This window comes from Triturus cristatus, chromosome 3_2 (genome assembly GCF_964204655.1).
Source record: "Triturus cristatus chromosome 3_2, aTriCri1.1, whole genome shotgun sequence".
NCBI lineage: Eukaryota > Metazoa > Chordata > Amphibia > Caudata > Salamandridae > Triturus > Triturus cristatus.
This window is the reverse complement of record NC_140584.1, coordinates 663,358,612-663,430,700: the sequence shown is the minus strand read 5'-3', so window position 1 is coordinate 663,430,700 and position 72,089 is coordinate 663,358,612.

Below are 72,089 nucleotides of genomic sequence, written 5' to 3'. Positions count from 1 at the left end.
GGGACAAATTCGACCGATTCACCTTGGAGAGGACTTAAACAATCAAATTGTCTGACTTGGTAGACCTTAATTTTAGTCTGTATTGTTCTTTGTCATTCAGTTCAACCAAAGGAAGCTTTGAGTCAATCGGTGAAGACACGCAAGGTGTGTCATTTACATCGGAAGGTAGTCCATGAAATTTCTTGATATGACTTGAATGTATCCAGCCTTTTCGACCTTCGATCTTCACGGCTGTCCTCGTTGTTAACAGTACGAGTTGAGGCGATCTCCACCTAGGATCCAGCTGGGACTTCCGGTCAAAATTCCTCACTAACACCAAATCCCCTGGAATTACGTCATGGGGTTTCACCTCGGTGTTGTCGGGAAAGGCTGCAGCTACCTGTGAACGACAAGATTGTAGTGCAGACATCAAGGAAGCCAAGTAATCTGTCAGCATGTTACAGTCGACATCAGTTATTTTTCTTGGTATAGGCGTCCCCCACATATTTGGTGGTCTACCAAAGACCACCTCATAAAGGGATAGCCCTGTTCGAGAGTGCGCTACCATTCTCATGTAAAAGAGTGCAACTGGTAAGGCTACTACCCAGTCGACACCTTTCTCTCTACATATTTTGGACAATCTAATTTTCAGAGTTTGATTATGTCGTTCCACGAGACCTGCTGCCTCGGGGTGTCGGACACAGTGAAATCTCCACTGATAGCCTAACAAAAGTGAAACGTGTTTCATTAGTTCGGAGGAGAACGGCTGGCCGTTATCTGAGTAGACAGCACGTGGTAAACCGTATCGTGGGAAGAATTCTCGAACCAACTGTTTGGCAGTAGTCGGGGCAGTGTAATCTGAAACCGGGTATGCCTCTGTCCAACGGGAAAGAGCACAGACAACTACTAGAACATATTTGAATCCTCGACATCGTTCCATCTGGATATAATCCAACTGGAGGACTTCAAAAGAGTGATCAGGAGGCTGAAATCCACCCTGTTCTACGGGAATGCTTTTACCTGGGTTAAACTGACAACAGATCATACAGGTACGGACTTTTTGTTTAGCTGCTGCTCGTAAATGTTTGTTGAACCAAATGTGTTGAATGCTGTCTAGCATAGCTTTTTCTCCTAGGTGCGCTGGACTATGTACAGTGTTAATGATAACTTGGACCATTGAATCAGGAAGGAACCACACAGATTTTTCCTTCGTCATCCATCCTTGATCCGTTTGGGTCCCTCCTAATTCAGTCCATTTCTTTATTTCATCTGGTGTAGCATGTGTCTGTATGTCAATTACGTCAAGAGCGGGATCCTTAACCGTCATGCAATGTGTTGGTGTCGGAACTATTGTCTTTGTCATGTCAGACGTGTGAGTTTGAGCAGTCTGTTTAGCTGTTCTGTCAGCTAAATCATTGCCTTGGGAAATGATATCAGTAACTTTCGTATGAGCTTTACATTTCATAATTGATATTGCAGTGGGTAGATGTATTGCATCTAGTAAGGCATGAATAAGGGGTCCGTGCTGTATGTGGGCACCGTGAGAAGTTAAATAACCTCTCTCTCGCCACAGCACGCCGAAGTCATGTACAACTCCGAATGCATAACGTGAATCAGTATATATGTTGACTTTTTTATTCGTAGCTTGAATACAGGCTTGTGTCAGAGCGACGAGCTCTGCTGCTTGAGCTGACAAGGTATTAATACGATTTGTTTCAATGACTTCAGTGTCTGTTGTGACTGCATACGCGGCCACTAACTCTCCTGTACTTGTTCTCATACATGAACCATCTACATACAACGTCAGGTCTGGATCTGACAATGGGACGTCTGTCAAGTCTTGTCTGGGTTTCGTCGTGATAGTGATAACTTCAATACAATCATGTGCAAGTGGGTCTGTTCCGTTTACTGGTAACAGTGTGGCAGGATTCAATGTACTACAACGTCTGATTTCTATATGTGGCTGAAACAATGTTAATTCGTAACCAGTGAGTCGTGCTATAGTCAAGTGTTGTGTCTGTGTGCGGTTCAAGAGAACCTCTACTGCATGTGGTACTTGTACTGTCAATTGGTGTCCTAACACTATGGCATCGCTTTGTCTAATTGCTAAAGCTGTTGCTGCCACTGATTTCAGGCACGCAGGCAGAGCCTGAGCTACGGGATCTAATGTACTAGAAAAATAAGCACACGGTTTGTGTGATCCTGCTTGTTCCTGAGTGAGTACTGACAAAGCAGTACCTTCGCGTTCTGTAACAAAGAGTGTAAAATGTTTATAGTAACATGGTGTTGCTAAAACGGGTGCTTGACATAAAGCTTTCTTTAGGCTTTCAAAAGCTTGTGCATGTTCCTGTGTCCAAGGGAGGACAGTCGATGTGGCTGCCTCCTGTGTTGTCAACTGAATGAGTGGTTTTGCTAGAAATGCATACTGAGGGATCCACTGCCTACAATATGAAGTGAGGCCTATAAAAGCCCGCACCTCCTTTTGTGTCTTGGGTATTGGCATGTTAGCAATTAACTGGATGCGATCTGGTGTAAGCTGCCTTCCCTCCTTGGACAGCGAGTGACCAAGGTAAACAACTCGCTGGACACAGAATTGCAGCTTAGAAGGGGACACCTTGTGCCCCTTTTCGGCCAAAAAATGTAAAACCGTCAGTGAGGCTTTTTCACATTCAGGTTCGCTTCTAGCGGTGATCAGCAGATCATCGACATATTGAAGCAGGGCAGTGTTGACTGGCATGTGTATACTGTCAAGTTCTCGTTTCAGTGCTTGGCTATAGATGCTGGGGCTTTCTGTGAATCCTTGAGGTGCGCGTGTGAATTTAAAGCTTCGTCCATTTAAACTAAATCCGAACAAGTATTGGCTTTCCGGATCTATTGGGACGCTGAAAAAGGCATTCTTGAGATCAATTACAGTAAAGAATATTGCTTCGGAATCAATAGCTGTCAATAATGAAGAAATGTCTGGAACTACGGGGTATTGTGGTACAATACATTTATTTAATTCGCGCAGATCAATGACCAATCGATATACTAGCGGAGCCTTTGGATCAGTTCGTTTAAGAATCGGAATTATCGGTGAATTACATACATTGGAGTCGGTCTCCACAACCACCCCTTGGCCAATAAGCTCGTCAATGATTTGCAGTAAAGCCATTACAGCATCTGGTGGTAACTTGTATTGTCGCATTCGTGGTAGTACCACTCCTGCTTTTAGTGTGACTCGATATGGTGTAATGTTCATGCAACCAACATCTGTAGGGCCTTGTGCCCATAAATGTGTGGGTAAAGTCTGCAGTCGGTGATCCATGTCTCGGGACACATAGTGCCCTTTGAAATCACGTAAAAACAATCTTACTCCTTCCGGAGAACAACATATTATAGCTCCTAGAGCTTTCAAAGTTTTTATACCTAACAAGTTTTCTGGGCATGATTTAGTAAGCAATAAATCTGTAGTTCGTGTCAAAGGACCAATCGTAAGGGGAAGAGGCTGTGATACTTCGTTAACGATAGGTTTTCCTGAAAAGCCAAGGGAAATATTCTGTGAGCCTGAGAGGGGTGCCCCTGGAACTTCACTACGTTTTATTGTTGTTCGGCTTGCCCCTGTATCAAGTAAAAATTTTCTATCTTGGCCTAATAGTTCACTGTGTACATAAGGTCCTTCTTGATCTACAGGGACCTCAATAAGGGGTAAGCCAACTTCCCTCTCTAGGCTGTTTCATGAGTATCGTTGATAATCAGGATAGTCATACTGTGCGGTCTGGTACATCTGTCGTGTCGTTGTTTGTGTGGCAGCAATAGGCTGCGATGGTGGAGCTGGCAGGGACTGTTGCGGAGCTGGCATGGACTGTGCATGCTGCGGGGCTCCTTGTTGGTTCTGATCCTGTCTAGGTGGCCGTGGTCTTTCTTTTGTATTACCTATGGCGATATTATGTTTTAAAACTGGACAATCGTGTACATAATGACCTGGCTGTTTACAATAGTTGCATGTCCCTTTTACAGGACCTGTTGAAACACTGGACTGTGTCATACCCTTTTTATGACCGTCAGCTGGAACTGTCTGGGAAACTAGCATTTTCATTTTCGTGTCTTTCATGCGTCTTTGTTCATGTTCTTGTTCCTCTCTAATTCTATTGTGATGGTACTGTAGCATTTGTAACATTTGTGACGGAGTGTTACCTTGCCAGGTACTCTCGAATTTCAATACTCTATTCTTAACTTGGGGCAAAGAATTTTCAACTAACTTTGTCACAAACAGATGTGGATACGACTCGCTACTTGCTTTTATTCCACTATTTATACCAAAACATTTTTCGAATCGGGCGTAGAAATCACTAGTGTCCTCGTCTGGTTTTTGTTTACAGGCTGAGATTGCACCCCAGTCTTCCTTTTTCGTAGTTAATAAACGTGGCAGTACCTGTACTAGTAAACCTGGTAGTGTTTTGGTCTTCTCCCCAAGCCCTGCACCTGGACCTCGAGCTTTTTCTTCGTTTTCTAATGCTGTCCAATCTATCTTTTGGTCTCCCACCTCCCAATCCTTTTCTTTGAGTTTTTCATAAATGCCCGCAGGCATTAATACCTTGAATATTGTCATAATGTCGGGGTAGGTATACTCTCCCATGAGCAACATGTCTTTAATTTCACGGTGGAAACCCGCTGGGTCTTTGTCATGACTGGGTACCACCTTCTTCATTTCCAATAGTTCTATTTTAGATATGGGTGTGTATACAAACACACGTTTAAACTGATTGTCATCACCTTTTATCGGGTGCACTTCGCGTAAGGGATTCTGTCTATCCATATAGTACGTCGTTCTTTCCTTGATGGGCAATGAAACATGTTCGGGACATACAAAAAGAATGTACTGCTTTCTGGATTCTAGTATTTCTCTAATTAGCTCAGTACCTGAACCTCTCCATTTATTCGTGAGTAATTTAGTCAATATATCAGGTAAGGGACCAGGGTCGGAGTGTTGGCTTTTATATAATATAAGGAGTTGTTGAATCATATAGATACCAGCTAAACGCTGTTCATCTGGGGCGAGGTTCAAAAACGTGTGTGCTAATGTATCATCACTATATTTTCCGGGACTATCAACCCAATGAACGGCTGACCTGGCTAATTCTTGTTCGTCCATAGAATCGAGTATATGATAACCCCTTCGTTCTCGGAGTAGGTTGTCAGCGGCTTGGAACGAATGTTCGGGGGACCTTATATTTATTATAGGAGTTTGGAAATTTCTGCTATTATCTGGACGTACCGGACGTATCGGATCAGTGAAGCATCTAGTATTATTGCAAGATCTTCCTCTACCTACGTAGGCCATGGTTTCTAACTGTCCTGTGGGCAGTTCTAATTCTTCCTCGTCTTCGGTTTGTTCAGGTTCGTCTACTTCTAATCTTTCTTCGTGTATTCGTTCTATTTCTTTGCGGATCTTTCGGCACATAGCTACTATACATGATCGTTTATCATGTCTCCCCTCTGATATATTCTGACTCCATGTGGTAAGAATTTGCATTTCTTTCGGATTTACCCCTGGTCGGTCTTGATTTCTGATCACACAATTTATGAGGAAACGTAACAGTTCCCCCTGTATTTCCACTTTTTGGTACTCCATGGCTCTGTTAATACTCTCAGAATCTCGCCCTGACTGAACAAAGTGATATATATTTTCTAAGTGTGTAGTCATTCCTGGTAGCTTCCCTAAATATATAGCAGCTCGTCGGATACGTAATGATGCTAGCATCATTTCGTCCCCTTTTCCGGGCACAGGGTCATATCTACAATCTATTAGAAGTTCCTTGAGCGTGTTGGGAGTTACTAGTTTGGGCGTACGTTGGTGGGCTAATTCTTGAAAGGAAAGTTTATTTACTCTGGGTGGCGTGGAAAAAATGTTTGATGTACCTCCGGTAGCCCCACCTGGGGTGCTGGATGTGAAAGGATTCGTCGAACGTGATATAGCAACTATAGGTGTGGATACAGATGTCGAAGCAGATGTGCTTGCCTGAACTTGTGTCGGAGTTTGCTGTTGCGGAGGTACAGACGGAAGAGGGTCTTGGCGTTGAACCCCCTCGGCGGGCGGTCTATGTGGCGCAGCACTAGTATACTCGGGAGCTGCGTCGTCTAAATAAGAGGAAAGAAAAACATCTTCTGCGGTTCTGGGATGCCCTTTGGGATGTACCTTTATCGGAAACAATGGGGGTGGCAAGTCTTTTGGTATCGCCGGAGTAGCCTTAGGTAATCCTTCGGCCAGGAGAGGATACATACCATTCATAAGGGCATTTCGTTGTCTGTCTACTTGTTCTGATTTTACTCGAGTACCTTCTTCAATTAATAGATTTTCTCGAACTTTATTTGAATTCTCCTTACTCTTCTCTTCCTGTCTACGTGCTTTTTCTGTACGTCTATACGATTCTTTACGCCATAATTCAATGGCGTCTTTCTGTGATTGTCTAGCTTTCTTTTTCCATAATTCTTCCTCTACTTTCACGATGCAATCTGCATCCCAGGTCCCAGCTGCGGGCCACCTCTGACTTTCTGGTAATTCCTTGGTGTAGTCTACCCATAAATCAAGAAATAATATGGCGTCTAGGCCATGTTTATGATACATAAAGTACCCTGGAGTGTCCCTAGGAGGAATGGGAACAGCTTCTTCGAGTACCCCTTTTCTAGTTTTGATCTGTCTTAATTTCGAAAAGAGCGGCATTTTGAGAACTGATCTGATCTGATACCGAATTTTGAACACGTTTAATACAACGAAACACAATAATAAACAGTCATTCACACCACAATATGCAGAACGTATTTAAAACATTTAACATTTAACATTTAATGAACAACAATAATGGCCGTTCACTAAGCATAATACTCGATACTAACTAGATAATTCTGACTTCATATACTAGACATACTTGATATACTGCTAAACAGTACAGATACACTGCTGAAACAGTGCAGACCGGATTTGTGTACCCAAACCCGTCTTGACCGGCACAACCTATGTGCACGTCAGAACGCCTCCCCGACAATGGTACTCACCGGGTAGCTCGGAACGGAAGGCCTCGGAACTGAACTGAACTGGACTCGGACCGGACTGGACTCGACTCGATACTTCGGAACTTCGGAACTGGTGGGCCTCTGTATACCTCGGATCTTGCTCTCTCAGCTAGGCTCTGGTCGGGATACTTCGCACTTCTCACCGCCTCGTCTGGGTGTTGATCGCAGCCTCAGTTACCCCCGCTCGGCAGGAGGGAGATACAGGAAATCCTGTGGGTACGCGTTGTTGTCCGTCCAGCTGTGACAGGAGACCGGGCCTGCAACGCACCTCCGGCGCGTGAGATGAGAAAGTGTCCCTATTCGGGCGCCGCATGTGGTAAATAATTTAATTACCGGGACTTAATTTGATACGGAAAATCTATAATAATAGCTCAGTAAAATAAGAGGCAGAATCCGTGGTATTAGAGGTTCGGAACGGGCTTTATTCCAAAATCGATTCGAATCGAGGGACTCCATATTCCATCACCACGAAGGTTCAGGAAGTGAAGGACCTCACTTTATTGACAAGTAATCATTTATATACAATAGGCATTACAGTGAAACAGATGCCGGAGGCGTAACAGTTGATAATAAAGATAAGAACATACATGCGTAACTAAAGTAGGTGTAACTGGGCGTAACTTAAAGAACGTCATTGGATATGAGGTCATAAATGGGTGGTTCCATGAAAGAATTTCGCAATGTCAGCAGAAACACTTGGCAGAGATGCGCACGCAGCAGCATGACGTGTGATTGACGTGTAACTAGGGGATGAAGGGGACTTGACATTTAGCTCTACATGTGGAGACAGAAGTCTGGGGTTATGTCAACCTAATCCCAAATCATATCTAATATCCTATGTTTAAAGAACTGTGTTATCCAGAAAGAAAGGTCTTCTTAGGATAGAATCTTATTCTATACTGACTATACTGTCCGTTAGTGCGTGTACAAGCGTCTAAGTGTCTACACTAGATGCGAGGGCAGAAATCTTCCATAGTAACAGGGCTATGAATTACTTGCATGAAGACAGAGAAGCCGGGCCCTTTGCTCGGTAGCTGGGAGAATGTTTACTTAAACTACTAGACAGGAATGTATTGGATAGGGAGCGGAGCAAAGCAGATAATCTTGAAGGTGAAATACAGTTTTTGGCAGGCAACAGGCTGGAGTCAGGCACCGTTAGCCGCGCAGGGAGTAGGACAAAGTTCATGGGTACAGATGCGAGCTCGGACTGGAGCTTTCAGAGGCAGAAGGCAGAAAAGACTTGATGGCAGAATCAGGGCCTACTCGTCTGAACTGTAAAATGGGATAAGTGAACCATATAAAGCCGGTGGCCTTTCATACTTAGGAATAGAATATCCGGCCCATTCATGGCGGATCTGAAAGAGGACATGTTGACGGTGGACGCACATGTGTTTGCGTCTTCATAACTGGAACTGGAGGAAACATACATGTACTTATGGTTTATACATGAAACCGTTGGGGTCCAAGATAGGGGACATAACTGACCATAAAAATCCATATTTCCACACGCTGTTGACAGAAATATAGACAGACCTTATATTTTAAACCTCACACTGTGGGAATTGCCCAGTGTTGTCTCATTTTATGTGCTAATATAAGGTTGTTTTGTAAATACCAATGTACCATTGACTCTCACTCATTTTGTCACCATTTTCTCCTCTAGTTATGTATTTTCACTTGGGGCACCTCACAAAACTCCTTCACCGTTACCTCACTGCATAATCTTATGTATGCATTGTGTTACTGTTTAAGTCTAAAATTAAATTTCAATCCGGACGGATTGAACCTAACTCTGCCATACTGGTTGCTCTGTATTTGTTTTGAAATTGATTTGTTTGTGACAGGTATCTTGTTGTAATTAGTACATATTGGTTTCTTCCACCCACCCCTACCACTGGAACACTCGTGGAACGTGGCGAACGTTCTACTCGGTATTCTCAGGACGGGTTAGAACCGTTGCCAGGAGCCGTTGCCCTGGACTGCCCGGTTATGGATGTATTGCTGTGGATCTGGAATAAAGTTATTCTTTTAACTTAAAGAAGAGTGGACATTCTGTGTTTCCAGATCTTTTCATTGGCGACGAGAAATCGTGGGGAGGACGACGCTTTACATTCCCTCCATGTGTGGCCGGAGCAGAAGAATAACGGAAAATAACGAGAGAAAGAGAAACAGTGAAGAAGATTTACTGTGCACAGTCTGAAGGAACTGTGGAGAATTCATTCCGGAGTGAGAGGCGAGTGCTTTGCTGACGAAATAAAGAAGACACGGATGTTGAATTGAGGAAGTGTCTGGTAGAATTCATTCTGGAGTGAGAGGCGAGTGCTTCGCTGACGGAATTTAGAGGACACAGATGAAGAATTGAGGAAGTGTCTGGTAATACACATGCGCATTCTGGTGTAGCGGCACTGAGGAGACCTGCGCAGTGAGGGAGGAGTTGCTGACAGGAAAAGGGAGACACGGACGTGAAATTGAAGTTTTAAGCACATGCGCTGTGCGGAGTAAAGCGGAAAACAACGGACTTGAGCAGAGTGAATCTGAGGAGAAGTGCAGACGGATCGTCGCAGAGGACAAAGGAGCCGACAGGAAACTGCGTGTCAAGGTATGGAGAAGAAGTGAAGGAAGGACACATGAGAAGACTTGAGTAAGAAAACTTAGAGAACTGCAAGCGGTGTAAAGGAAGGCTGTCGCAGTGAATTGCTCGTCAGTAAGGAAGGGTGGACATCAGTAATTTAAAGAAAAACCGACAGTATAGTCTGGAGAATACTTATTGGAGGTGTTTTGCGAGACTTTAAGAAGTAAGAGAGAGTATTTTGAGAATACGGAGGGGAAGAGTGTAACCTGGGGACTCAGACTGTATGAAAAATTTTAATTGGTGAAGGAATTGTAGTAAAATATTAAGATATATATTTTTTTTTTTGGAGAGTGTGAGGGATAAATCATAGGAAGTAGGAGTGGAAAATCGTTGGTATTAAAGTGAGTGTGTGTTACAGGTGAGAACATGGCGGCAGCAAGTATGTTACAACCTACACCTTTTTTGTCTGAGGCAGGAGAACCATTAGTAACGTGGAAGGAATGGAAAAAGAGTTTTGAATCCTATCTCATAGCAATAGGAGCAAGTGGGTTTTCAGCAATAAGAAGACAGCATATTTTACTACATAATTTGGGTGGAGAGGGAAGGAAAATATTTGACAGCTTGCCAGAAGTGGAGGAAGAAGAAGAAGATGGAGAGAGGGAAGATGTGTATGAAAGGAGTATGAGGAAACTAGAGCTTCAATTTGCTGACAAAATTAACGTGGTTCTGGAGAGACATAAATTTTATGGAAGAGTACAAGGAAAAAATGAGAAAGTAGGGAACTATGTTGCGAGTTCAAGAGGAATGGCAAATACTTGTGAATTTAATGATTTGACAGAATCTTTGATACGTGACCAACTTGTACGTTGTACAAATAATAAGAAGATTCAGGGAAAATTATTAGTGGGAAATCCAGATTTGAAGACGGCAATCGATATTGCCAAGAGTGTGGAGCACACAGCAGAATGTATGAAGGAGATGAATGTCACAGGAGACAACACTGTGAAGGAAATAGGTGAGGAATTAAAGGAAGTGTGTGCCATAAAGAATATGAAGAAAAAAGAAGGGAAGGAAGTAGCTAACAAAGAGAGAATATACAGTGAGAACAGGTTAAAATGTTACAGATGTGGAAGTAGTAGTCACCTAGCTAATAGTGAGAATTGTTTTGCAAGGACAGCAACGTGCAGGAATTGTAACCGGAAGGGGCATTTTGCTAGAGCGTGTAAAGTTATGTCAAGTAGAGCAGTGAACAGTGTGGAGTATGGAGAAGGACAGAGAAGGAGTTTTGTGTTACAAGTGAGAAGTTTGGATGGAAGTAGTGTGAACCATATTGAGTTACCTAAATGTGAAATAGGGCTGGATGGAGAAAAGGTAGAGATGTTTGCAGATTCATGCTCACCATTCACGTTTATGAACAGTGAAACATTCAGGAAGAGATTCAAGGAAGAAGAAATTAGATTGCACACTCCTGATGTAATACCAGTGGGGTATAATAAGGATCCTATCCCACTAGATGGTGTAGCCATTATGAAAATAACTTTTAAGGACAGGAGTACAGTGGGAAAAGTGTACATCGCAAGGAAAGGGGCAAATTTGTTGGGTTGGGGTCACCAGAAGGATTTGGGAATGAAGTTGGATCCCAGTGCTGTAACACCAGTCATGCTTGTGGAAAGGAGTGTGTGTGGAGTAGAGATTTGTGAGAAGTTCACAGAGATTTTCAAAGAACAGTTAGGGTGTATGAAGGATTACCTACACAAGATAAAATTAAAGGCAGAAGCTAAGCCAGTAGCTCACAAATGTAGGAATATTCCTATCTTAATGAAAGAACCATTGAGAGAGGAACTTGATAAACTCCTAAGTCAAGGGGTTATAGAGCCAGTAGAATGTGCTAAATGGGTTGCACCCATAGTTATCACGGCCAAAGGGAATACCAAAAACATCAGGTTATGCATTGATTTGAGAGAATTGAATAAGAATATATGGGTTGATAGGTATCCATTACCCAACATTAATGACATGCTAAATCAGATAAATGGGGCTGAGATTTTTTCGGTAATTGATCTGTCTTCAGCTTACCATCAAATAAGACTACACCCTGATAGTAAAGCTCTCACCACGTTCATAACGCCGTTTGGAGCATTTCAATTTTGTAGGATGCCGTTTGGCCTAGCCTCAGCGGCGGCGGTTTTCCAGAGGGCAATGCAGAACCTCTTGAAGGGGTTGAAACAAGTCTTATGTTTCCAAGACGACCTGTTGGTGTATGGAAAGAATGGAATTGAACATAATGATATATTGCGGTTGGTACTAAGCAGGCTGAGGGAAGCAGGACTTACCTTGAAGAAGGAAAAATGCCAGATTGGGGTCCGGTCAGTTACCTATTTAGGACACATAATTTCACAGGAAGGAATCAAGCCGAAAACGAACTTGGTAGATGCTATCAAATTAGCACCATGTCCTACTAGCAAGGAAGAAGTTAAGTCCTTCTTGGGACTCTCAGAATATTATTCAAAGTTCATAAAGAATTTTGCAGACACGACCTACCCTTTGAGATGCTTACTTAAGAAAGGTACAAAATTTGAGTGGGATGGTAAATGCAAAGAAGCTTTCAAAATGATTAAAGATGGGATATCAGAGGCACCATTCCTAGGATGTTTTGACACTAGCAATTGCACCATCATTACTACTGACGCGAGTTTGAAAGGGGTGGGAGCCACTCTAAGCCAAATAACTGAAAGTGGAGAGAAAATAGTGGCGTTTGCTTCAAGGGCCTTGACAGAAGCTGAATCACGTTATTCAGTAATTGAAAGGGAGGCATTAGCATGCTATTGGGCTATTTTGCACTTTAGAATGTTTGTATGGTGCATACCATTTAAGGTAAGGACAGATCACAAACCCCTAGTAAGTATTTTTACATCTAAAAGTATAGATAGGACAACTCCCCGTATTTCAAGATGGTTCCTTGGCCTACAAGGGTACAATTTTGAAGTAGTGTACATACCGGGAGAAAAGAATCAAGCCGCGGATTGTTTGTCTAGGTTACCGCTTAAGAGGCAAGAAAGTGAAGAAGAACCTGGAAATGAAATTGTAGTTTCCACTATCTCTGATGGCTTGGAAGAGATAGAATGGGAAGATGCAGTAGCTAAAGATGAACTATTCTTCAGGGTAAAAGAATTAATCCAAGAAGGATGGCCATGCAGTCAAAAGATGTTGAAAAAAGGTGAAGAGGTGTTTTGGGAGGTGAGAAATTAGTTACACAAACTAGGTAATAACATTTCCCGAGGGAACAAACTGGTACCACCAGAGGGAATGAGAGAGAAAGTATTGCACTTAGCACATGAGGGTCACTTAGGTTGCAGTAAAACTAAAAGTAAGATTTGTTTACACTATTGGTGGCCGAAAATGGACAGCATGGTGGAGAGAGAAATAAGAGAGTGCATACCGTGTGCGATGAGCGACAAGAGCAAAGTTGTAAGCAAAGGGAAAATATTTGCGGTGGAGGTTCCGACCGCTCCTTGGGTAAAAATTGCTATGGATATAGTAGGTCCATTAAATGTAAATGGCCTAGGAGGTAGATTTATCATTACGTTAGTGGACTACCATTCCAAATGGATAATTGTAAAGGTAGTTGAAAACATCACTACTGAATGTGTAAAAAGTTTTCTCCAAGAGGTATTTTGCACAGAAGGGGTACCACAGATCTTGGTCACAGATAATGGGGTACAGTTTACCTCTGCAGGTATGAAAGAGTTCCTACACAAGTTTTCAGTCAAACATCAACTCACACCGTTGTACTGCCCTAGAGCGAATGGGTTGGTAGAGCGCATAAATCGCATGATTAAAGATTGCATACAACTTAATGTGAAAAATGGCAGCAATGTAAGGAAGGCACTGGAGGACATGATTTGGTCTTATCTTATCACCCCTCATTCTGTCACGGTAGTGTCACCATTCAAATCTCTGAAAGGTAGAGAGCCGGGTACCAAATTTGGCCCGTTGTGGCTTGTTGGGGGAAGTGAAGAGGAGGTGAGTAGAAGTAAGATCATGGAAAAGATACACATCAATCAAAAAAAATATGTAGAAAGGTACAACGAAAGAATACAGAGACCTGCTAGGGTTTTTGAAGTAGGGGATGTGGTAAGTGTAAAGTTACCTGATTTTGTAAAGGCAGGGTGTTCTAAATTCTCTGGAAAAAAGGTAATAAGCAAAGTTTTCAAGAATGTAGTGAAACTTGATGATGGACAGTATTGGAGCATGGACAGAATAGTCCATGACAGGAGTGATGATGTAACTCAACAGGGAAGCAATATGAGATTTGACAGCAACCATCAGGGTACCAACCTTGATTCTAGGATGTGCATTAAACGGGTGCATTCCAACCCAAGTTGGCAAAAAGACTATGTTATGTATTAATCTTATTGTGTTCAAAATGTGTTGTGGGGGGAAGATGTGCTGTAATTAGTACATATTGGTTTCTTCCACCCACCCCTACCACTGGAACACTCGTGGAACGTGGCGAACGTTCTACTCGGTATTCTCAGGACGGTTAGAACCGTTGCCAGGAGCCGTTGCCCTGGACTGCCCGGCTATGGATGTATTGCTGTGGATCTGGAATAAAGTTATTCTTTTAACTTAAAGAAGAGTGGACATTCTGTGTTTCCAGATTGAAATTGATTTGTTTGTGACAGGTATCTCCTGTCCTATTTACAAAGCTGTTACTTAGATTAATTCTAGAAAGGTTATTTCCACCATACTAACATTTTTCCTAGCATGAGTTCCATGTGAACGACTGTTCCAAGTTTAAGCCAAAATTTGAGGCATAAGACCATTTCAGGGCTGCTGCTACCTTTTTCTCCTCTGGATTTGATAAGGTTGACTCCTCTGATGATGGAGACGAGGAGAAAGCCTTAGAAGATAATATGGTGCTCACTTTAGGGATTTGGGGGAATCATCAAAACATTAAAGAAGATATTGTTTGTTGAGAAACTTAGGAATGTTTGTTTGTCAATGTCTTTCCATTCCTTGCAAAGAATCTCCTTTAGGACATCACGGAGTGGCAGATCCTCTACTGTATTCCCACTTTACTGAGCATAAAATCCCTCCACGTCCTGGGAGTTTTTAAGGGAGACCCAGTACCTCCCTAACATGAACCGACATGTCCTGAAAGTTTTTTCCAGGAAGACATATTTTCCTTTGCGAGAACTATCCAAATCATCATCAATGTCAAAATTGCCCCTTTTTGCTTGTGGGTCAGATAAAGCTGCACCCACAGCTTGAGCAATCATTTGTTGGAGCTGTGCCTTGGATATGTGTAACATCTTATCCTCCCCCAAATCGTCCACATTCTTTGTCTTTTGAGGTAACTTCTTTTGTAACTGAAGAAAAAGTACTGTCATCTTAAGTAGACCAGGTGCCAGAGATGTAGTTAAGCTCAGCCCCACTCAGTCTAACTGCTCACTCCTTCAAAGCATGCACACACACCCAACATTCCATGACATCACACTCGTGAAGGCTGAGCAGCCAGGACTAAGAAACATAGGATATAACAACTTCCCTACGGGAGATGAAGCCATGCTGCAACAACACTAGCCCAAAGAAAACAGGAGGTAAGAAGCTGCCTCACTATATCATGACTGGGACAAGGAGGACCTATGAGGGGGCAATGGCCATTCCATGTTGTTCCTTGAAGTTCCCTTATATAATGTCAGTGCATAAAGGTTGCAGAGATTATGGCTCTCTGTGGTGCTGTAGGCCATCATTATGTTGGTTCAGAGAGCACTGGATACACCTGATCACTTCAAAGACGCTGTTTGGTGGTAGGCATGCAAATTAAGTTGAAAAAGCTTAGGGTTTACATCCATGAAGTACAGGTTTATAAACACACCCAATGTATTTCAGTATTCAAGCACTGCAAGCATATGTCTCTCTAAGACTGCTAAGACTTTGTGAGATAGAGAAATGTGACCTAAATAGAAATGAGTTGATTTGCCAATGGACTGGTGACGCTGGAGGGCCAGCAGGCATGGGGCAAGGTTAGTGACTTGTCAATCGCTGCTCAGGGGCATATTGTGAAAACCTTAATCCTGCTTGCATCATGCTCATATACCCCTATGCATTACAATATTAATGTTTACGCTTATGATCAAGAACATATCAATATTTTACAGTAACAAGTTCTGTCACATGGTTAAGCTCCATTGACTTACACCTAGAAAAAGCTTTTATGTACTGATCTAAAAAAATTGGCATTTTAGGTTTATGCTCCAGCTGACCATTTCTAGCGAGAGCCGTGCCCCATTGAATTTCCAATACGCGCTAGTTAGACTTACAGCTTCCTTACAAGGGCTGATTCATTTTTAGCAGTAGCTCCAGACGAGGTGGAGGGGTATGAGGTGTTTCACCCTCCCTAGTAAATGTATTTCTATTTGGTACTTGGGTCCAGGGACTCTCAGTCATGTATGGTTCTGTCAGCGTCAGATTTCATCTGGGATCTGAAGCACTAGAGATGCAATAGCATGCCTCTTCTTTCAGAATCTCTGAAATATTTTTTTAAACTGACCTCGCTTCTCTCTAAACCCACCTACATGCACATGTATGCATACACTTACATTTAATACCAGACGGTCTATTTCAGCCATTTAGAGATATTATGGCTTTGTAATATCTCAGTAAAACACTCTTACCCATTTCCTCATCACATTCTGTGTTTTTGGGAATTTGATTTCGGTTATTCCCATGCACACAATATAGTTGTATGGGCAGCACCATAAAAACAAGCATTTGCAATGCAATCAGTCTCGCCTTTGGGACCTTATATGTATTTAGCTATGCAGAACATTAGCCTGGGTGCTGAAACATCTACTGCTCTTTAACATGGGGGGAAAGTAAGCACCAAACTGCATGACATGCTAGGTACATAGAGAGACATATGGCCTTTCAGAGGGAAATTGTATAGTCCAAAGCTCTGTTCTTAATATAAAATCAGGGCCTTTGGTGGTCATATCACAGAAAATACAAGATTTCAAAAAAATATTATTGTCTACGGTGCTCGTGGAAGACAATTTCTATGGACTGGGATCTAGAGAATGCTAAAGTGATTCTGGTATTTTACTGACCTCTGCTGGTCGTTTTCTATCAAGAAAGTTAAATGGAGGCAGTTGCCAGTGAAATAAAGTCCCTAAGTGGAAGCAGACAAGTCCTAGGGCTGATCTCCAGAGCCCACAAAGTACATACACATATACGTATATAATAAGTATATACTAAAGAGGTCTCGAATGCTCCACCTAATGAAGGGTTTCTCTTGGTTAAAAATGTTCTCTGCAAAGGCCTCCACTGCTACTTGGACTTGGGGTTTTGCTAAATCAAGGCACTAATGCAAAAAAAACAAATCTAGAAGTGACATATAAACAATTGTGAAACTGGTACATTAACCTACCAAGTAATCTTGCTGTTAATGGAACCAGAGACGCACAGGTTAACAGGTTTTAAGGTAGCAGACACTCACTCTTCTGAGCGTTCTTCATTGGGAATGGAACTGTGACCTGCAGGAGGCAAAAGCTTTAAGGACAGGCACCGATCTGCGAGGGCACTGCCCTGGCCATGCCCAAACCTTCCCACCATACAATAGGCACTGGCCGTACTTGCACTTAATTATATGGGCAGCTGAGCTAAGGTGGGAGAATGTTGGTACAATGGCAGATATCAATGTGGTGGGTCAATATTCATATATCATATTGATGTCCTTGTTCCATCGGGTGGCCCTGCGGGTCTGCCTGGTGGAAACCCTGCCCAGCGGAAACTTCCAAACAATTGGAAATCCCTGGCATGCAGGCCGTGCAGAGGTGAATCCTGAGCAGTCCCCAGATTCAGGGCTCCCAGGATACAGCATTAGCCCCTTGGATTATCTTTTCTGGGGTGAGAAAGCATCCCTGCCCCTCAAAAAGGGAATTCCCTCGTTCGTACTGTACTACCTGGCTCCCTTCTAACCTGTGGTGCTTGTGCCTCACAGGGAAGGTAATCCCTGTAATTACTATGGGGACCAGGGGTGGCAGGAGCCATCTCGCCCACCTACCGGCTGAAGGATCCTTGGGAATTCACCACACCCTACAGCACATGAGTTGAGGGCCAGTGGAGACTGCCAAAGCCTCTGGGCATTACCCCTACCTGTGAACTGGGTGGGGCGAGGGTTCATACCTCCATCTTCACACCCTGCCTGCTGATGTAACACTCAGGAGGCTATTACTGCCACCAAGTGCTTAATTTAAGCCAGTGGTTTCGGGTACTCGGCACCGCGCTTAATTGTCAACACCTGCATTTTAGACAGATTGCCACATGGTGGCACTGTCAATCCAATTCATAAGCACATTAGCTGTTTATTAATTCAATACACAATAAAAATGTCTAATACCTCCCACACATGCCGTTTTTACATCTTTGGGGGCCTAAACCTGTCACAATTTTAAGAGAGAGATGATTAGTAGTGTGTTGGTGCTGTCATTGGCAGCTCTGGCAGGGGCGCAGGGTGGTTCAAGCTGCAGTGGCAGCCTGACGAGACACTGCTGACACTTGATTCTTATATCACGAGGGTTGAGGCAGAGCTAGTCCCATTTAATTGGGACTAGCTCTGCCTACACCTTCTAAAAGGTAGCTGGGTGGTACTTTATTAAGAGGGGCAACTGTCTCTCGATACTAATACTGCAAATGGCAGATTTTCATCTGCAGTTTTTTTTAATTTCTCAAGCTCTTTCTGCACATCACAGAAATACCTCTAACACTGGAGAGTTTTGGATTTTTTCAAGAATGCATTTTTTATCAACATATTGTTTTTCCTGCCTCTGATAACCCCAACAATCCCTCAACCATTTACCCTCCTAATACCCCTCAAACATAGTCACCCACTGTTTGTTATATGATGTTTTATGTTACCTTAGTAACATAGTTAGGAAGGTTAGATAGTTGGGACATTTCAGGCTCACCACCTGACCTTCAATTGTCCTGACCAAGATAAACCCCTGGCTCTAGTGGTAAGTGAGTAGCATTGTCCCAGTCCCACCAAGCATGTAAGGGCAGCAGCTGGTCCAAATAGCATGCCATGATCAAGAGTGACCAAGAGGTAAAAGCAGGAAATATGCTAATATAGCAGGTTCAGATGACTCATGCTGCAATCTATAAGGGCAAGGAATCATGACAATTGATAAAAAGGTATTAAGGGATCAACAGTGGGCAAATCATTTGGAGGTCAGTGAGTAAGATCAAGGTTCAATCATGCAGAGGCTAATAGGTGAGAAGAACTATGTCAGGATTAAACTAACAACAATAGTTATGCATGATCAAGAGATGAGAAGAATCATTTTGGAGCCAACAAGGGAAGAGATGCAAGCTGAGATCGGCAAGATAAGAAGAAACATTAGAGCCTCAGTAGATGAGAGGATCCCTGTGCTGAGATTGATAGGAAAGAACCACAAACATGACAAAGATGCACTATTATGAATAAACATGCCTATGCAACAAGACAGTAAAAGAATAACACCAAGGTCAACAGGTGAGAAGGAACACGTATCCTGACAAGGTGAGCTGTAAGAAGTATTACTCATGCCTAGTGTGATAATACTTTTAAATGTGAGAAGAAGCATTTAGAGATGAATGTGTGAGAAACTCTGCCCTGCTATCTACCAGTAATAGGAATCCTTTTTAGGTCAACATGAGAAAATTCTAATAGTAGATATCAGGTTAAACTAAGAAGTATGGATCCAAAGCTACCTGACCGGTCGGAGCTCCAAGGTCCAGATCGGCAAATTCTCATCAGCCAATCAGCCAGTCGACAAAGGCGTACCTCAGGGTTCGATCCTGAGCCCCACACTCTTTAATTTGTACGTCTCTCCCCTTGCTAGACTAATTAAAGCCCATGGATTTGATACTGTGTCCTATGCCGACGACACTCAAATCCTCATTACCTTGGGCCCCAACTCCACTCACATCAAACCAAGGTTCCAAAAATGTATGCTAGCAATCAAAAACTGGATGTCAGACAACTACCTTCTGCTCAACGCTGCTAAGTCGGAGATTGTGCTCTTTGGAAACGCTCACAAGCACTGGTCAGACGAATGGTGGCCAGCACAGTTGGGTGCCTGTCCTTCCCCTAAGTCAGCTGCTCGCAACTTAGGGATACTACTTGACAACAAACTAACCCTGGCTGATCACATCAATAATATTTCTCACACCAGCTTCGGACTCCTACGCAGCCTAAAGAAGATTTTTAAGTGGATCCCTCTAGCCTCGCGTCTACCTCTAATTCAGGGACTAATTATTAGTCGCCTAGACTACGGCAATGCTCTTTTCGCCTCTATCGGCGAATCTCCCCTGAGCAAACTCCAGGTCCTTCAAAATACTGTAGCTAGACTGGCCCTGGACCTACCTGCCCGCACCCCTTCTGCCCCCTGTCTAAAAGCGCTTCACTGGCTTCCCATAAAAAAGCGTATCAAGTTTAAAATTTGCTGTTTAGTTCATAAATCCCTAAATGGCAAAGGCCCAGTCTATCTAGCAAATAAACTTATTGACTATCATCCAACGAGAACTCTGAGATCCTCTAGCTCGCACCTCTTAAGGGTGCCAAAAGTACGTACTGTCAAAAATGGGGACAGGTCCTTCTCTAAAATTGCACCGGAAAGCTGGAATGCTCTCCCCCTTCACCTAAGACTGGAACCCAGCCATCAGAAATTTCGTAAACTCCTAAAAACATGGCTTTTCTAAATTCTGCTTATCTTACATCTTACATCTGAGAGTCTGCTGGCGCTATGAGACCTTCGGGTGAAATATGCGCCTTACAAATTCCAATACATAGACATAGACATATGTGAAGCCAACAGGCAAAAACAATAAATCATGCTAAGGTTAACAGGTCAAAAAGATGATTTCAGAGTCATTGGGCAATAGCAACAACCATCTCACAGTTAACAGATGAGAAGGACCACACCAAAGTGTACAAATTAGAACAATAATTGTGCTAAGGTCAATCAGTAAGTAGGATCTGGTCAACATAAGCAGGTGAGCATCTCTTTGCATGGTCAACATGCAAAACGGCTTGTGTTGCGATCAAGAGGAGAGAAGAGATGTACAAAGACGTGAACAGGAATCATGCTGAGGTCAACAAATAAGTGAGGTTCCTCCTGGCTTTACAAGGTGGCCTCTCAGACTCATGACTTGACACATTAAATATTTTTCTTTTACTTAGGTGTAGGGTTAGAGACAAAAACTATGACTATCAGAAAGGAATTGGTGGGTGTTAGAAATGGGGGTCTCTAGTTGGCAGAGGTAGGTACCTTTGTCCAAGTAGGGACTCTTTTTCAGAGTCAGGGTAAGGGGATACACTTCTAAAATAACCCCTGCTCACCCCCTTGGTAGTTTGGCACGAACAGACAGGCTTCTCTCAGAGGCAGTGTGTAAATCATTTGTGCATGCATACAGTAACGCAGTAAAACACTACAAATGGACACAACACCAGTATAGAAAAATAAGCAAAACTTTATCTAAACCAACAAGACCGATAACGACAAAAATCCAACATACAATACTCTTAAAAATAGTTACTGTGCAAAATAACCTTTAAATTGCAGGAATAACGTTAAAATACAATTCCTCCGACTCGGTAGCTCCTTCTGAGGCTACCGCAATACTGAACAAGACAGAGTCTAATAATTCCAGCCAACCGCGCCGATATGGGTCAGCTAAAGCGTCGACAGACTCGGAGACAGTACCTTTCTTGTTGCGGCTAACACCGCGATGCAAGTCAGACGGGGCAACCGCTGTGGTTGCAATGTGAGATGGAAGCGTTGCAGCGTGCGGTGTCCTCACCGCTCAGTGCAGGCAGCGGCTCGTTGACAGAGTCGGTGAGACCAAGGCTTGCATTGCAGGGTGAGACGGTGCTCGATGCGGTGCTGGTAGGTCACGGCGCGGCGACGGAGCAGGTTGATGTTCGAGTCGGGCAGCGACGGAGTCGGTGACATCAGTGCAGCGTGTAGCGAAGCGGTGCGGGGTGCGGTGCCCACAGGACACGGTGCAAGCAGCGGCTTGTTGATGGAGTCAGTGAGACGAGGGTTGCGGTGCAAAACGAGGCAGTGCTCTCTGCGGTGCCTTCAAGACACAGAGTCTGCAATGGACTCGGTGACGGAGTCAGCTGCTCTTTTCTTCTGCGGCGACTGGAACCAGAGTGGATGGTGAGGTCTTTGCTGTTCCTGAGACCTCATGAACAGGGGGCAAGCTCCACTTCAAGCCCTTGGAGATACTTTCTCAAGCAGGATGCACTCACAGTTCCTCTCCTTGGCAGAAACAGCCACTGCAGGCCAACCCCAGACAGCACACAGCAAAGGGGCAGTACTCTTCCTCCAGTTTCTCCAGCTCTTCTCCTTGGCAGAGGTTCCTCTTGAAGTCCAAAAGTGATCTAAAGTTCTAGGGTCTTGGACCCAATACTTATACAGCAAAATACTTTGTTCTCTGGTGGCAGAGAAGCCCTGTGCCCAATCAAAACCAGTTCTGTCCTCTCTGGTGCAGCTTCCTAGCAGGAGGTGGAGACAGCATTGTGGAAGGCAGACCAGGCCCATTCGGGTGAAAGGAAATCTCCTCCCCCTACTCTAAATGCAGCCCATGTCTAGTCAGAACAGCCCTGACTCATTCAGACTCTCTGGAGCCACTGCACCTCCCCAGTTCCTGCCACTCCAAAGCCAGACAGTCAATACACATCCTAGCAGAGGCATACTGTATGGCTAAGCAAGAAAAAAACTACTTTCTAAAAGTGGTATTTTCAAACAAAGAATTTAAAAATCACCCTCACCAAAAGATGTATTTTAACATTCTGAGTTCAGGCAGATTAAACTTTTTTTCCCTATCTGGTTCCCATGGGCAGATATGTTTATAAGATGTTATAAACAATCTCCCATTCTATCCTATGGGATCAGATAGCCTTGCAATAGTGAAAAACGAAATTGGCAGTATTTCACTATCAGGACATGCCACACACATCAGGACATGTCCTACCTTTGACATACACTGCACCTTGCCCACAGGAGTACCTTGGGCCTACCTTAGGGGTGACTAACATGTAAGAAAAAGGAAGGTTAGGGCCTGGCAAGTGGGTGGATTTTCCAAGTCGACATGGCAGTACTAGACTGCAGACAGAAGCTGCAGTGACAGATCTGAGTCACATTTACAGGCTGTTTATGTGGGTGGCACAACCAGTGCTGCAGGCCCACGAGCAGCATTTGATTCACAGGCCCTCGGCACACACAGTGCACTGTACTAGGGACTGACTAGTAAATCAAATCAGCCAATAATGGAAATGCTAATCCATAACAACAATATACAAAGGGAGGACTTGCACTTTGTCCCTGAGCAGCAGTGGCAAAGTGCCCAAAGCATCTAGACCAGCAAAATGAAGTCCTACACACAGCAAAAACACAGGAGTCAAAGGCATAATACAGGGGAAACCCACACCAATGATGCCAGGCCTGGGTGCCTTAACTAAAATAAAGGTGTCTTATGGGACTATATCTTACCTCTTTATTCGCTTCTTTCTGCAGGGCATCAAGGACAGCGCCCTTAAGGACTGAATTTGCATAATTGCTGTATGTTTATAGGCCGATCCTTGTCATTTGTCACCATTGGATTCAGGTTACTGTAAACACAAGCTGTGACATGGATAGTGGGGGAACAATATTTGTGTTATTCAAACTCATGGCTTTTTGATAATAAATGTTCTATCCCAGTCACCTCACTACCGCTATCTTTTATTTTCCCCCACTCATGTATTCCTCTATGCCCAGCCTGTGCCCTTGACCCACTTGTCTTCCCAATTCAATTTGAATTTGAATTTGAATTTAAAAACATTTCTATAGCGCACTTTTACCATGCGGTTTCTTGGCGCTGTTAGATTGTGAGAAGCAGGCAGGAGCAGAGGGGAATTTAAGCATTGTAGGCTCGGGGAAAAAGAAAAGTTTTAAGACCCTTCCGGAACTCAATGTAGGAAGATGACATACGGAGTTCCGGGGGGAGGGAGTTCCAAAATGCAGGAGCAAGCACTGCGAATTTCGTACCGCCAGTCTTTTTCTTGCTGAAGCGGGGGATGGTTAACAAAGCCTGATGAGTAGACCTAAGCTCTCGTCCAGGTATGTAGGGGGTGATGGCAGAACAGATAAATTCCGGGGCAGTGCCTGTTTTAGCCTGGAAAGTGGTGCAGCCAAGCTTGAACAGAGCACGCTCTTTCACCGGCAGCCAGTGCAAGGCCTGCAATAGGGGAGTAGCTCTATGGTATTTAGGCAGGCCGTGAATCAGGCGGGCAGCCTGATTCTGCACTAGCTGCAAACGGCGAATGGCGTAGACTGGAGCGCCATTGTAAATGATGTTCCCATAATCGAGGCGCGAAAGCACCATGGCCATCACTATAATTTTTAGGGCGGGTAAAGAAAAAAAACGAGAAATCTTCCTGATGATTCGAAGGGAAAAGAAACAGGAGGAAACAACTGAATTGACCTGAGAGTGAACAGAAAGTGAGGGATCCAGGAGGATGCCAAGGGTCTTGACCTTAGGAACTGGGAGCGGGGGAACACCAAGTGAGGAGGGCCAGTGAGAGGGGGACCAGGGACTGCAACCACCTCTGGTCAGGACTAATTCCGTCTTGTCCGGGTTGAGTTTGAGGTGGTTGCAGTTCATCCAATCCTGGATGAACAGCATGACGGATTGGACATTTGAAGCAGAGGAAGAGGAGTGGGAAAGGTCAAAAATTAGCTGGAGGTCATCGGCGTAATTGAACACCGTGACCTCGAGCTGCTGTAACATAAAAATGAGGGGGTAAATGTATAAATTAAACAAAAGAGGGGAGAGGGAAGAGCCTTGGGGAACTCCACATGCAACCTTACAAGAGGCAGCGGTGAAACCAGCAAGATGGACTGCCTGAGCCCTGTCACTCAGGAAGGACTTAAGCCAGGTGAGGGCCAGGCCCTCTATACCCGCCGCCTTGACACGGGTGAGGAGGATGGAGTGGTCCACCGTGTCAAATGCGGCGGATAGGTCTAAAAGAATGAGGGCCTGGGGGACGTTGGTATCAATGCCCTCGCGTAGGCTGTCCATCACTGAGATCACTACCTTCTCCGTCGAGTGGAGGGGGCGAAAGCCCGCCTGCCGGGGGGAGAGGCAGTGGTTGGCTTCCACATAGGTGCTCAGGGTGCTGGTTACATGGGTCTCCAAAACCTTGGCCAGGTAGGGTAATAGGGAAATGGGACGGTAATTGGAAGGGGATGAAGGGTCGGCACCGGGTTTTTTTAGAATGGGAATGACTGCCGCAAATTTATGGGCAGTGGGGACCACTCCAGATTTGAGTGAGTCATTTAAAAGTGTAAGGGGAGGGGTAGGGCAGTGTAGGAAGACTTCTCGCAAGATACGAGCAGAGGCAAAGTCTAGGGGGGAACCTGACTTTACCTTTTGGAGCAGGGAAGAAAGTGTAGCTGTGGTCAGAGGGGGGAAGGAAGTGAGTTTGGAAGTGATGGCAGGGGGGGAGGGATTAGTGAAGGTGAGGGAAGGGGGGGAGATATTAGCCTTGATCGTTGCGACCTTATCAACGAAGAAGTCGTTGAGGGAGTCGCAAAGCGGTTGAGAAGGGGGGATCGAGGCCGTGGCTCTATTGGATGAGGCAAGCTCATGTACTGTGGCAAAAATCTCTTTAGATTGAGATTCAGCTGCTAGTATCCTGTTTGAGTAAAACAGGGTCTTGGCATCAAGTATGCTTTGTTTGTATACTTTGAGCACAGAGAGGTAGATGGTTTTTTTGGCGGGACTATATTCTCTTCTCCATGCGCGCTCTGCTCTGCGTGCGGCTAATTTCTTCTCCTTGAGATCGGGGGTAAACCAGCGATTGGCAGCATGGGCACGCTTCACCGTGATCCGTCTCAGGGGAGCAAAATCGTCGCCTGCCCGGGTCAGCCAGCCATCGATGGTAGTCAGCTGGTCCGGGGCGGCGAGGCCCGAGAGGTCAGGGCAGGAATTGGCCAGGGATGAGCAAAAAGATGGCATGTCTGCCTTACCCCATTTTCTAGCCCAGGTGTTCTTTGGGAGAAGAGGTTTAGGCACTGGGGCTAACGCGAGGGAGAAGGAGATTGAAAAATGGTCCGACCAAGAACAGGGGGAGATGACAGGAGAGGTGGTGGGGATATTTAGGGTCCAAACCTGGTCGAGCGAGTGGCCATGAACATGGGTGGGGCTGTGAACGAGGGGACAAAAGTTAAGACTGGTCATGAGGCTGGTGAATTCTTTGGAAAGGGGGGTTTCGGCGGGATCGTTGGGCCAAAAATTGAAGTCACCCAACACCAACACTGAGGAGTTGTTAATAACCAGTGTGGCGAGGATGTCTTGAAGGCAGGAAACAAAATTGGAAGTTGTGTGAGGGGGTCGATAGATGAGAACAGCAGTAAGGGGGGTAGAGTAAGAGCTAGCACGAATTATTAGGCAGTCTACCTCAGGGATAGGAGGAGAGGGGAGTATTTGAAAGTGGGAGTCAGTATGTGTTATCAGGGCTACTCCACCGCCTCTCCTGCCCTCCGGGCGATCCGCACGAATGATGGAGTAAGAGGGGGGGAGTGCGGCTAGGACGTTGGGGAGGGAGTCTGCCTTAAGCCAGGTCTCTGTTAAGAACAAGAGGTCCGGGTTGTGGCTGTCAAGAAAATCGTGTAGCTCATGCTGATGGCTAACGACAGATCTGGTATTGAGGAGCGTGGCAGTGGTATTATAAGACGGCGTGTGGGGAACAGGCAAGATGGGATGAGTAGGCGCAGCGGCCCGAGGCCGAGGAAGACAACTTTGAATAACGGCGGGGGGGGCAGCGGGGGGGCTCGTAAGGAGATTTAAATGTTGTAATGAGTTAGACACAGTCGGACTAATGGTGCCAGGGATTCAGTGAGAAAGAAGCTCAGAGGAAGTGTATGACAGCGGGAGGGCATAAGGGAGAGCCCCCTGCCCCGGCCTGCCGCGGACGGGCGCAGACGGGCAGGACTCTGGCTTGACTCCGGCGAGCCTACGGCGCGCCCGCTGCGCTCGTCCGCTGCGCTGACACATGGGGGACGTTTAGATAGAGGAGCAGCGTGGGGGGAGTGGCGTGGGTGGGGTCGGGCGAACCAGCCCGATCCAAGATGGCGGCCACTACCGCTAGGCGCCTGAGGTGGAATCAGCTGCCAGCCAGCCTCGCTGGGCCCCTGAAAAAGCAGGGTGAGGGTTAAAAGGTACCTGTTGAATTTCAGTACAGGTTATTCAACAGAATCAAGCAATTTAAAAACGAGTGCGTGTCGCCGCTTTCAATCGGCGTGACAACGCGCTAAAAGCACTTAGAAGCTCAGTCGCAGCCCTCAGCTCCCACGAGCAAGCCCACTGCCACCGGGCTGCTCGCAATCGCTGGGGAGACTGTGAAGCACTCCTAAATAGAGGAGCAGCGTGGGGGGAGTGGCGTGGGTGGGGTCGGGCGAACCAGCCCGATCCAAGATGGCGGCCACTACCGCTAGGCGCCTGAGGTGGAATCAGCTGCCAGCCAGCCTCGCTGGGCCCCTGAAAAAGCAGGGTGAGGGTTAAAAGGTACCTGTTGAATTTCAGTACAGGTTATTCAACAGAATCAAGCAATTTAAAAACGAGTGCGTGTCGCCGCTTTCAATCGGCGTGACAACGCGCTAAAAGCACTTAGAAGCTCAGTCGCAGCCCTCAGCTCCCACGAGCAAGCCCACTGCCACCGGGCTGCTCGCAATCGCTGGAGAGACTGTGAAGCACTCCTAAATAGAGGAGCAGCGTGGGGGGAGTGGCGTGGGTGGGGTCGGGCGAACCAGCCCGATCCAAGATGGCGGCCACTACCGCTAGGCGCCTGAGGTGGAATCAGCTGCCAGCCAGCCTCGCTGGGCCCCTGAAAAAGCAGGGTGAGGGTTAAAAGGTACCTGTTGAATTTCAGTACAGGTTATTCAACAGAATCAAGCAATTTAAAAACGAGTGCGTGTCGCCGCTTTCAATCGGCGTGACAACGCGCTAAAAGCACTTAGAAGCTCAGTCGCAGCCCTCAGCTCCCACGAGCAAGCCCACTGCCACCGGGCTGCTCGCAATCAATGTTTCTACTAATAGGGTATTTACTGAGTTACGGTGAGATTTAGAGTACGGTGGACAGGTACTGTGTCAGAAATGTGACGCACATCCCATCCATCTAATTACAAGAGCCATAGGATTTAATGGACTTAGGGACGGAGTAACCCTCCCACCAAACTCTAAATCAGGCCCTTGGTTTGGGTGAATATTAGTTTTGAAAATATCAGAGCATTTCTGATAAATGAGTTTGCTCTTCTTTCCTAGCTTGCAATATAATATTGCTTTATGTTGACCTGCTGGTTGTTTTGTTATGATATCACTAAAAACATTCAGACCTAATTTTAGGAGATGAGAACAACCATGCACCAGTAAACCGACAGGAAAGGAGTAATGTTGGACCGTGATACAGAGCAAGAACATGCGGCGGTCATCCGGGTAGGACGCAACCATGCTGAGGACAACAGAGGTGAAACAAATCATCACACAGTCAAAAAGTGAGAATAACCGTCTCCCAGTCAAGGAACAAGCGCCCTGACGAGGAACACGCAAAGCTCATCAGTTGAGAAGACTTGCACAACTATCAAAAGCTGGGAGCAAGAGTGACGTAACTGCCGGTCCGTGAGAGGAGCCATGATATGGTCAACATGTAAGAAGAGGCATGGTGACATCTGCCACTAGGGAGTGTTTAACTCAAGGGCATCACACTGTAGTCAATTTATAGAAACAAGAATTATACAGCGTTACCATGTTTCTCATGATATCATTCCAAGTGCTTCGTTCATATATAAAACTCTATCTACAGTTAATGGTACACAGAATAAATCTTGTATCGAGCTAGAATGGGAACAAGATTTATCCCAAACATTATCTATCTCTCAATGGGAAAAATTATGGCAAAAACTTTTCATGACATCCAAAGCAGCAAATATTACCCAATCCCTGTACTTTATTTATAATAGAGTTGTTATTACTCCACTCCTTCTGCATAAATTCAACGCATCACTCTCACCCACTTGTTGGTCATGCCTTACTGCTGAAGGCTCTCTACTACACTTACTTTACCCATGTCCTAAGGTACACGTGTTTTGGAAAAATGTTTGGTCAAAATGTCTTATGATCTTTTCTTGTAGTATTCCACTCAATATCCGCAATGTATTTTTAGGTACTTTGTCACCCGACTTTGACCAAATTTCCTCCAAATCAATTTTATTCGACTTATGTATTGCGGTTGCTTTTAAGGTTATATTAACTTGCTGGAAAGACAATTCTAAGTTATCTTTTTTACATTGGTGGAATTTACTTTGTGATGAACATAGAATTGCTTCGGTTTCTCATGCTTCAATTCACTTACAGATCAAATCTGATCTATTATGGTTACCGTTCACTACTTATCTGTCATCGAACTCACCTTCTCTATGATTTCATCTTTTCTCTCAATACTTCCGTTTTCTTTCTTTTTTCTTTTCTTTTCTTTGCTTTTCTTTTCTTTTCTTTTCTTTTCTTCTCTTCTTCCTAGTTTCTCCCTCTTTTATTCCTCTCTCTTGCCCACCCCTTCTTTTCTCCTTTCTTTATTTTCCTATAAAACTTCTGTAACATAATATACTATCTTATATTTTTACAGCTATACATTGTTTTTTATCTAGGGTTTAGTTCTATATTGTTTATGTATTATCTATCATTGGTTTTTAACAAAAATATCACTACAGTTCTTTTGCTATTTAATACTCCTTATGTTTTTTAGTTCATTTGCTTAACATTGTTATTATTGTATAAGTATATACTTATAGTTTCATCTGAACGATATATTATAATGTATTTCTGTGTTTCTATTCTTCAATAAAAATTATTTAACAAAAAAAAAGAATTATACAGCGAAAACACAAGAGAACGAGAATTATGCAGAGGCTGTCAGGTTAGCCCATCAACCATGTCAAGGTTATCAGGTAGAGACTAATATCATGCTGTGGTCATGGTGCCCTTGTGCTGTGCCCCATAAAATGGCGTCTTTGTGTAGAGCGGCGCAGGGATAGTGCGCACTGTTCTTTTAGTTCTCTCGCCACAAGAATTCAATTACATTCAACATTCCTTCCATGCACTCTCGACAGATAGTTCTTATCAAGCGGACCCTTGGTAAGTGCTGTCTGATTATAGGGTCGGAATTCCTTCCTGTCGCTGCCGTGCAGCGCTATAATTCCCTGTATCTTCAGTAAGGCCTATTTTTTATCAACTCTGGATTATCCTTTGGTTCTCCTCGGCCTCAATGTATTGAATCGCCTGCTGTACACCAATAACTGTTTCCCGCTGTCTCGTGTGTTTAAATCAGTCTTTTGCAGACTCCACTCCCAAAAGGGCAGCGAAAGCTGATGAGCGCAGGAAGGCATCAGTGCCCTTTGCACGAAGTGCGACCTCCAAGGTCAGCACGGCATGGACGTCATTTAGGGTCACCCTTGCCCGTTGCTACCCCTAGCACTGCCTGTGCGACCCCTGGCCTCAGAGGTGGTCAATTTAGTGCTAGGAACTCTGGGCCAGCTGGGGCTCCACTCTCTTTATTTCCTGTCAATTTTTCATTACAATAAAGTGAATAAATAAAATATATTATTCACTAATAGTGTTATACAAATGGAGAATAATAAGCTGGAATATGCCCTTCCATGGCGGCTAAGGTAAGTAAAAAAAGCCTTTCCAATGTATGCTGTGTGCGTGCTTGCGGGTGAGAGTGGGTTTGTGTATGAGTGTTTATGCATGAATATGTGTGTATGTGTGTGTGAGTGAAAGTGGAGGTCAAAGGGCATGTGATGTCACTTCTCCTACCCATGGCATTTCGATGAATTGACGTCCATGCAGGACAGGTCACATGCTGGGTTACATGTGTAGCCCTGATGCACGAAGGCCATGTTAACCTAATCTTCGCCATGTATTCAAGAAAAAAGTAAGGCTCATGCCTTCTACCCTTCAGTATGACACATAGGAGCATATTATCAAGGAGCTATCGCCGAGTTATAGGCACTTTATCGCATCCAAACTCACGATAAAAATACCGCCCCATTCACAAGCTGTTGCAAACAGCCGGTACCACCAGTTTTCCGGCGATAGCATCCTCAAAAAACATCGCCACGGATGACCCCGGCAACTATCGCTAATGAGATGCTGAGTAGGCATTCACGAGCAAAAAAGGCGCGACAGCACTACTCTGCAAAATTCTCAATGACCAGCCAGATCGGCGATAAGAGACAAAACAGGTGATAAGGCGCGATAGCAGCAGGAAATTAACACCTGCCCTGACCTGGTGCAAAGCCGGACGACAACCTGCAGCATAAAAGGGAGCCCAGCCCAGAGCCACACCTGAAGAACAACAGATGCCATGGAGCTACTCATCATGCAGCTTGTAGCCACAACAAAGCCACAACACCCACTGCCACCATTCCCAAGACCGCCACCCCGCCCCACCCCGCCCGGGACCCCCACCGCCCCCCCCCCCGGACCACCACAGAGGCAGCGCAGACAAAGACAGCGGACCTTCAGGAAACGCACCAGCCTCACAGACTTAACACCAGAGCATGTCATTGACCACTACAGGCTCAAAAGGAGAACCATCCTACGCATCCTGAACATCATAGCCCACAGGCTGACGGCACCAACACAGCGGACAACCAACATCCCTCCTCAGACAAAGCTGCTGCCTGTGCTGCACCTTTTGGCCTCTGGGACTTTCCAACCAACAACCGCCAGAGTCGGAGTAGTCTCACAGCCAGCCCTATCCAAGTTCCTCAAACCTGTCCTGGATGCCATCATCAGCTTGGTACCCCAGTACCTACACTTCCCCCACACTGCGCAGAAACAGCTGGAGACCAAACAAGACTTCTACGCCATAGCTTCATTCCCGCACGTGTTGGGGGCAATTGACTGCACACATGTCCTGCCTGTGCCCCCTGCCGACACTGCACACAATTACCGCAACAGAAAGCACACGCATTCCATCAATGTGCAGGCAATAGTGGACCACCGGGGACCCTTCACCAATGTCGACGCCAACTGACCAGGCAGTGTGCATGACTTATACATCTTCCGACAGTCCATCATCAACTGGCGCTTCCAGGATGGCACCTTCGGAAATGCAGTGCTCGTTGGTAAGTACCAAATCAACACACCACACACCTCAACTCCACAAACATGCAACTCACAACTCTGGCAATACACACGTTACAAACACACATACAACATGCCAAACAACATGCCCACCCACCAGACACGACAGCACAACTTACTGTGGTAACCTGGGCTAGCCATGTACAAGAGCCATCAACGGCATGGCACCTCAGCCACACAATAGCAGGATGTGGGGAGAGGGAGGAACTAGGCATGTGCGAAGGAGGCAAGTGACACACGAATGAGAATGTACACAATGCCAAGTGTGGCGTGGATGTGCTGGACAGACTGCAGTATGCAGACCACAGACATGCCCATGTCGACACATAATGCTGGTGGTGGTAGTGTCGTGGACAGTGGACGCACCCATTTCCCCCCAGCCAGTGGGGAAGTTCACGGAAATGTAGTTTGGTACGTCCCCACTGTAAGCGTGTGCGGAGTGGGCTGGCCCGGCGTACGCCAGGCTAGTGTGAATAAAAAACACATAGCTCTGGGTGTGGTTCCCTTCCAGAATGCCCAACGTCTCTGCCAGGGCGGCGCCTCTCACCCCGCCATGAGGCCGATGACGTGTGCGGCCGTGCCTGCAAACCTGGGCACATGCCGCAGTGTGGGCCGCTGCTCCCAAGCCTGCGACCTTGGCAGCCTCCTCAGACCATCAAGGCCTCCGCGAGCAAGGCACGCAGTACTCCTTTTTCGTGGACGTACTCCACCGGTATACACAGCAGACAAATAGGTCACACATTTGGAACTGAGTCTTGATTACACGATGAGAGAGTACATATTTAACTCCACATTGAGTATACATCCTGTTACTCTGCTCGGCCGATCCAGGAATCTTAGGATCTGCTCCTCGCTGATTCTGCCCGCACGGCGTGGATCGCCGCACCCTGATTCACCCGCAATACTTCTCTATTACTCTGCAAGCCACAGAGGACTTCTACATTGAGTATACATCCTGTTACTCTGCTCAGCCGATCCAGGAACCTTAGGATCTGCTCCTCGCTGATTCTGCCCGCACGGCGCGGATCGCCGCACCCTGATTCACCCGCAAAGTTTCCCCATTACTCTGCAAGCCTCTGAGGACTTCTACATTATCGCGCGTCGGACCCCCGTGTCCATACTCTGACTGAGAGTTTGCGTCCAATCGCCCTTGACCTCGGACCGCCAGCGTTGCATCCCCATGCAATTGCCGCTCCCGTAGTTCTCCAGCTACCACGCTTTATCCCAGGCACCCCTACCATTACCTTGTCCTGAAGAGATCCCACTATACGTATGGGGATCGAAACGTCGTCGACCGTCGTCTCTAAACTCAATTCTTTCCTATATATTTGTTATTTGAGTATGAGATGTTGATCTGACTTTTACGTATTCTCACCTTTTACCAAAAGTCACCTTTTAAGTCACCAGCCTGGGTTAAGGAAATCGGCTGATTTCCCTTTTAACCTCCGCACGGCTAGTTCACTTATTGTTGTGTTTATTATGTTTTGCGACTTTTCATCCTTAATAATTATCTTTCATAAAACTGCATTGATTGCTCCTTTGTATTCCAGTTTCTCATTTTAGAAATTGTGATAACCTTTTTACCCTTCTTGCATGGGACCTTTGTTCCTTTAAAATACAAGAGTACATATTTAAGGCAGAGGTTAAATCCCTATACTCCCTTCGATGTGGTGCCACCCACTCTGTGCATAGCATACCGCCAACAGATGTCTGTGGGCCCCTGTGGACTTCTGCCTTAGGCCTACACACCGGTCCAGCAGGCCTCAGACAAATGCAATCCAGTCCGTCCCAGGCAGGACACGGCATTGTCGCAGGGTGCACACCCGCTCAGCTCTGGTGCCCCCCTCCGTCAACCAGGAATCTCCTCCACCTGCCATTTCAATGCCGTGTGTTAGAGATCCAGGAGGAGCTGGCTGCACAGCGGTTGCCCCACGCTGACCGCTGCCTCCGGCACACACTGCAGTCAAGTAGGACACACAATTGGAACTGACTCTTGATTTGTTGACATCATTGTAACGGTCTCATTGCAGACCGCATCCCCTTCCAGCTCTGGTGCCACTGACTCTGTGCCACGGGAATCATGGGCACTCTCCCGTTGGACTTTGTTGGCATCTGAGTCTATGGCCTGGGGGTTGTCTTCATCATGTAGCTGATACTGACATGGTGGGAAAAAAGGAGACTGTAGCATTCCACTCCTCCATATTGCCTGTTTCAGCTTGCTTCTGCCCTCTGCCTGCATGGACACCTTCCACTGTCCCCGTAACACTCCGCGACATTCTCCTTGGACATCAACGAGGACCCGCCCAGCACTCGTGGCCCTATCTCAGTGCACCACAGGTCACCGTCCCTGGCGGCTGCTCCTGTGCCGGCCACAGGGCATCAGGGTCCACTCACTCTGTGCAGCTCACGTCATGGACCCTTGCTGTTTGTACTTTGAAATTCTGATTGTCTGATCACTGTTGTAGTTGCCAGCACCAACCAACCCCTGAGGGGTTGCTTACACTACCCGGCACCCATTCAGCTAAGGCGTCACTTAACGTGTGACCCTGGCAATAAAAGGGGCCGGGCTCACGTGCCCGTAGCCAGTTCCACAAATTATTTCAGTGTGTCCGTGAGGTCATTATGTATGTATGAGGGCCCCGGGCCATGCCACATCACATTGTGCTGTGTACAGCGTGCGCAACCATGCCACCTCAGGCAGTGGGGTTGACCTGGGACATGTGGCTGTGCCGGACCCCCCTGTGAGCATAAATGAGTGGACCGGCGTACGGCAGTGCGGCGTAGGGGTGTGGTCATTCGACACGTGGCTCTGGCCCTGGTTGAGTTTTGGCCTTGACAAGGGGGTAACTGATGTGTGTGTGTCTGGTGTAGTGTCTGCGCCAGCCGTCACGCAATGTGCAATGTTGCCATGTAGGATGCCCCCGGAGTGCGGGCTGAGCCAAGGAGTACCAGAGGGTGTGCAAGCCTGCTTGGGGTCAGGGATCATACATGCCAACTGTTGTGTGTGTTGCTATTTCCGCAGCATGAGCCAAATGTCTACCCTCAACCACATGGCGAGTTCAGCCAGGCATGAAATCTACATCTTTGTTCGCCCTGTCCATACCATAGTCCTACACACACGTGTCCGCATGTGTTTGGTAAGAGACTTTTTTTGTACAATGTAAATGAGTTTCATGTCTCTGCATGAATGTGTTTTTTGCAAATTGTGTAATAAACGCAGTATGTTTGGCTTCTGTTTTTTGAGTGTCAAAAACATTTTGCATTTATGCTTGATGTGTATTTTGTTGTCTTGTGAGTAATTGGTTTTGTTTTTTTCTTTCTAGTGGGATATCGTTGTTTTTTGCTGTCTCTCTGCAGAGTAGGTGCAGGTTAGTGTAGCTGTCTCTTTCAAGTGAAACATATCGTTTTTGAGTATATAGATCTTTGTGATAAAGGCACACTGTGAGAGGGATGGGTGGAAAAAGAATCGAGGAGGTCTTATGCGTGAATCAATGATGGCGTACTTTATTAAGTTTTAACAAAACTTTTTAATAATGGCAATAATGGTAGTCAGGGTTGGTGGATGGTGTTCTTTCTTCACTCTTCCTGTCTTCCAGTCCTTCAGTTGGGCTCTTTCCCTCCAGGTGAGTGGTGGTAGCGTCCCCCGAGTACCGCGAGAAAAAAAGAAAAAAAGAGGGGGTTTGTGGTGAGTATTCGGGTTCTTCAGATGCCCATATGAAAGAGGGTAGATCGCCACCAAGAGAAAAGGGGTTGCAACACCCTAGTGTACACACTGGTTGGACGTGCGGGGTTAAAACAGGATGGGGAACTCCCCTTCATACTCTAGATACGCAAAACTTTCTCATCGAAGCTCCGGTAGCCGCTTCTGTACTGGCCACGGCGTTGGAACAGGGCTTCTTGGCGTAAGGGACAGAAAAAAGAACAACACTCCCCAGTACGCCCGGACCTGTCTTGTCCCAAATCGGGCAGTAGGTTGTTTTTGACGGTTTTTCTATGCCCTTCAAAATGCGCGCTTGCTCTGGCGCCCCTCACGTTTACACCTTCCCTCTTCCCTTCCCTTCGTATAGTGTTTAAATGAGGACAAACACCAAATACCCAAAAGAAAAAGGAAACATGGGGGGGGAGAACAAACAAACACAATCCCTTCTTTCGGCGCCCTCCCTGCCCCTATCCCCGGTTCACATACCGCGGAAGCTGTAACTCTTCAGAGTTACGGCGGCGTGCAGGCGTCCTCAGGGGGCATACACCAGTCCTCCGTCCAGGCGTCTGGTTCTGTTTCTTCTTCCTCCGCGTTGTTGGGGGTTCGTCTGTCGGTCCTCCGCTCCTCTCCGTGCCGCTCCTCTTCTCCTCCCACGGTTCTGTCCTCTACTTCCTGCTTCCGGACGTCTCTCTCTGCATCATGTTCTGGCGTCTGCTTTTTAGGGACTTGTCCCGCCTCTCGGGCCTCTCCTGATTGGCCCGCCTCCTTTCCGGGCCGTTCCTCTTCCTGTGTGTAAGAGGAATCGGGGTTAATTAACCCTTGGATGTCTAAGAATGTCGGATCGGCTTGTCTACGGTATTCTGGGACAGCGAGGTCAGTGACTCCGCTAGGGACGACTGCGGGCTCCTCCTCACATCCCCCTACCCTAACTTTCTTACTAGTAAGAAAAGGGTCTAGTGGGTATCTGGACAGGTAGTCTGCATTGGCTTGGTCTTTCCCTTTCCTGTGTTGAATCTGGAATCGATATGGTTGCAGAGTACGAAACCATCGTAGTATCCTGTCATTATGCCCTTTATTTCTAGCCAGCCATTCTCCATTCTAGCGGGGCATGGTCGGTATACAATGTGAACTCCCGCCCTTCTAGATAATACCTAAAGGATTCTATTGCCCACTTTATAGCGAGGGCCTCTTTCTCAATGACTGCGTATCGTTTTTCCCTTGCAAATAGTTTCCTGCTTATGAAAAGAACAGGTCTTTCATTACCTTGATGGTCGGTCTGGGATAGTACAGCACCCAGGCCAGTATCTGAGGCATCTGTCTGTAATATAAAGGGCTGAGAATAGTCAGGACTCATAAGAACCGGCCTTGATGTAAGGGCTTGTTTTAATTTGAGGAATGCCTGTTGCAAGAACTGGGTGGGGTGGCTTAATTCTCTTTCGGTTTTCCTATTCTTTTGCAGGAGATCTGTTAAGGGGGCTGCTAGTTGGGAAAAGTTAGGAATAAACCGTCTATAATACCCTAGTATCCCAAGGAATGCTCTTAGCGCTTTCTTTGTCTGAGGGAATGGGATCGTTGTGATGGCCTCTATCTTTTCTTCCTGTGGTTTGATATATCCTTCCCCTAGGAGGTATCCTAAGTACTTTACGGATCGAGCTGCCAGCCTACTCTTAGCGGGGTTTATGGTAAGTCCACTATCTCGCAGGGCTTGTACAACCTTGGTCAAATGGGTTAGGTGTTCTTCCCAGGATGAACTATGAATGACAATATCATCAATATAGGCTGCAGCGAACGTATTACAGGGCTTCAATACTTGATTCATTAATCGCTGAAAAGTGGCAGGAGCCCCATGAAGACTGAAGGGAAGACCGGTAAAGTGGTAAAGGCCGCTGGGAGTAGAAAAGGCTGTTTTCTGGCGGTCCTGTAGCCTAAGGGGCACCTGCCAGTAACCCTTGCAAAGGTCTAGAGTACTAATGTAACGAGCAGTGCCTAATCGTTCTACCATCTCATCGACTCTCGGAAGGGGGTAAGAGCCGAACTGGGAGATTTTGTTGACCTCCCGAAAGTCGATGCGAAACCTGATGGAGCCATCGGGTTTGGGCATCAAGACTATGGGGGAGTTCCATTCGCTTGTGGATGGCTCAATGATACCCATTTCCAACATTTGTTGCACTTCTTGTTCTATAGCTTGCCTTCTAGACTCAGGAATGCGATAGGGACGCAGTTTTACCCGTTTCCCTGGTAGGGTAGAGATAACATGTTCTATTAAATTGGTTTTTCCCAGTTCGGTGGAAAAGACTCTCTGCAAAGAGTGTAACCTAGCTTCCAATTCTTGTCTCTGGTTTATAGGAAGGTCGGGGTCTATACTCTGTTGAAATAAAGGGGTTGTTCTTTGAGGGATTCCTAAGCAAGTAGGTATGGGCCCCTCCCATTTCTTTAATATATTGATGTGATATATTTGGGTGTTTGACTTTTTCTTGGGGTCTAATTCAAGGCGGTATGTCACAGGTGTAACTTTTTCTAGGACCCGAAATGGACCCTGCCATTGACCCAACAGTTTGTGATCGGAGGAGGGCATCATGAGAAGAGCAAAATCGTTTATTTCCAGACTGCGTTCTTTGACCTTCCTATCGTATTGTGCTTTTTGTGTTGCTTGGGCCTGCTCCAAATGAGAGGTGACTATACTACGGAGTTGTCCCAAATGGGTTTTTAAGTTAAGCACGTATTCGGATAAGGGTTGTGTCCCTTCTGGCTCTTCTTCCCATTCTTCTTTTAACATATTGAGTAATGTGCGGGGCTGCCTGCCATACAATAACTCAAAAGGTGAATACCCTGTGCTCTTTTGTACTTTACAGCGAATAGCGAAAAGGGCCAATGGCAACATATCTTCCCATTTACGTGTCTCGAGGTCCAACAGTTTCTTTAGTGTTGTTTTTAGGGTAGCGTTGTATCTTTCCACTAACCCATCGGTCTGGGGGTGGTACGCTGCTGTGCGGATTTGCTTGATGCTCAATAACATACATACTTGTTTCATTAAGCGAGAAACGAAGGGAGTCCCTTGATCAGTAATAATTTTTCGTGGGAACCCCACCCGGGAGAAAATATTAATCATTGCTTTAGCAATCTGTGTAGCATTCAGCTGGCGTAATGCCACAGCCTCTGGGAAGCGCGTGGCATAATCCACTATGACCAGAACAAAACGACATCCACTACGGGAAGGAAGTAGGGGACCAATAATATCCATCCCTACTCTGGAAAAAGGTTCCTGAATGAGTGGTAAGGGTTGTAAAGGGACTTTCTGAGGTAAACTTCTGCTGTTCTTTTGGCATATTGCGCACTCTTTGCAATATTGGCGAACCTGTTGATATATGCCTGGCCAATAGAACTTTCCTAGAATGGCCTTTTCGGTCTTTTCTTCCCCGAAATGGCCACCTAACAGATGACTATGGACCAGGAACAGCACTTTTTCTCGATATTGTTGGGGAACCAGAAGTTGCAATGGCATATCCCTCTCTCCCTTCCGGTATAACAAACCCTTTTTGATGAGGAACTGAGGACCTACTTGTTTAGTGTCTTCCTCTCCAGTGGCTCTGGCCCAGGCTTCTCGTAACGTGGGATCTTCTTTTTGGGCCGATAAAAAACCCCGGTCGTGTTGCCATATGGGCGCATTCGAGGGATTAGCTAAGGCCACCCTATTCCAGATTCGTTTCTCCCTTTTCTTTTGTTTTCCTGTTTTCCTAGGCTTGCTCTTCGGATATTCTGACTCAGATATCTGTGAAAAAGGTCCAATCCAGTCATCATCTTCAGTACAGGTTTCCTTCACCAGTGTAGGCATATGGGGGTAGTCGTTTCCTAGCACCAAGGACTCTGGTAGTTGGGGAATAAGGCCGACTGGTAATGGCAGGGCGTTAACAGACGGATCATGTTGCACCTGAACTTCCGTAGTGGGATATTGTCGTTCATCCCCATGCACACACTGTATATTGACAAACCCAGTGGACTGTGTCACCCCTCCGGGGATTTCCTGGGGCCTCATTACACTGTGGAAACAGCCCGTGTCTACTAGTGCATGTCGCTTTTCCCCATTAACCAACACGTCTGTGGGATATGGAGGATTGGGACCAGAAGGGGCACAGTAGAAATTACGAAGGAGACCGACCTCCATGGGTTCCTCCTTTTGGGGACACACCCGAGCGATGTGTCCGAACCCCCCACAGTTGTAACATTGCGGTCCCTGTTGGGAAGGGGTTCTAATAGGTACCGGTAAAGGGCTGGGCATGAGGTTAATAGGCTCAGTTTTAGAAGGGGCCGGCTGTCTTGTTGGTCGGACGGGGGTACTACCCTGACGTTTCCAGTGATGTTCTTCTTTCCCTTTTTGGAGTTCCTGTGCCCTGTAAAAGGCACTAGCTATATCAATAGCCCTCTCTAGATTTAGCCCTGTATGCTGACGAACCCACTTCTGTATATGGGGGTATAAGGATGTTAGATATTGTTCTAAATAAATCTTCTCCATTATCTCGTCCTTTGACGCTGTTTGGGGTTTCTTTTAACCATCTATCTGCCATGTCCTGTATGCGATACGCAAGGGCTCTGGGGGTTTCTTGAGGCCCCTCCTTGATTTGTCTTAACCTGAATCGGTAGGTATCTTCATCAATCCCCAATCTTTCTAGGATGTTCCTTTTTACCTCATCGTAAGGAGTAAGGCCTTGGGGGTTGACAGCCTGATACGCAGCTTGCAGATCCCCTGAAAGGAGTGGTCCTAGGTACTGTCCCCACTTGTCTATGTTCCACCCTGCAGCTCGAGCCATCCTTTCAAAATTAGCACAAAAAAAATCAGGATCTTCCCCTTCTACTTATTTTTGAAGGACCACCGAGGGGAGCCCGGTGTGTTCTCTAGACTGACTAAGGGATTCAGCCAATTTCCCAATGGCTGCTTCCTGTGCTTGGCTTTGAGTGGAAAGGGTTTGGTGCAGTCTCTCCCTATCCTCCTCTGCAGCTGCCAAAAACTTCTCCATTATGCGTCCCAACTGTTCTTGTCCTTCCGCCATCTTTTGGCAAGTAGCCTCCGTTTTCCCCGATCCCACTTCTGACACCATGTGTGAGAGGGATGGGTGGAAAAAGAATCGAGGAGGTCTTATGCGTGAATCAATGATGGCGTACTTTATTAAGTTTTAACAAACAATTTTAATAATGGCAATAATGGTAGTCAGGGTTGGTGGATGGTGTTCTTTCTTCACTCTTCCTGTCTTCCAGTCCTTCAGTTGGGCTCTTTCCCTCCAGGTGAGTGGTGGTAGCGTCCCCCAAGTACCGAGAGAAAAAAAGAAAAAAAGAGAGGTTTTGCGGTGAGTATTCGGGTTCTTCAGATGCCCATATGAAAGAGGGTAGACCGGCACCAAGAGAAAAGGGGTTGCAACACCCTAGTGTACACACTGGTTGGACATGCAGGGTTAAAACAGGATGGGGAACTCCCCTTCATACTGTAGATACGCAAAACTTTCTCATCGAAGCTCTGGTAGCCGCTTCTGTACTGGCCAAGGCGTTGCAACAGGGCTTCTTGGCGTAAGGGACAGAAAAAAGAACAACACTCCCCAGTACGCCCGGATCTGTCTTGTCCCAAATCGGGCAGTAGGTTGTTTTTGTCGGTTTTTCTATGCCCTTCAAAATGCGCGCTTGCTCTGGCGCCCCTCACGTTTACACCTTCCCTCTTCCCTTCCCTTCGTATAGTGTTTAAATGAGGACAAGCACCAAATACCCAAAAGAAAAAGGAAACAAGGGGGGGGGAGAACAAACAAACACAATCCCTTCTTTCGCCGCCCTCCCTGCCCCTATCCCCGGTTCACATACCGCGGAAGCCGTAACTCTCCAGAGTTACGGCGGCGTGCAGGCGTCCTCAGGGGGCATACACCAGTCCTCCGTCCAGGCGTCTGGTTCCGTTTCTTCTTCCTCTGCGTTGTTGGGGGTTTGTCTGTCGGTCCTCCGCTCCTCTCCGTGCCGCTCCTCTTCTCCTCCCACGGTTCTGTCCTCTACTTCCTGCTTCCGGACGTCTCTCTCCGCGTCATGTTCTGGTGTCTGATTTTTAGGGACTTGTCCCACCTCTCGGGCCTCTCCTGATTGGCCCTCCTCCTTTCAGGGCCGTTCCTCTTCCTGTGTGTAAGAGGAATCGGGGTAAATTAACCCTTGGATGTTTAAGAATGTCGGATCGGCTTGTCTACGGTATTCTGGGACAGCGAGGTCAGTGACTCCGCTAGGGACGATTGCGGGCTCCTCCTCACACACACATTTTTTTACTTACTTATTTTGCACAGTGTTGGCTGTTGTTGACTTGTTTGTGCAGTCTCCTTTCTTAGTAAGGATAATGGCTAGCCGCAGGATTACTGCTCAGCAGGTTGTTGGTATGCGTTTTGAGTCTTCCTCTGACCATGGTTCAGAGACTGACTCTGCATCTGAGGCAGAGGAGGGAGGGGAAGATTCAGGCAGTGAGTTTTCTCTCCACATGGAATAATCGGATGACAAAGCTACTCTCAGTGCAGATGAAGCTACTCTTAGTGCGGATGAAGTGCCTGTTTTAGAGGAGGACATTGATGTGCCGATAGTGCAGCAAGAGGCATCTGGGCTGCAGCCTGGGGCTGCATGGCTTCCAGTTGGAACTGATGACATCTGGGTTGCCCCAGGCATGGTGCAGCCGGCATTGCCAGACTTTATTGGTGTTCCAGGGTGTAGAGTGAATACAGAAAATTTGTTGCAGATAATTTTTTTCCAGTTGTTTATGGACAATGTATTTTTGGCAGAGATTGTTGAGCAGACTAATTTGTATGCCAAACAGTTTTTGAGGGACAACAGTGCCAGCTTTAGGCCCCACTCTAGAGCTACCCAGTGGACTCCCGCAAATCTAGAAGAGATGAAGAAGTTCTTGGGTTTAACTTTTTTGATGGGCTTGCTAAGGAAGCCATCAATGTCTTCATATTGGTCTACTAATCCCTTGATGGCAACGGCTATATTTCCGGCAGTCATGAGTCGTGATAGGTATTTGATTCTGCTTCGGATGCTGCATTTTTGTTGATAATGGTTTAGCGTTGCCACAAGATCACCCTGAGTGTGACCGTCTTTTTAAGATTTGGCCTGTCATTGATCACTTTGTAGATCGAATTTCTGAGATCTATGCTCCAGGGAAAGAAATAGCAGTGGATGAGTCTTTGGTCTTGTTCAAGGGCCGCTTGGTTTTTAGGCAATACGTTCCTAGTAAGAGGGCACGCTATGGAATTAAGCTGTATAACCTGTGTGACAGTAGGACTGGATATGTCTCTAATTTCAGGGTGTACACCGGTAAGGAATCCAGGATGAACCCCCATGGTTGTCCGTCCACTTTTGGAGTGACTGAGAAAATTGTGTGGAAACTTAGTAGAGGACTTTTTAACAAAGGTCACCATTTATATGTAGATAACTTCTACACTGGTGTGCGGTTGTTCAGGGAATTGGCCAAAAGTGGACACTGTTGCGTGTGGCACAATCCGCTCGAACATTAAAGGTTTCCCAAAAGAACTTGTTTGTCAAAAGCTTGTGCGGGGACAGTGCAGTGTGTTGCGTTGCGAGGAACTTCTAGCTGTGAAGTTTTCAGACAGGAGAGATGTCTACCTGCTGACTACCCTCCATGATGAAAGCACTTCACCTGTGACTGTTTGGGGTCAGGTTGCTAAAGCACGTAAACCTATGTGCATTTTAGACTATAACAGGCACATAGGTGGTGTTGATAGAGTAGATCAGAGGTTGCAACTTTACACTGCTCTTCGTAAGGCTTAGATTTGGTATAAGAAGTTGGCTATCCATCTTTTCCACTTTGCAACCTTTTATGCTTTTGTTGTATTCAAGGATTCTTGTCCTGAGTCAAAGATGACTTTTGCTAGGGTTCAGGAGTCTGTAATATGCAGCCTTCTTGTAGTGGAACAGGCAAGTGTTCCTAGAGTTGGAATGGTGGAGGGAGTGGCTAGATTGAAAGATCACCACTTTCATGAACACATGCCTCCCACACCCTCAAAAGACTTTCCCAGTAGGAGATGTAGAGTCTGTTGGCGAAGAGGTACGCGGAATGAGACGTATGTACTGCCCCGAGTGTCCTTCTAACCCTGCGCTGTGTCTGCCTGCTTGTTTTAGAATGTCCCACACACAAAATAATTTTTGGGAGCATCCATGAGTGGTAAAGTGAACTGCCTGGTCTCTATTGTTTAAAATATTTTTTGTTCAGTTTCAAGGTTGGCATTTGTGCAATGTATTTAGTTTCAGATTTTGTGTTAGTAGATTTGTATCTATTTGCAATTTGTTTGTGTTTTCCTTTTTGTATAAAAAAATCCTAAATGTGATGGCGGTGTGTGTAGGCTGGCACTTGGCTGGTGGTGTGCGAGGACTGACGCTTGGCTGGCGGTGTGCATGGACTGGTGCTTGGCTGGTGTTGTGCGTGGACTGGCGCTTGGCTGGCAGTGTGCCTGGACTGGCACTTGGCTGGCGGTGTGCCGGACTGGCGCTTGCCTGGCGGTGTGCCTGGACTGGCGCTTGGCGGGCTATGTGCCTGGACTGGCGCTTGGCTGGCGGTGTGTGTGGACTGGCGCTTGGCTGGTGGTGTGCCTGGACTGGCGCTTGGCTGGCGGTGTGCCTGGACTGGCGCTTGGCTGGCAGTGTGCCTAGACTGGTGCATGGCGTGCGGTGTGCATGTACTGGTGCTTGGCTGGCGGTGTGCCTGGACTGGCGCTTGGCTGGCGGTGTGCGTGGACTGGTGTTTGGATGGTGGTGTGCGTGGACTGGCGCTTGGCTGGCGGTGCGTGAGTAGTGATTTGCTTCTGGTCACTACACACACTGCGAGTCAAACACCACTCCACGCAATCCGTGAGCTGGTGTGGTTGCTGTGTCAGGAATGTGGGCGTGTGAAATTGATGGGCCATTGAATGGCGCTGTCTGCTGGTGTGAGTGTTTTAATATGCTGGGCCTGCGGCTGGCGGTGTGAATGGTTTTGTATGTGTCACACGTATGAAAGGTGTATGAATGGCCTGTAAAGAGGTTGGTGCCTTGATATGGCTTTACAGCTCAGAGCTGCGAGTCACTGGTTCAGTTTTTCTGTCCTTTCAATTATTAACAGTGTATTTCATTTTTGTGAAATCTCTTGTTAATAACATTTTATATACTGAACCATCACTCGCCCTCGTGCCAAATCCAACCAGTATGCGTGTGTGCTTGAGAAATAGATGGCTGTGCAGTGATCTTTGTCTTTTTTGTTAAGGTGTACATTTCATCTAAGAAAAACCTACCTACTGTAGAATATGTCGTAAACTAAACACTCATGGGAGTACATGGTGATGTCTCTCTTGTGGATCTCAACAAGTTATCTTACCCACAATGTCCTGCAAACCACAAAATGTGACTGTCAGATTTTCCTTGCATTATTGTGCCCAACTTTTCATCCTGCAGAAAGTAACAACAAATTTCCAACTCCCCAGCATTTCTCCAAGTATCTAGTAAATAGAAATGGTACCTCACGTGTGTGGGTGGGCCAAGTACCCGCGGCAGGGAAGGGCCCAAAACCTATTGAGGCGACATCAAAAGTACCTATCACAAACCAACCTGGTTTTGCAAAGGGGGTCCCATGAGTTTTTGGCCCCGGGCTCGGTGGCCATCTAGGGAAACTTACCAAACCTATACATTTCTGAAAACAAGATACCGGGGGTAGTCCAGTGAGGTATGGCTTGCTTGGGTCCCCCAACATTCTCCTACCCAGCATCCCCTGCAAACCTCACATTTAGCTGAAAAAAACATTTTTTCCTCACATTTCTGTGTGGGAAAGTTCTGGAATCTGCGTGGATCCACAAATTTCCTCCCACCCAGTGTTCCCCCAGGTCTCCCGATAAAAATGGTACCTCACTCGCGTGTGGGTGGGCCAAGTACCCGCGGCAGGGAAGGGCCCAAAACCTATTGAGGCGACATCAATATTACCTATCACAAACCAACCTGGTTTTGCAAGGGGGGTCCCATGAGTTTTTGGCCCGGGGCTCGGCGGCCATCTAGGTAAACCTACCAAACCCACACATTTATGGAAACTAGACACCCGGGGGAGTCCAGCGAGGTATGGCTTGTGTGGGTCCCCCAATATTCTCCTACCCAGAATCCCCTGCAAACCTCAACTTTAGCCGAAAAAAATCACTTTTTTCTCAAATTTCTATTTGGGAAATTCTGGAAGCTGTGTGGATCCACTAATTTCCTCCCACCCAGCATTTCCCCAGGTCTCCCTATAAAAATGGTACCTCGCTTGTGTGGGTAGGCATTGTGGCTGCAACAGGAAATGGCCCAAATCGAATTGTGGAGACTTCAAAATTACCTAAAACAAAACTACCTGGTTTTGTGGGAGGAGCACCTTGGGTTTTGGCCCCAGGCTCGGCGGCCATCTTGGAAAAGTACCAAACATTTCTGAAAACTATACACCAGGGGGAGTCCAATGAGGTATGGCTTCCGTGGATTTCCCTAGGTGCCGGCAGAGCTAGGGTTAAAAAACTACAGCTAGGCACTTTGCACGTTGCGTTTTGGGCTGTTTCCTGTCACAGGCACTAGGCCTACCCACACAAGTGAAGTACCATTTTTCTTGGAAGACTTTGTGGAATGCGAGGTTACTGGAATTTTGTGGATCCATGCAGATTCCAGAACTTTCCACCACAGAAATGTGAGGAAAATGTGGTTTTTATGGACACATTGTTAGGTGTGCAAGGGATTCTGGGTAACAGAACCTGGTGAGAGCCACCCCATCCTGGATTCCCTAGGGTTTCTAGTTTTTGAAAAATGTATAGGTTTGCTAGGTTTTCCTCGGTGCCGGCAGAGCTAGGGTTAAAAAACTACAGCTAGGCACTTTGCAAAAAAACTGTCCACGTTGCGTTTTGGGCCGTTTCCTTTTGTGGGCACTAGGCCTACCCACACAAGTGAGGTACTATTTTTCTCGGAAGACTTTGGGAAACGCGGTGTGTGTGGAATTTTGTGGATTCATGCAGATTCCAGAACTTACCACCACAGAAATGTGAGGAAAATGTATTTTTTGGGGTAATTTTTTTGGTGTGCAAGGGATTCTGGGTAACAGAACCTGGTGAGAGCCAGTCAAGTCACCCCATCCTGGATTTCACTGCCTTGATGCCATTTCTCCCCCGTGGGACGGATGGTTTCTCCCTAGCGCTTCTCTAAACTACACTTCACCACCTGGAGTTTAAAATCACCAGTCTCAACGCGCGGGGTCTTAATAACCCCGTTAAACGTAGGGCGATATTATCCCTCTTAGAAAATTCTGGGGGTGATATCTGCCTCATCCAAGAAACCCACCTGCTCTCAGTGGACACTCACCGTATGCGCCATGGCCATTTCCCTCACCAGTACTGGTCCTTGACCAATAGCAAGCAGGGTGGGGTTGCCATACTTCTAGCTAGGCACTCTAAGGGCTCAGTATTGGGGACCGTTGCAGAGATCAAAGGGCGCCTCCTGGCTCTTCGGCTCCAAGTCAGCACCTCCACATGCATGATTGCATCCATCTACTCCCCCAACGACCGGCTGGAGAAGTTCCTGATAGCTGCCTGTGCCGAGGTTTTGCACTCTCCCGATGCTGCAGTGGTCATAGGCGGTGACTTCAACCTAGTGATGAATGGGGAAATCGATCATTCTGGCTCTCGCTCAGGGGGCGCGGGCGCCCTTTCGGTGATGGGCTAAGAGTGGCTGCGCGATACGGGGATTAGGGATGCCTGGTGCTGTCTACACCCGGCTGAAAGGGACTTCTCTTACTATTCAGCCGCACACAAGACATATGCCCGGCTAGACCATTTTCTAGTTACCCCAGCTGCTTGGCCCTTAGTCATGGGTTCCACTATCGAGGCGAGGGCCCTATATGATCACACGCATATTACCCTATCCCTACGCTTCCCCGCTGCACGCCCGGCTGCTGCACCACGTTGGTGCCTGCGAGACTCACTGCTTCATTCTCCCGACGTAGTTACCGCCATTAGGCAATGCATAGTGGACTATGTAGCAATTAATGACCGTGAAGATACGCCGCTCTCCACGCCAGTAAACTGGTGGCGCAGGGGACCCTCATTGCAAAGGCAGCCTTTGAGAATAAATCTAGACAGGCGAAACGCGCTGACCTAGAGGCGTCCGTAAAGGAACTTGAGGCCATACTCAAGCGCACTGGCGCCCCCCGGGTCTGGCGGCAACTGGAGAGAGAGAGACTCCAGCTCCTACGCCTTGACCTAGACCGAGCAGAGCATGCGGTGGTTCGTCTAAAGTACAAATACTTTGTGGGTTCTAATAAAGGTGGCCGCGTGCTCGTGCATTGTCTTCGTAGCCAGCAGGAGGCCCACTCGGTTACGACGTTTTGCGGCGATGGCGGCCGCTCTCTCTCGGATACCGTGGACATAGTCTCGTCTTTCCACTCCATTTACAGCTCCCTCTACGCAGCTAATTCTTCTGTACGCCCCGATCCCTCTCTCTACCTCGGCGGTGCTGCGATGACCCCTTTGCCGGCGGGTGTGTCCGATGCACTGGACTCACCCATCACATAGAAGAAGTGATCTCTGCAATTGCGCGGCTAAAGCGGCAGAAGGTCCCAGGGCCTGATGGCTTTAGTGCCCTTTTTTACAAAACCTATTGCGTCGAACTCGCCCCTTTGCTCACCTGTCTGTTCAACTCATTCGCGGACACCGGATCCCTCACCCCATCCATGCTTCAAGCTTCTATTTCGGTCATTATCAAGCCCGGCAAGGATCCGGAACTTTGCAGTTCCTATCGGCCAATCTCCCTATTGAATATAGATGCCAAACTCTTCTCTAGCATTCTAGCACATAGACTTAACCCCCATATGCCGGGTCTTGTGGACCCCGACCAATCAGGTTTCATCGTGGGGTGGCAATGTGGGGACAATACTAAACGTATCTGCCACCTCATCGATAAGGTGCACTGGCCGAAAGAGGAAGCCCTTCTGCTAGCAATTGACGTGGAGAAGGCTTTTGACCGTGTGCATTGGCCGCATCTCTTGGCTACACTCGAGCATTTTGGTCTGGGCAGCGGTTCCGGAAGTGGATTGCAAGTATCTACAGTGCTTCCCAAGCGGTGGTGCGGGTCAATGGCGTTCTTTCTGACCATTTCCACGTAGGGCGCTGTACTAGACAGGAGTGCCCTCTCTTTCCCCTACTTTTCGCCCTTTATATGGAGCCGCTGGCCCACCGACTACAAGATAACCCCCTTGCCCGTGGCATTCCCATTGGCCTAGACCAACACCTTATTAGCTTATATACTGACGACCTCAGTTTTTCATTGACCTCCCTATCGGCAATTGTAGAAGACCTTCAGATGTTTAGTCAGTTTTCCGGCTTCAAAATTAACATGATGAAATCACGAATACTCAATCTCATGGTCGCTCCGCTGATGGAGGGAAGACTCCGTAATAGCTTTCCCTTTGAGTGGGTGACAGAGGGTATTACATATCTGGGGCTGACCCTCCATACCAGCCTAGTGCAGACCACAAAGCGAAATTACTCGACCCTCCTGAAATGGATCCGCTCGGATATGAATCGTTGGCGTCGCCTTCCTCTGACCTGGTTTGGGAGACTGTTTTCGGTTAAAATGAACATACTGCCGCGGGCTCTGTATGTATACCAATCACTGTCCATTGGAACCCCACGCACACTCTCCGGCAGATGCAATCGGCGATCGAGGGATTTGTTTGGGGCCCGAATGCACTGCGTCTCACGAAAACTCAGCTTCAACGGCCTAAGAAACTTGGTGGGCTTCCCTTTCCTAATCTTACTCAATATTACCACGCTTCGCAGTTACGTTTCTTGGTGGAGTGGACCCGCCCCATGATGGGAGAAATATTGGGTCTTCATGGACCAGATGGTAGCGGGCCATCACATCTGGCAGAACGTATGGATGCCGCGTGCGGATCGTGCCTGGGGCCTCTACTCCTCTCCTGTTACTCGCCCCACCCTACGAGCCTGGGACAAAGTCTCACGTAAGGCAAACTTGACTACATTTCCGTCTCCCATGACACCGCTTTTCATGAACGCGGTCTTTCCTCCGGGGTTGCATAACAGCTCTGCTCCTGCTGGATTGAAGGGGGCTGTAAACGGTTGGGGCACCTTTCGGGAACTCCAGTCAGACTATAACTTGACCTCGTCCGATCTGTATCTGCACTCACAGTTGACTCACTGGATCTCTGGCCCCGGGACACGTCCATTCGCCGCTCTCCTGTTCTTGCCATTCGAGAAATGGCTCCTGTCTAGGAAAGACGATAAACACCTCATCTCTGAAATTTACTCCTTCCTCTCCCCTGCTCTCCCCCGCCATCGCACTGCGGGTCTGAAGTGATGGGAAGTAGAACTTGAATGCAAACTATCAGACAAAGAGTGGGAGGATGTTTATTATCGTGCGCACCACACTATGTTTTTCTCACACTGAAACCGCCTTTAAGATCGCGACTTATTGGTATTATAGCCCAGCTAGACTCGCTAAATGCAACCCCAATGCGATGGCCTCTGCTGGCGGGGATGCGGTAGCCCAGGGACACTGATTCACTTGCTCTGGCACTGCCTCAAACTGACCCGCTACTGGGAACAGATCCTGGATGACATTGATGCTGCCTTTAATACCTTCATCGCCCACCTCCCAGCGTATATCCTCTTAGGCCTCCCAAACGCGCTCACCTTTTCTCTGCGTTCGCTTAGGGGGAGACAAATGGCGCTTGCGTTGAACGCTGCTTTAAGGGTTATACTGGCGAGGTGGAAATCGGACCGGGTCCCGGAACATGTACACTGGGTGCACCAACTTTGGAATCTTCTGGCTATGGAGAAGCTTTCTATGACTGCAGCGGGGAAGAGTGCGGCCTATGCCAAGACTTGGGCTCCCTTTATATCTATTCTCACCACGGAATTTCGAGAATTGTCCTTCCCACAATACCTACGTATACTCAAACTGATCCCTGAGGGCATATCTGCCCTCCCCTGAGCACGCAAGACACACGCCCCCTTACCAGTTCCTGCGGTGACCGACCCGGATCGACAATCAAGACCAAGCGCCGACAATTTTCCTTTTCTTTTTTGGTTAGCTCACTGAGGAGACGGGGGAGGAGGAGGGCTTGAATGGGGTTTTTTCTATAGTTTATTTGTGTTTGGGTTTTGCTTACTGTTTACACGCGGCCTACTCCACTGTGCCTGCAACCCATATGGGATCAACCCGCAGCCCCGGAATTGCCTTGTTTTACAACTGTTTGATCGATAGCCTTTAATTCTGGTTTTCGCTTGCTACATTCCTTCAGACGCAGCTGGCCCTGTTGAGTTGTAGGCGGCTTGCTGTGCATAACTTCTTGAATTTCATGTTGGCTTCGTACCTTGCCTTGCTTACACTGACTTTGCTTGACCGGCCCTCTGGGTTGTAGGCACCCTAACTTTGTGTTCTGCATTCTGTGCCATCAATAAAAACGATTTAATACTAAAACAGCTGTCATAATTAGAAGAAGTTACCAGTGAAAACGTTGACACAAATGGCTGTTTTTTTCAGCTAATTTTCAATTTTTCCTATATTTAACTGTTAGTTTCTATAAAGAAACCTTGAAGGATCTACACAAATGACCCCTGGCTGAATTCAGAATTGTGTGTACTTTTCTAAAATGTATACCTTTTGAGGATCCATTATTGCTTTCATACCCATTTCTACCATTAACTGGAAGGAGGTTGAAAGTTAAAAAAATAGCAAAAATAGGCTATGTCCCAGAAAAATGCCAAAACTGTGTAAAAATCTTTGGTTTTCTGACAAAAGTCTGCTTGTCCCTGAAAGCTGGGAAGATGGTGTTTTCAGAACCACAACCCCTTTGTTGATACCATTTGAAGGGAAAAACGCTTTCAATGGTAGCCCTTTTTTCCCAAAAAACAAAAATGTAGCTGTATTTTGGCTAATTTCTGGGTCCCCTCCAGGGAAATCCACAAACCCTGGGTACCTTTAGAATCCCCATAATGTCGGAAGAAAAGGATGCAAGTTTGGCATGGATACCTTATGTGGTTAAAAAGTTACAGGGGCCTAAGCGCAAACTACCCCAAATAGCCAAAAAAAAGGCTCAGCACAAGGGGGGAAAGGCCTAGCAGCGAAGGGGTTAAGATGGGGGATACCTGACCAGCTTTCAGTATGTCTGGGATGGTTCCTTGCAGCAGAGAGGTGTTTATAATCCTAGTCCATAGAGGCACTAACATCGGAGTGAAGTCTTTTAGGTGGGATGCTGGGAGTGGGTCCGAGAAGTGATTGGAGGGATTCAAGGCCGTGAGCGTTTTTAGAATAATTTCTTCTCTGTAGAAGTTGAAGGAGGCCAAGTCAGCGTTGTTTTTGAGGTCGAGCTTTGAGGAACAACTAAGCGGGTTCCTGAGGGGGGTTCTTGAGGCGATCATGAGAGGGTCGGTGAGGGCTAATAGGTCGGTAAGTAGGTCTGTCTTTATGTTTTCAGTTTTCGTTGTGAAATAGGATGCGAATGCCTCGCAGTTGGGGAGTGTTTCTAGATTAACTTGAGGTGAGTGGGAGACACCCTTAGAGTGAGCTTTGATTATTTTGAAAAGTATTTTGGGACGATTCTTGGATTGGTCTAATTGTTTACTAATGAAGTTAGTTTTTGATCATCTAATTTTTCTGTAATAGGCGTTTCTCGTGCTTCTGAGTAATTTGAGGTGAATAGCGGATGGTGCTGCTCTCCATTGACGTTCAATTGTTCTTAGTGCTCTTCTGTCTTCATTTAGACTACCGTCATACCATGGGTTTGAGTCTTTTTTGGAGACTCTTTTCAATTGTAGTGGAGCTATATTGCCTAATAACATGTTCATACCGTGGAAGTAGTGATTAGTCAGATCGTGTACGTCAAGTAGACTGTTAGGTGGGGGCGTTAGGATAGGACTATCGGTTGCGAGTGAGATTGGATTGACGTTTTTTAGGTTCCTCTTCCAGATTTTCGTTCTCTTGGGTTGGACAGAGAGTAGTTTAACTGATTCATTGATATGGAAAGTGATGATGTGATGGTCAGACCAGTCACATGGGAGGATCGATTCCAGCTGGGTGGAGTCCGCTTTGGAGATTACTAGATCTAGGGTTGAGCCTTTATCATGGGTGGGGCTGTCACAAATTTGGGACAGGTTAAGGTCAATCAAAAAAGCTTTGAGGCTATTGACCTCAGGGTCGTCAGGGTCATTCCAGTGGATGTTGAAGTCCCCTACGAATATCTGAATGTTCTGGTGTCCGGCATTTGTGGCTAGGATATCCATTATGTGTTTGATAAAGGTAAGGTTGTTTCCTGGTGGATGGTAAAATGAGTGTAGTGAGCATATTGGATTGTTATTGTTAGAGATGTCTAGACATAAGTATTCACAGGAGGAGAGAACCGGGGCATTGGGACGTTTCACTGAGAGGTAGTTCCGATGTATGCAGGCAATACCACTTCCAAGCCTATCAATTCTATCTAGTCTTGTGATGTGATAGTTTGGGGGGGCTAGTATGTCTAGGAAGGGCGAGCATGATTCATTAAGCCAAGCTTCCGTTAAAATTATGAGGTCAGGTTTGTTAGTTAGTATGAGGTCAGCTATATCAGCAGCATGTCATGCGGCTGACCTACAGTTTAGTAGGATACATTTTAGTTGAGCCTTGGTAGGCATAGTGTTGGGGTCTTGTAAGGTGGGTACTCTCTTGAGGTTTTTTTCAACAGTACCTCTGGTAATGTGTCTCGTGGCTCTATCGCGGTTGGGAGTTGGGAGGGATGGATTGGATAGAGGACAGTATCAGTGTGTTGTCCGTGTGCGCAGAATGGGAGGGTGGAGTCGGGAGCTCATAGGAATGGAGTAGAGAAGTTAGCTCTTGCTGTGATAGCGGGTTTTTTATTCTGATCGGGCGGGATAAGTCATTGGGGTCGGGTACTCTTTTCCATCTAGGGTGCCTCTGTATCGTGGAGCTAGCGTGTGGTTGGTGGCAGAATTTTGCGTGTGGTTTTGGTTGTATCAGGATCAGGTCATGAAGAGTTTGGATGTCTTCTTTGAGTTGTTGTAGAGATAGTAATATCTCCTCGAGTCTAGGGTCAGGAATCGGAGTTATCGTATTCATCGCCTGGTCTGTAGATATGTGAGGAAGGGTTACTTATCTGGGATACTTGCGCGAGAGGTGTACTGGTCCGTTGAATGGCTGTTTTTCAGTGTAGAAGTCCTTGGAAAGGGGGGGGGGTAGAGAAGGGATGTGAAGGGGTAATGTTGTGTGCTATAGGAGGAGGAATGGTGAGGTGTGTCGTGAGGGGGGAGGGGGAAGGGGGAGTGTAGGAACGCTGGCTGATCGGATGTACAAGTGTAGGGGGAGATTGGGGCAAGTTTGTAGTGGCGTTGCTGGGCATGGAGAGGGAGGTTGGGTGGGATGAGTTGTGTAATGGGTAGGAGGGGGCGTGGATGTGGCGTGGGAAGGCTGGAGGAGAGGGGAAGCTCGTGTGTGGAGTGATAGGCATAGTGAAAGTTGTGGTTGTGCTGGGAGAGGAGTAGGACTTGGGGAGATGTATGTCCTACAGTGGGGTGTCAATTGGGTCGGGGGCGGGTGTATGTACACAGTGGGAGCTGGAAGGAGGAGGACTAGTGGGGGGGTCAGATTGGTGGTTGGGCCGAGTGCTGGTAGAGTGGTATGTTGGGGAGGTGGGAAGGGGTCTGACGACCTTCTCTTTGATGTGCGGAAAGATGTTATCCAGTAAATTCAGGTTATGGTCTGAGGCTTGCATGAGGATGATCCCATTATGATATATGGTGACTGTCACAGCCGCTTTATAGAAAGGGGAGGGAATGATGGATAATGTAAGCCCAGATGGTGTTTTCTTAGTGGATGAAATCAAGAATAAGGCAAGAAAGGTTTTTCGCCATTGGGCCCTTCTTTTGGTATAGATGTCATTTGTTATATGCCCTTTGTTGTTTGAGAAATGGGGGTCAGAAATTGGAATTTCTGGATGAGATTTTAATAGATTATGTTTGAAGCCTTTGGCCGCATTTTTTGTAAGGTTAGGGGGGTATTTAATGGAGTATGTGTGCAGGCCCGTGAGCTCCATGGTGTAGGTGTAGCCTTTTTTGAGAGGGGGTGAAAGGGTCAGAGAGTAAGAAAGGTTTTATATGTTATGACGGTGAATTATCATTATTTTTTTTTCAAGAAAGGTTGGGGGTCAGAGAGTATGAGAGGTAGAGAGAATTGATGCGTTGAAGAGGAACTCAGATAGGGGTGGGAGGGTCAGAGTGTATGAGAGGTAGAGAGAATTGATGCGTTGAAGAGGAATTTAGATATAGGGGACTAGTTATGAGTTTGTGGGAATGTAGAAGTAGGGGATCACACCCGTTTGATTCTGGGTAAATTCTACTGACTTAGAACATAGTGGCTGTCATAATATGTTGCCTTGTCATCATCCATGGTTTTGTGGTTTAGGTAGACCTAGGATGAAGTTGGGGTGAGCTATAGTTTAAATAACTAATAGAAAAGCCGTTCCAAGATGGCTGCTTGTTTGACCAGTGATGGTTTGGATCTGGGGTGTAGTCCTATCGCACTTTTCATGTAACAGCCTCTCTGGGTGTAGTCCTCTGTCTCTTTCCATAGAGACCGGTTGCAGTTGTTGGACGTTTGTATCTGTTTAGTAGTGTGTAGTGCAAGGTAGTCCTATGTCTTTTTTCATGGCTTGGTGTGGAGGAGGAAGTTCTTTCTCTATATTGGCCCACATGCATCAAAGCAAAAGCCAGTCGCAAACGGGCAGATTCTCAGAATCTGCCCCTTAGCGACTGTGATTTTTGCATTTGGGATGCATCATCCCAAATGCAAAAATCGCAATTTAAGGAATCTCTAAATTGCGATTCCTTAAATTGCTATCGCATTTAAGGAATCCCAAATTGAGATTCCTTAAATGCAATGCATGAAAGTTTAAAAATTAGCAATTTCGCTAATAGAGGGAGCAAATTACCATGAAGTTGAACTTCATGGTAATTTGCAAAAACTTTGAAAAATGCACTAAAGTGCATTTTTCAAAGTTCCATTTTACACACACACATGCCCTTGGGGCATGTGTGTGTGCAAGATGTATTCATATGCAGATTTCAGGGGTGCAACAGGGTGTCTTTTTGACGCCCTGGAACCCTTGAAATAGCATGAGCAATTTGCGATTCTCTAATTGAGATTAGCAAATTGAGAAAGTCCTCCCATTCATTCCTATGGGCCTCTAGGCCCATAGGAATCAATCGGGAGGTATTCCTTAATTGCGACTCGCAATTTGCGAGTAGCAATTAAGGAATGTTTAGAAATCGCTATTTTGTAAGCGATTTCTACATGCATAGCCTTTTGCTATTCCTTATTAGCGAATCCTTATTTTTCGCTATTAAGGAATCGCAAATGGCATTGTTGATGCATGTGCCAGATAGTTAGTTATGCCTGCCATTTTGAGGGGAGGAATTGCTGTTATTTACAGCATGAGAACAAAATGTTGTCATTGCCTTGCTCAACGGGCCATCGATGGTGTTAACTAATCCAGTGCTGGAATGAGCAGGGGAAAAGACCAAAATCAAAATGGGGGAAATGTCCCAATCAACGTTGAAATCAACGTTTAAATGGCAGCAGTGCGGTCCAGTGCTCAGCGTCCTGTGAGCTATGTACGCGCGACTGATCCCAATTTATTATTTGCTACTGCTTGCTAGTGTTAGGGAAGAAGAGAGCTGCACGGCCAAAGGGAGCCCAGGGTTGATCCAGATCAACGGCTGTGTGACCAGCCGTGTAGCTCGTCTTGTGGGGAGTTTGCGGCAAGGGGAGAGAGGGAGGGAAAGTACCTGCAGCCAGCAGCAATCCTGCCAGAGGAAACCTCCAAGGGGTCTACGAGCTGCCTTGGCTAGAGAGCGGGTCGTTGCTCCCCGCACTTCAAGCCCAGCGATCGATGACTCTCCATGTACGCTTCGCTCCTCTCTGATGATGTAAAGTAAAATGTAAAATGTAAAGCCCTATCCATGCAAATTCAAAGCCATGGTTTCAATTAGGTGTAGCCAGGCATAGTAACTGATGCTCAGGGCCAGCCTCTTGGTGTTTCTGGCAGGGCCCTTACTAACCCCAATCTCAATTGTCCTTAAGGCAGAAATGCGGCGGAAGTAAACAGAGAACTACGGAAAAGATTTAGGGCCACATGCATCAAGCAAAAATACGGTTGCAAATGGGCAGATTCGCAGAATCTGCCCCTTTGCGACCAGTATTTATGCATTTGGAATGCATCATCCCAGATGCAAAAGTCGCAATTTAAGTAATCTCAAAATTTGCGATTACTTAAATTGCGATTGCATTTAAGGAATCGCAAATTGCGATTCCTCAAATGCAATGTATGAACCAGTAAAAATGTGTGATTTCACAAATATGAATCGCAAATTACCATCAATCTCAAATTGATGGTAATTTGCAATTTCGTTGAACAATAAGTGCATTTCTCAAATTCCCATGTTACACACACACATGCCCTTGGGGAATGTGTGTGCGCAACATGTGGATAAATTGGAATTTCAGGGGTGCAACAGGGTGTCCTTTTGGCACCCTTGAAATTGCATACGCAATTTGTGAGTACCTATTGGGTACTCGCAAATTGCGCATGCAATTCTCATTTATTCATATGGGCCTCTAGGCCCATAGGAATGAATGGGAAGCAATTCCTTAATTGCAATTAAAGAATGTGTAGGAATTGCATTTTTTTTTTGCGATTCCTACATGCATAGGCAATTGAGATTCTTTAATTGCGATTCCTTAAAAATCGCAATTAAAGAATCGCATTGCCTTTTTTGATGCATGTGCACCTTAGAGTTTGGTGGGTGGATTACTCGGACACAAATGTGATGAATATCCCATCAGCCACACTACACATGCATTATATCCCGTCGACCAAACTACAAATCAGGTGATATGAGTCATGTTTACTATCACAAGTGTTCATGCTTGCCCTTCCCTCAGCAGCAAAAAGAAGTCTGCGGAGGACCATATGGGACAAATATTCATCGGCAGTCAAAGGGTGTGTGATGTTACTTCTGCTATGTTGGCACTTTGAGAATTAACGCCATGCCCAATGTGCACAAGTCCTGCTTCAGTACGGATGAGACTTCTCTTCAGCTGATGTACACTTTTAGGCAGCACTATGCTTTTGAGACCACGAGTGTTCTCTCCTGGGTGGAAGCCGCCATTACCCCAGATAAGTGGGAATTCGCAGGTGTCGCCTTCCAGCCCAGGGCTATGATTTGGATTAAGCACGTCTGGTACAGCAGAGATCTGGTGCCTCACTACTGACAGAGAGACTAATCCCCCTCTCTGACTGATCCTCAACCACTTTTGTTCAAATTGCAGTAGAATACTTTCCGTATTTGATATCTTTCTGTCCATCAAGTTCAAGGTGAGCCCTGTAAGCCAGCATTGCCACCCACTGAGGTCATTTCAAGCCAAATGGCAGAGCGAAATCTTTCGTGCAATTTTTCTCGACTGACAAAAAATAGCAAGTTTTGTTGTTTGTTTGCCCTATTACATAAATGCAATTTACAAGAACATTGGGAGGAAACATAACAGAATTTAGAAACAAAAATGAAGCAGAAATATTAAGGTAAAAATTGAATTCTTAATAAAAAATGTAAAGCGTATTTTGATGGCGAAACATTAAACTAACAAACAGAGTCAAAAGTGGAACTAAACAAAAATTTTAGAATAAAATAACTGGGAATGTTATGTTGTGCTATGTTATGTTATGTTGGAGAAGCTTATATATTGCACATTTGCATGATCGTAAGGCACTGTTAAAGTTCTGGTACCCTGACATCAAGACCCTGAGGACGCTGTTTCAAACTAAGTTGAATCATCAGGAGAGTTGTGGAGGTTCCGTGAGCTTGACTCAGTACTATTAGCGTGACAGGGGGTAGTTCGTGATGGATGCGAGTCACCGGAGTTGTTTTTCCAATTTTGGTATATACCGTCTGGGTGCACTAGAATGCATATAGTCATGCTAGCAATCTGTGCATGCGGTAATTGCAATTATGGTTGTCTAGTGAAAAGTCCACAGTAACTCTTTAACAGACAAACTGATGTAGTGTTTGCATTTTCTATACTATGAATTGTTGTGGCTTAGTAGATGATTTTTAGGGGGTTTGGGAGATGTCAACCTTTGTTGTATTTGTGTGCAGTGTTGTGTTGGGAGTATTTTGTATTGTTTCTATATGGTTGAAGTCCTTGTGGGTATGGTGCTATCAAACTATTTGGCTGTGTTGGATATATGCATAATGTTCTATCTAATGTGGTCTCTTGGAGGTTGCATGTGTTGTTTATTATGGTTAACACTGCTGTGAGCTCCTGAATGCACAGCTGTGTGGTTTATCTGGGCTGTGTTGGATATAAGGTCAGAGTTCTGTCTAAGGTATTCTATTGGATGTTGCGTGAGATGTTTCTCAGTGGTTGTTGTTATGGGAACAACAACGATATTCTACTGTATAGTATATTAGTGTGCTATTGGCGAGATACACTGCTTTTTTGTCTTTACACTCCCAACAAATGATGTGTGTGTTGTGTTTTTATCGTGTGTTACCCACAACTCTGGTCAAACCCTCAGTCTAGCCAAGTCTAGAGAGGAAAGAGAGAGAAGAAGGACAGACGGGCAAAGAGAGGGCGAAAGAGGAAGAGGAAGAAAAGGAGGAAGAGGGAGAGTAAAAGTGATACAGGACAGCGAGGAACATAAAAAAGCAACACAGGCTAGAGAGAACTAGAAAATATGTGAGATGGGGACTGAGAGAGATAAAAATGTGTGTGTGTGTGTGTGCACACGTGTGTGTGTGTGTGGAGAGGGAAAGAAAAAGTTAGGAACTGGAGAGAAATAGAGACAGAACAACATAAGAGAATGAAAAATAGAACGACACTTTGCCTGAGAGAGAGAGACTGAGAAAGGGATAAAGAAAGAAATAAAGAAGGAGAGTGTTAGAAGGTGGTTCTGACACTATAGGCCGCCTGTATGTTTCGCTTTTTGAGCACCTAATTGTTGAGCTTTTACTGTGGGGGAGCCTCATAAGTTGGGGACTCACCCACAGTGAACTCAGGATGTAAGAGACTGCATGGGGATTTTACTGGTGTCCCCCTGGCTTGACCAGGCAACTGCACAGCAGCTGGAGTAAGGGGCACTGGGCTGGTTACATGCAGACACATGTGTACATGCGTGTGCACATGTGTACGGGTTGCGCAGGGGAGATTCCTAGCGTGCGCAGTCCAGGAGCAGTTACAAAGTGAATGGTGTGGCAGGACTTATGCAGTATTGGGTGGTGACATGGAATAGAATTTATACACTGGAAAGAAACATGCCAGGGAAAGTCAGTGTGTCTTACTGTTTTTTTACTTCATTATTCCCCTATGGGAATGTGGAGCCCATGGGCTAGATTAACTTCCATTATGCCTACAAATTCCAGACACGCACTTAAGTCCACTGTAGCGGATGTGAAAAGAAGTATTCTGCAGAGTCCAAAGTCATATTTGTACTGCTTTTGGGTCATCCAGAACTGTCATATTTCTCTGAGCCAGCCATGACCAGACCCAGGCTGAGGGCTGACCTCAGCTGGATGGATTGATAACCTTTCTTCCACAAGCTAGGGCCTCCTCTCCACGAAGAGAAGATGGGTGAGGCTACAAGCTCATCCATTTGCAGCTGTCACTGGGTGCCAGGTACCAGGCTGCACCAAGGAGGGAAGGCAGCATGGGGGGAAGGGGCTTCAGAGACATGTGGCCAGAGACCCTGGACGCCGCCATTTTGAACAAGCCCAGAGGCTAGACAAGAAGGAGGGAGCAGGGGCAGGGAAGTGATGTGTCGCTGTTTGATCGGACCAACAGAGACTTCCTGCCAGCCCCCTACTCAACTTTTAAAAAGTGCTTGCACAGGAAGAGAAGCTCTCTCTGGGGTGTGGTCTGCTGAGGCTGAAGGTGCTGGAGCCTGGCGCAATGGGCAGTTGGAAGGAGAGACCCCCTGACTGGCCCCAGGACCCTATCAGCACCAAAAGAAGAGCCCAGGACCGGTGCGCAAAAGCAGTGGCCTCTGCGCAGGGAGAAGAGAGGCCAAGGAGGAGAGCCAGGTGAAAGGCTGGCGCAGGGAGCCAGTGAAGACAGCTCCCTGCTGAATCCACCCTCTTGGAGACCCAGAGGGCGAAGGAGAGTGCTCCCCGTGGCTTAGGGACGCCACCAGGAGCAAGAAGATGCGAAAATGGAGAAGATCGGACCCCTGGGGGCTGAGATATGCCCCCCAGAAGGTACACAACCTTTGACATCCAAGAAGACCGACGACGAAGCGCGTGGGGCTCCGCCGCCGGTCTCAGAGATGCCCCCGGGGTGGGTCAAGTCCCGGGGGCTACCCCCACCGAAGATGTAGGTGGGGAGCGCCATCGCGCTCGCCCCCCCCCCGCGAAGAGGCCCTGAAGCCGGAGAGCGCCGTCACGCTCAACATGAAGATGCAGGAGGCGGGGGTGCCAGGAGCCCACCCTGGCCCCCTGCGATACAGAGAAGACGGGGAACGTTGGCGCGCTCCCCGTAAAGAAGGGGGAAGGGGCCCGGGACCCCATCTCCGGGCCCCGTGTGGAGAGGAAGGAGGGGGGAGTGCCGTCGCACTCCCCCGTGGCCCCGCCCGAACAGCGGAATCCAGCTGCGGGCAGACCAGAACCTGAGGCCGGCTCCCGCGGCAGCCCAAGAGGGGGCTGGCCGCGTGGGGAGTTGGTGGGGGCAGCCGGGGGTGGGCTCACCAGGTTCCCCTCCATCCAAGAAGGCATGTGGGGGTCCCGGGTTGGACCGGGGCCCCCAACACCCAGGAGCTAGCGCCAGGAACCCAGGTGGGACCGGGCCCCCACCAATGTCACGAGCGGCTGGGGGTGGGCTCCCCGAGCCGCACTCTCTCACCTGGGGGTCCGGGCGGAACCTGGCCCCCCACCGAGGCCCAGGAAGCGGCGCAAAGCACCAGATGGAAGATCGCGGCTCTCCCCGGCACAGCGGGAGAGCCGCTGCTATCATATTCATAAGCAGGAGCACGAAGCGCCCCATAATGCCTTGCCAGGCATTTGGAAGTCTGCTGTTTTGGTTCCTGATGGCCCCCCCATAGGAGGGGGGTCACCCTTAAGTGTGAAAAGGTGCTGGGGGACCTGCTGCAGAAGCGCAGCCCCCCCCCCCCCCCAGCACGAAGAGGAGTCCCACCCTAGGTGTCCTGGGAACTTAAAAGAAACAACCCCTCAAGGGCTCAGCTAAGATTGCATTACCTTCTAGGCTGGAACTTTTGTTCTACAGCTGGGGGTGCATTAAGAAGTGCATCATGGAGTGAAGGGCTGAGTTGGGGATGTCTGGAGAAGGGCATCCCCTGGAGGTGAAGAGGTGTAATTGCACTGAAATGCATTTACTAATGGTTATTTCTTTAAGAGGGACTGAACTTTAGGTGTTTAATGTGAAATACCTGTAAGGTGATGGTTTAAGCAAAGTGGGGTTATGTTGCCAGACATTCCTGCTAGAGTGTCTGGCTGTGTAGGCGTAATCCTGTGATTTCATCTGTGATGCCTTTAGGGGCTGTAATTGCAATGCATTCTAATGATCCACAAATGTACTGAGTACTGTCATTCCAAAATGTGCTTAAACATGTATTCTTGCTGCTGCACTTAGGTGAAGACCACAGACTGCTAGTCCTTAAGATATAGAGGTGAATACTTTATGGTCAGTAGGAGATGCTCAGTCAGGGTCATGTGTCACCAAGTCAGGTGTACCCATTTTTAATGCTTGTTGAGGTAATGGGGTGGCAGGGCCCACGCCCCAGGTTATGTTCAACTAATTGCATTGGGGGCAAGATGATGTGCATACATGGGAGTGGTGGTATTAGACCCCACCCCCTGCGGGAGGGGTGGAGATGTTATGCAATGTCACAAAGTAATTCCAGCAGCTTATGTATATTTGTAAATTGGTGCATAGTATTGAGTACTGCTCTGCAAAGCTACCCCCCGAGAGTCAGGCGCTGCAATTGGGTGTTTGGTTCCCAGTGAAGGACAAATGTAGTCATGTTATTTGTGCAGACCTCACAGATGCTGCCTCGTTTTCCAACAGAAAGGAACAGAGGAATGAGTTGGGATGTATCTGAGAGAGAAAAAGAAAATAGGAGGAGTGGTTTGTCCTTTACTCTTCCAAATGTGACTGATCTTGTGTTTATCTTTATTTCACCACTGATCCCAATCACTGCAGCTTTGTGCGCTGTGCTTCAGTTTAAGTAATCTGGAGAGTGCCTATGCCTGGAGGTTCCAAAGCACGAGAGGCAGAGTGGCTGAAATATTACGAGGATGAAACCTGTGGAGATACCTCCTTTGCAAGGACGAGGCAGCCTATTCGACAAGGATGAGGCAAGTCATGTAGCGCGGAGCAGGAGACATCTGAGGCCTGTCGAGTCTGCCATTAGGGTCCAGGAATTCTGGGACATGAAAATCAGCTGCAGACATGAGCCCGAGTAGGAAATTGCCTCACATCAAGAAGTGTTATTTTTCACCTCTGCCATCCGGCCCAAAGACCAATTGCCCACCCTACCTGCTGCAATATCGCATCAATTAGCTTCTAAAGATTAGCTGTTGAGGAAGAGGTGGCAGCACAGACCACTGACAACTGGGTTGTGTGAAACATGGCGATTTATTGAAACAGGTGCACATTACAACATAACCTGGGCCTTTGCATTACAAAAATATAGCCTCACTATACATCTTTACTCGCCTACGATAAACTACACCCACCCCTAAATTAACCGTCCCCGATAACCTCTTCAAGCTTGAATAACATACATGCATAAGAGCTGCTCAACGGAGAGTGGGACCTCTAAAATCCATACACTTTTACTACCTCAACTACCCTTTGAACCTCATTGACCTTCCTACCTACCTTTTAACTTCCTATGTCGTCCAGGCATGAACTTTCTACCCGTTCCCCTTCAGCCTGAACTGCCGCTGACAAACAATAAACTTCTGTAAATCATTGCAACTTCTCAGTCAACCGCTAGTGCACCTGAATGAAGCGACAACCGAAACACATAACTCCCCTTGTGCACTTGTCCCAATTGAAATGACCAAAAATAGGAGGTGGGGGGATTAAAGCCCCTCAAACTAATTCCATTTGAAAAACCTTGACAGAAGGGGAGGGAGAGTGGGACGGGGACAAAATCTAGCGTTAGGCACCAGCCACCGTGCCACCACGTTGAAATGGTGGCTGCCACCCAAAATGGAGGACCTATATATGTTGGGCTATAATATAGCCCAACCCGACATGCAGTCCTCTGGACAGCACCACTTTCCCAAACAACCCAGGGGTCAGACCTCCCTCCAGTAGGCTTCCCCACAAATCCCCATAGGCGAACAGGGGGCAGCACAGACCACTGACAACTAGGTTGAGTGAAAAAGGACGCTTTATTGAAACAGGTACACATTACATCATAACATGGGCCATTGCCGTACAAAACTATAGCCTCACTATACATCTTTACTCACCTACGATAAACTACCCCACCCCTATATTAACCCTCCCTCGATAATGTCTTCAAACTTGAATAACATACTTGCTTCAGAGCTGCTCAACTGAGAGTGAGACTTCTAAAAACCGTTCCCTTTTCCTACCTCAACTACCATTTGAACCTCATTGGACTTCCTAACTAACCTTTTAACTTCCTATGTCACCCAGGCATGAACTTCCTACCTGTTCCCCTTAAGCCTGAACTGCTGCTGACAAACAATAAACTACTGTAAATCATGGCAACTTCTCTGCCCACAGCCACCCAGGGTCAGGTAGGGAGCTCACTCCTGACCCTGCCCCCCGCTTACATCCTCAATCGCAGATCTATTAACGGAAATGTCCCATTCACTCGACCCCCAGAACCTTGGCTACTGCTAACTTTAACTGGAGCCGGTAAAGCTCCATCCCCATGAAAGATAAGTAAACCCCATCCCCTCTAAAAAATTCAGCATCCTCAAACCTCAAATCTGAATGTTGTGTCCTGCCAATTCCATTGTCCCTGCAAAATGCCCTCATTTCTTTATTTTATTTTTTCCTGGCTTTGTCTATGGCCGACGGTTTCACGGCCCCCGCCATACTCTCCTGGGTATAACTGTCCACATGGTGTGGCAGCCTGCCCACAGCTTGCAAGTCTGCCGAAGGTCCCATTTTATATCTTTTATTAACACTAACCCCTTTTGAACCACCAGTTAATTTCCCCTCAAATTAATGATAAGCACAAGCGGACATTTCCTGCCCCCCATATGCTTGTTCAAACACGGTATGAGCTCCTTCCATCGCATGCCACCTTTTCCTATCCATGCGATTGAGTATAAGTCCGTATTGAAGCCCATGTTGAAACCATAAAAGCTTGCCCTAGCATGTCGTTCTGCCCACTTTACGAACGAGTGGCCCATGATCCATATTTTCATTCCCGTCTCCAATGGACCGGGAACCGAGCACCCTAGCTCCCGCCGCCCAATATATGACCAAAAGCAACTCAATTTCCATCTCTCCAGTTACCTATGGGTTTGGATCCCCAACACTGACTGCTAGCTTCTGTCGCTTCCCCAATCCTGAAAGAATGCGTCTAAAACTGACTTGGATCTAAGCCTAATAACTTTAAGGTCTTTTGTAACACGCTAACAGTTCGAAGGCCGATACGGGCTTCCCATCCATGTGTTGGAAAACTCTCCCAATGTCAACCGCTCCACCCTGCACAGTCTTTGCCCAATGTCCTGGACAAACAGCCGCCACTGGGAAAGATTTAAAAAATAGCGATGTACCCACTGCCCTCTGGTCCATCTTTGACTTGTATAGCCATACCTGTACCCCACTGGCTTGGAAAAGCACCTTCTTCCACCATAGCCCCCTGCTGCCCTTATCCCTCAGTAGTTCTGAAACTTGAAATGCCCCAAAGAACAGCCAAGACATGAAGGCTGAAAATAATTCTCCCTCCCTAACATGACTGCACACTGTCGGAAGTGACTAAAGCACGTGTATCAGAATAACCATCGTAGTTGGCTGCCGCTTATGCCCCACAGGGCCTGTCTCTCTTGCCCAACCCTCCCGAATTATTTTCCCCAGCTCCCCCACCGAGGGGGTATACCCCTACCAAAGCTTTCCCATAAAGGCAATGCTTGCCAGTTTCCCTAAAATCGTCACTCTGGACTGCCCCTTATCGATGAGCTGGAGGATGAACTGGACAACGTCTTCCACTCTCTCCTATTCATTGCACCTCTTCTGAGCCCCACTCTTCAGGAACTCCTCCCAAGCCTGGAGGTATCCCCTCTTAGTAGACGGAGCTAAAGACCAAGCTACCAAGTTTAGCATCCTTTCTCTATTTCGGACCATAGTTCCTGTGGCATGCAAGTCTTCTCGCGATCCACCTCCGTGGACAGCACATGGAACCTCTCCCACTGCGAACGAGACAAAGCATCAGCAATGTCATTGTCCACACCGTGTACGTGCCAGACTCCGAAAGCAATAACAAATTTAAGACAATGCAATGCAAAACCTTGCAGCAGCTGCCACAGCTGTGGCTCCTTTGCCAACGGCCTGTTGACCACCTGCACCACTGACATGTTGTCCACCTGAAAAAGTACTCTCTTGTGGGTCATATCTGAACTCCATAGTATGACAGCCACTACCAGGGGGAAGAACTCCAAAAAGGCGATGCTGCGTCTACCCTCCCTCCATGCTGGAGGCCATTCCTCTGCACACCAGAGGCCTTGCCAGTACAGGCCGAACCTGCAAGCTCCTGTGGCATCAGAGAAAATTTGAACGTCCCAGTCTATGTCCATCAAGGATGTCAGGGGAATGCCGTTGAAGGACTATAAGAAGACCTCCCACATCCGCAGGTCCTCCCGCACCCCCGCTGCGAGCCTGACATGACAGTGAGGAAATGGTAGTCCCGAAAGACACAGACCTATACACTTGCAAAAAGTCCTCTCTGCTCTCACTACTCTACAGGTGACGTTCAAGTGCCCCAAAAACATTTTCACTTCTTTCACTGTCACTTTCTTTTTAGATAACATTGTGTTCAATAGAGCCAACATTTTGGTATTTTTATCTTCTGGCAGCCAGGCCTCCCCTGCCAGCAAATCAATCTTGATACCCAGAAAAGCCACTATTATCATAGGTCCCACTGTTTTCTCTGGGGCCAGAGGCACCCCCACGTCCGACATCAGGCCCTGAAATCTGTTGAGTGAATCCTGGCATTCTACAGCCCCCGTGGCCACTACATAAACAAAATCATCAAGGTAGTGTGTTAAGTGTTCCACCCCCTTTTGCCAGGCAAATAACCACTGCAGAAATGTGCTAAAGAACTCAAACAAAGCACACAAAATGGAGTAGCCCATTGGGAGTGCTTTGTCCACAAATCATTGGCCCTCAAACTGAATGCCTAACAGTTGGACATCAGCTGGGTGTACCGGCAACAAACGGAAAGCCGACTTGATGTCGCTCTTCGTTATCAGCACCCCCCCATCTGACCTTTTCCACCAGTGCTAAGGCTATGTCCACTGACTAGTACGTCACTGACACTTGCTCCATGGTAATGAAGTCATTCACAGACTGGCTTTCGGGCCATGACAAGTGTTGAATCAGTCAATACTGCCCTGGTTCCTTCTTAGGCACTACCCCAATAGGGGACACTACCAACTGGTCCATGGGCCACGTATCAAACGGACCTGCCATCCTCCACTCCTGTATTTCCTTAAGCAATTTCTCCCTGACTAACTGAGGATTCTCCGATGATTAAGATTGGGTGCCCAACAGCATACTCTCAGGCCATCATACCCGAGCATGAAACCCTCTTTGAACCCTTGTAACAGTATTGCAGCGTCATCTGTCCTATCATAAAAGGAAAGCCAGAATACCAGTTTTCTAACATTAATGGGCGTATCAGTATTTCCCTCCAGGTCCTTGTGCCCCTCTACCTGACCTAACCCCCCCGCCTGTATTGATTCCCCTGAGGCATTCCTGTCTGGCCACCTGCATACCTTCCTGGTTTCCATAACCAGTGGCAACAGGGCTCCCGCACTGAAGCAGATGATCACCGGGTGTCTGCCCGAACATTTCAAGCATTTGTGGTGGAATTTGCAAAGTTCCCTTGTACATAAACCTTTGTTATAGTCCCAGCATGCCCCAATCTGAGTCCCCTGGTTCCTGCTGCTACCTCCCACCCCGCGCCGGGTGCGGTGACCCTGAAAGGGCTTGTACACTATTGGCAAACCACTGGCTGTGAATATGGTTTGGCCAAATTTCGTCAGACCCATTGTGTGCTGCCATAAATCAGTGTCTAGCTCCTTATCATATTGGACCCAGGCATTCCAGTCAAAATTTAAATTCACCTTCCGAATGATGTCCATGTACTTGAATATGGCTACCGCCCTATCTGGGAACTTTTCACAGTATACACTAGCATATATGAGAAAGACCACCGTCCAGTTCTCGATAGTCACATGAACTTTCGGGCGTTTTGCTAGTTCTAACTCCTCCTCCGTAAAGCCCTATTTTGACCTGAGTTCCATATGTAGTAGTTTTAGGATCTCTACATGCTCCCATTTCCATATTTTCTCTTTTGTAGACGGCATGAGGTGCGCCCCCATTGGTTTTGCTGTCCCCATGTATGGTAACTTCATAAATTACACTTCCTTCCTCTCTTTTTTGTCTCCTGAATCCTGCTGGTTGCCCTATTGCCCAACACCCTGTCCTACCACTGTCTTCCCCCTGCGTTCCTCTGTCTTTGCTGGTGCTGGCTCTTCCTGAGCTGTGTGCACCGGTTGGTCCTCCGTCCAAACACCAGTGTCCCATATGTAGCGCCCTTTCCTTAAGCGGTCCTCCCCGCTGGCGTAGGGCTCCCCAGGCTCCACCCCTATTGACACCATGGTTGAGTGGGCCCCCCCACTGGCCGAAGGCTCCTTGGCCTCAACCCCCACTGAAACTTTCAGCAAGTGGGCCTCCTGACGTACTTGGCCCCTCCCTCCCTGGGCCCTTTATGACCCTCTGTAGCTGCAAGCACCTCCTGTTTTGTCTTCTTACATGGCGCCACGGTCAGTGTCTGCTCCGGAGCCTGCTGTTTCGCTGCCAACTGTGGACCTTGGTTGTCTTGACCTGCCCTTTGCTCCTGGGCTCTCGCATCCTGAAACATACTAGGTGCACAGACATTAGAGGACCCCCCACAGCTCCCTCCTCCAACCATTGAGCGTCAGTCTCCTCCAGCAGCTCCCCTTCCTCCAGTCTGTACTCATCGTAATCCAGCACTATGTGTGTTAAACCTACCCCAGACTGTTGCCACTGCTATCACCCCAACCCCTTGATGGGGCCTTAACCTGGAGGGCCGTACCTTGCACCCCCACCTTCAAACCGATGCAGGGCGCGTATTTCCCTGATCCCTTTGGTGGAGTATGCTCCGAATCCTTCCACCCATCAACTGCCGGGGTCATGCTGTACCCACTTGTGGCAGTGATCTTGGGGTCCAATGTTGCATGCCAGCTAGCCGCACAGGGCTTCGCTGACTCTTCTCCTTGGGACAGCTGAGCCACACTTGGCCCACCCAAGCGGGCCCCCCCTTACGTTGGTCAAACTAAACCCCTTGCTTAAGGGCTCTCTCAACCTATCACATGCCCTGCCGCTTGGGGAGAGCGCTAGCGCTCCGGAAAGAAGCCAGCCCCGTGACCCTGCCAATCCCCCCTTCATGGCCTCCACCTGCGAGCCCATCGGCACTCTGCTGTACCCTGACGTGCCAAAGACCCTGCCCAGAGGCTTTACCGCCCACGGACTGACCGGCGACTCCGACCCGCCTCTAACCTCCCGCCTGCCTCCCCCCCTGCTCTTCCCCTTCGCTCCACTCCAGGGAATCAACACCCCCATCGGCCTGCCCGAACCCCCCGACCAAGGCCCCACAGCCCTTGAATCCCCTGGTCCTTCTCCAGGAGCTCCCTCTGCAAGACGACTGCGCAAGGCATGCCTGGCTCCTGTGGGAGCCTCATCCAGCCAAGAGTCCCTACCCCATGCTACATCCTGCCCCTCTCTTCCCCCTTGGCCCTGATGGGAAACCTCTGCCTCCTCTGCCCACCTGCCAAGCACTGGCTATACACCTCCCTAAAATCCACCTCGGGCCATGGGCAGTCTTGTTACCTCATAGACCTCAGCTGGCTGATTCTTTCTTCTAGGCCCCTGCCTCCCCCCCTCCTGCTAAACTACCAGGCCCTCTGTGGTCCTTGCTAACCGTTTGCCTCTGTGCGAGGCCGCAAACACCACGGCATTTGCCGCCTCTGCTCTCATGCTACGATGCCTCATGCTGTTCGGCCCCGCCCCAGAAGCATCCTGCGAGGCCTCCAATGTGTTCCAGGTGACCTTGCACCGCAGATCACCTGCTGTCTTTGGTGAGGCCTCTCCTTCCCCATGGGAGTTCTCACCCATTTCGCTCCTGCTGCGACCCCGTCACCCAGGCGGGGCACGGCCCACACCAGCCTTCCACCTGCTGCCCGATCGGGCCACCTTATTCCCTGAATGCTGGGCCACTCTCCGGACCCGAGAGCCGCCCCTCCCTCTCAACTGAGACTGGGCCGGCAGCCTGTGTTCTGGCGCGCAGGCCATTACCGTTGCGGCCACCTCCCTGCAGACTTCCGCAGAGGTCGCCAAGTCGCGCAATAAACAGACCACGCTGTGTCTTAAGCGTAAAAGGCCATTTATTAGGACCAGGCTGCATAACAGTAAACAATAACCAAACATTACATCAATAACAACTTCCAACATCACTCTCCAACCCTTCACTCCTCTCACCCACTCCACACTCACCTTTTTAACCACTTCATGCCCCTTCCGTTCCTCACCATTTCACAAACCTCCTAGCATCCTCGCCGATATAATCGGCCATTTCACTCATGCCTCCATTACCCCCACCTCGTTCACTCTTCCCCCCGAGGGATGGGTGTGCCCGCTAATGACTCCCCCCACCCCTCCAAAGTACCGCCAGCCCCGCAGCCTGTCCTAAACTGGCACGCTTTAGCCAACCCTAAACCCCAACCCTTAACTGCAGGGTGGGTGGGTGGCCTTCGCTACAACCCTCCCGATGGTGCCGAGCGCAGTAAGAGGAAGTTGCCTTCCTCCGCTGCGCTCTTATACTCACCCCCTAACTCCACCCCTTGACCCTGCCTGGTCCTACCCCTGCGCGAAAGACCTCGGGGGAAGACTAGTCTGAGACTTTGCTTCCCCCGGGGCCCAGCATCGCGCAATAAACAGACCGCGCTGTGTCTTAAGCGTAAAAGGCCATTTATTAGGACCAGGCTGCATAACAGTAAACAATAACAAAACATTACATCAATAACAACTTCCAACATCACTCTCCAACCCTTCACTCCTTTCACCAACTCCACACTCACCTTTTGTACCACTCCATGCCCCTTCCGTTCCTCACCATTTCACAAACCTCCTAACATCCTCCCCGATATCATCGGCCATTTCACTCATGCCTCCATTACCCCCACCTCGTTCACTCTTCCCCCCCGAGGGATGGGTGTGCCCGCTAAAGACTCCCCCCACCCCTCCAAAGTACCGCCAACCAGGTACACCCCTTTAGGGCGGTTACCTGCCCCCCACCGGGACTGGGCAAGCCACACACATCCCCGCCCACTCAAACATCCCTGCAACACCAAATTGCCTCATTCCAAAGCTTGCTGACCACATCTCTCATTTCCATCATGTAATACGCGTTCCCCATCCTGGAAAGATGCACTCCGTCATCCCTAAACAGTAGCGGTTCCTCCAGTCGCAGTCCAGGGTGAGCTATAACCTTAATGTCCTTGTCCCCACAAAAACCTCGCATTTCTCTGTTAAGCTTCCGTCGTGCCTTCTCAATTGCCCCATGTTTAACAGCGCCCCTCCATATTCTTCTCGGAACAAATTCAGTCCAGGCAATGCAGGTCCCTGCCAGCCTGTGCTTTAATACCTCCAAGTCTCTTTGCATCAGCTGTAAGAGCGCCAAACCCGACAGCCGAACCAAATCATTTTCCCCCAAATGGATGATCAACAGATCAGGGCATCCCTTCTGTGGGACCATCTTCGCGAGCCAGGGCAATAGTGCCCCCCATCGCATCCCCCCTTTTCCCCACCAGTGCACCTTGTGATGTTGTCCTTTGAGTCCCAGGTTACGGCCGTACACCTGTTGCTCCGCATACTTTGACGCCCAGTGCACGAAAGAATGCCTCACAATACACGTGACCGTCTTGGCCCCAGGTCCTCCCACGCAACCTATGGGAGAAAAAGATGTTAGACACACATATAAAAACAGCCACCCCATCCTCCAAAACCCCAGCTCCGCTCACCCAGTCCCTTCACTTCCGAACATACCGCTCACAGCAACGGGACTTCCATCTCCCAATCTGCCGAATCCTATCCCAGGACCACCCCAGCCGGGCTGCCGCCGTCGCCGCCCCAATACGGAACGAGTGTGTCCCAAAACCCGCCAGCTCCAAACCCAGACGC